At 38.4% G+C, this 68777-nt stretch overlaps 1 protein-coding gene across 1 annotated transcript; it reads left to right on the top strand.

Annotated features, from left to right (window-relative positions):
* The first annotated feature begins 11251 nt into the window (after window positions 1–11251).
* On the top strand, window positions 11252–24854 carry LOC147003947 (uncharacterized). Its single transcript, XM_085840868.1, has 3 exons — window positions 11252–11310; window positions 16549–18073; window positions 24753–24854. The coding sequence occupies exons 2-3, from the start codon at window positions 16604–16606 to the stop codon at window positions 24852–24854; spliced, it is 1572 nt and encodes a 523-aa protein (XP_085696994.1). The 5' UTR covers window positions 11252–11310; window positions 16549–16603.
* The last annotated feature ends 43923 nt before the right edge of the window (window positions 24855–68777 follow it).

The following is a 68777-nucleotide window of genomic DNA, read 5'->3' as shown; positions in this document are numbered from 1 at the left end:
GGATGGAACAACATCCTCCATTCATCATGTTGGATTTGACCATTGTTTTCTCAGGGCAGCAGCAATTCATATTAGTACATGCAAAGAAAAACATGAATAGAATTAGAAAAGGAGCCTGAGTCACTCTTAGAAATGGAGATGCAGAATACTGGATAATCAGGGGTCTCAGAGAGATGTACTTAATGAAGATTATGTCCGTGGGAGAGAATTGTCAATAAACTTAAGGGTGACTCATTTCTAATGATCAAATTCACATTGCTCTCCCAGATGCATTTGAATTCATCAGTTCCCAAATTATCAGTATCCGAACATGAATCCTTACCTGTATGCATTTGATTGCCATCTATGTGTAACTGATAGACAGCAGCTTTACTGCTTGACTATTTGGCTGCACCTTAAATTCAGGCAAGCCAGGAAAATCTAATTCTCAATATTGCTATAAAGCACAGATGTACTGTGCTCTGTGACAAAACCATACACATACCTCACAGACTGGTACAGAATTAAAAAAAAATCTCAATGAATAAATATTTAGTAACATCCATGTCATTAATATGTATATGACTTTGTACTTAGTCAATGAACATGCCGCAATGCTTTTCTCAGCTCCACTTCACATGACCATAGATCACAAATGGTAAGTGCAGCTCTGACAGAAGATGAGGCATATTAATTTAGCACCTCAGTAGACTTCCCTTCAGTACCCAGAGAAATACAGTTAGTTTTACTGTTTTTTTCCCTAAACCTTTCTTATCAAAGCATTTCTTTAAATTTCACAGATAGTGGGAACTTCCCTAGTTTCCAGTGGAGAATATTCTTTTTTTTATAAATATAAATTGAGTTATTTCAGAGTGAAATTTAGGTATCTAAAAGAACTGTATCTTGTCCCAGAAGTACTACCTTATGCCTGATTTCTTAAAGCACTTAAAATGGAAATATTTATAATGAATTCTTGAACTCGAGGGAGTGGAAGCAATGATAAAAGAGGGGAAGGGCAAAAATGAATCAATTTGGAGAACCTTTTCAGATTTAAACAAGATTGTCCTTTCAGTCAATGTGAGGACATAGCAAATAGGACATTCAAATAGAGAGGTGGGGAAGAGAGAAAGGAGTGGAGGAGAGAGAGAGAGAGAGAGAGAGAGAGAGAGAGAGAGAGAGAGAGAGAGAGACCTACAAATAATTGGTTGATTATTTCCTTGTCAGGGAGATAAAATGATAATGTCAGAGGGAAAGAAGCGGTTAAAACCTCTCATGAATGGTTTGGAAAGAGAAGGTAGTAATCAATTAATATCTTTCCTAATCATGTTGTAAAGATTTAAAAATGGAAAGCATGAGAGGGCTCTTAATTGCCTCCATGGAATCCTAAGCTTCAACTACTACTCACCCAACAAGGTAGTATCTCAAGGTATCACCAATAGCCTGGGAGAGCTGATTACTAAAACAGCCAGCTCTGATGCATTGCAAACCAAACATTGCTGATTGATGTGTTATGTTATGATTTCCTGAAATATCAATAGTCTGGAAGGAGGCTTATTCTTTCTGTGGGTGATTTAAAATACAAGTAAAATATATAGACTGCTTTAAATGTAAAATTCATCTCCTTTATTCAGTGAGGTTCCCACATATGATGAACAAGTTACTACTCGAAAAATGTATGGAATTTGGGTACTGGAGAAGGGGCTCAGTGAGACCTTGTTCCTCTCTCACAGGAAGTTAATTCAGTTTCCATACCCACCTCCTGCTGCTCACAGCACCTGTAATTCTAAATGCCTGGCCTCTTATACCTTCTTCTGGGATCTGTGAGCATCTGAATATATATGCATATATACAAAGACACTCACACCTTGAGATAAATAAATTAAATCCCCAAATATCTATTATTTTGAGTAAATATTATTTGAATTTTAAAAGCCTATGTTAAAATACTGGTACACTTATTGGGTTCGTCTTCACTCAGGACAATTTTGTGGCTTGTATTTGCCTATATGGCTCCCTCACGCAGGCTTAGGGATGAAGAACATCGCCCTCTCTTCAAAAGTAATCATAGAAATTCTTTTTTATTATTTATTCTCAAATGTAATGTTTTAAGTCACCAAATAGAACTTCAAATGCATTTATGATTTAGTAATTTATATTGTTTATGTTCTTTAAATATGCATCAATATACTAATTTTCTATGCCATTTATCTGGATTTGAAAATTAAATAATCTATAAAAATTTTTCATAAGTAAACATTAAGTACCATTATTCATGTTGAAAAGATAGTTTGAAGGTTAGGAGATCTTACTGCTTTTGCAAAAGACTGAGGTTCAGTTCCCATCATTTATGTGGTGATTCCAAATCTTCTGTAACTGCAGTGTCAGGGTATGTAATGATCTCTTCTTGCCTCCACAGGGACTTCACCCATGTGATAAAAACATATGCATGCAGGCAATCATTCCAACACAGACAATAAAGTAAGTAAATCTTTAAAACAAACAAATATCATATTCTACTATGTATCAAGCACATATCACTTTTTTTCTAAAAAAATAAGAGGTCACCTTAAAGAAGTTAATGGCTAATATCAAGTAACTTAAATACTGTGATTATGATAGAGTGAACAAGTATTTAATTTTCAGCATCTATATACAATACAAGCCCAAAGACTTCATGATCGTTTTGTGTTTACACTTATCATTTTGTATAAATTTTTTCCTCTGATATCTTCAGTATAAATACTAGCCATTTTTTATACCACTCTCTATGAAAATGAGTATTTGTTAGAAGTGTCATCCAAAAGTACAAGAAAAGCTGGTTACATAATTCCAAACATTGCAGTCAAGCATCAGACTCTAGAATTGGGTGTGAAGTTAATGAAGATGAGTTGTTGTTGGTTTTTTTAATTGTCCCTGTGTGCATGTGTATGTGCCCATGTGCATGCCTATGTGATTGTGTGTGTGTGAATGTATGTGTGCATATTTACATGTGTGTGTATGTGTATATACACATGTGTGTGCACATGTATTTGCATATACAGAACAGAGTCTAAATTTTTGGAGTTGATTCTTCCACAAAATTCGAATTTTGTGAGTTCTAAAAACTGAAATCAGCTGTCACCTGAATTTCCCATAATCAGCCACCAAACCAAACACTATTGCATATGCCAGAAAGAGTTTGCTGAAGGGACCCCGTTGTAGCTATCTCATATGAGGCTATGCCAGTGCCTGGCAAATACAGAAGTGGATGCTCACAGTCATCTATAAGATGGAACACAGGGCTCCAATGGAGAAGCTTGAGAAAGCATTCAAGGAGCTGAAGGGGTCTGCAACCCTATAGGTGGAACAACAATATGAACTAACCAGTACCCCCAGAGCTCAGGTCTCTATCTGCATATGTAGCAGAAGATGGCCTAGTCAGCCATCACTGGGAAGAGAGGCCCCTTGGTATTGCAAACTTTATATGCCCTAGTACAAGGGAATGCCAGGGCCAAGAAGCAGGAGTGGGTGGGTAGGGGAGCAGAGCAGGGGAGGGGGTATAGGGAACTTTCTGGATAGCATTTGAAATGTATATAAAGAAAATAACTAATTTTAAAAAAAAGAGTGCTGGGATCATTGATGGGAGATGAGCACTGCCATGACTGTCTCTAATATGTTATTTATTGGTCTTCAAGTGATTCTCATCAGAGAACAGGAGAGATACCAGTAGAGTGCTTTTTTTGACCTGGTGAGGTCATTGTGTCTGTCTAATTGTGCTATATTAAAGGAGGTGCTGGGTTGACTGGAAAAAACAAACAAACAAACTGAAATCAGGTCTCCAGGTGAGTTGTCTCTATCTGCTTAGCCACTCTACCTGACTGAATACTAACAGAGATAAAAGTAAGAAAGGTAAACACAGAAAAGTTAAAGGGATGAGGAATCCAGAGCAAGTAGAACAAAAGTCAATTGAGTGTATCCAGGATATCAGTCATTCACAGTCATCATCTGTCTTACCCTCCTTGATGCATGGTGAGTGCCAGAGACAGTGCATCCTCACACACCCTTCATTGTCTCGAAAGAATCATAAAAGGAGCACACTCAATTTTTTTCAACCAGATGCTGTTCTCATCCACTTTCCTAATAAGATAAAGGGTGCTATTTTCACAAATGACTTGTAGTGGTAAAGTGACTTGGTAGATCAGGTCATGAGCATAAAATCATTTTAATGGAATCTTCAACTTAGGTTGCTTACATTTACAACTTGGGAACAATCAAAGGAACATGTAAATTAAGGTCCATCTAAAGGCCTTTCATTAAATATAAAACAAAGCTGTCTATGAAAGTAATACATTCTATAAGCATTTCATTAGCAGCAGCTTTCAGTAGTGTTAATGTATAAATAACTCGCATCATGATAAGCGATAATTCACAGTTGATAAGATGCAATTATGTATGCTTCTCAGAATTTTTTTTTATCATATAGCTTTACAGCTTTTCTCTGGCACCTTCCCTATTGCTGATGGGAGATGGATACTTAACTTGCCTCTACCTGCCTTCCCCAGATCCCCACAGCTGTAGAAAAAAGGTCTAACTTTCTATGGCTTATCATTATTTTTGCTTGCTGATACATATCTTAACTGATTGTATGAATGCTACTTTGATAATATAGCAGTCACCAGGTACTTTATCCTGTGATTCCCCACAGCCAATAAGCAGACAACTGCTTAGCACTTATGACTCTGTTATTTCCACTTCAAGGCCACATTACAGGTATCATTCAAAAACATTCAGTCTTCGATTCTTATCACCTTAGACTTTTTTGCCCATAGTGAATATCAGCCACTGCCACACTTTACCTCAGATGCTATGAAAACATTGTTAAATTCTTTATCTCAGAGATTCTGTGTTTCTGACATTCAGGATGTCTATTTAAGTGTAAATTGTAGAGATCATATATAAGGTGAAGGATAGAGTTGTAAGTTAGAGCAAATATAATTTGTCCATTTGCCAAAATATATTCAATATTATAAGAGTTTAAAAATAATAATTTATCTTTGAGATCATAATAGAATTCTATATGTCCGCTTCCCTTTCTTTGTTCAAAACTTCCTATGAACCCACTTAGCTCTCTTTAACATTTATGTTTGCTTTTATGAACGTGGGTGTTTCACCGTATGTGTGTTTGAGTACTAAATGTGTGCCTGGAGTCAGTTGGGGTAAAGTAATCTCCATTGAGGAACTCCCTTTATCACACTGGTCAGAGGCCACTTTTCTTGATTTATCAATAATGTGAGCAGTGCCATCTCTCAGCAGGTTGCTGGGATGGCTTAAGAAAACAAGTAGAGCTAGGCATGGTAGCGCAGGCCTTTAATCCCAGCACTTGAGAGGCAAAGGCAGGTGAATTTCTGTGTTCAAGGCCAGCTTGGTCTACAGAGTGAGTTTCAGCACAACCAGGGCTACACAAAGAAACCAGGTCTGGAAAAAACAAAAAAACAAAAAAACAAAAAAAAAGAGAAAAGAAAGAAAGAAAAGAGAAGAAAGGAAAAGAAAAGAAAAGAAAAGAAAAGAAAAGAAAAGAAAAGAAGAAAAGAAAACAGAAAAGAAAAGAAAAGAAAAAAGAAAAGAAAAAAAGAAAAGAGAAAAGAAAAGAAAAGAAAAGAAAAGAAAAGAAAAGAAAAGAAAAGAAAAGAAAAGAAAAGAAAAGAAAAGAAAAGAAGTGGAGCAAGTGATAGAAAGAAACCAGGAGGTAACATTCCTCCAGTTTCTCCTCTTTAGTCTCAACCCTCTGGGTACTCAATTAAGTCCATTTCCTGACTATGTTCAATGACAAACTGTGCACAGGTAATAAAAATAATAAATCCCATCCATTCCCCAAAGTTGCTTTTGCTCACTCTTACATTACAGCAACAGAGAAAGAAAGAAGGTCAGATTCATTGCTGTAGCACCTGATACTTGAACAAGAGCATAGTCTCCATAGTGGGATCTTATCAAAGACTTCTTTCTTCTCTCATTGATATGGCTGAGAGAAAACAATGTGTTAATGGCTCGCTACATCGCCTAGCAAGTACACATGAATTTTATAGACCAAAATGCAAAGAGAGTTGAAGGGGGAGGTTTCAGATTCGGAATAACATGAGCCAGTAAGGTTTACACAGGCTCCATGAGAAGAGTATACATTGATAATCAGGACAATACTAAAGTATTGTTTTCCAAATGTTATCAAATTAATACATAAAAATTATTTTTCAGAATGACTTATTTTCCTGTGACTAAATCATAAATACAAGTTGATGGTATGTTTATTTATAGATTGGAAAAAAAGACAAGGTAATTGTACAGTAAATGCAACCTAACAATTGAGAAGGGACTTTTAAAAAATCTCATTGAATCATTGTCCTAGTTCAAATGTAGCATTCATTTCAAGAGGTCACTCCAATGGAACTGCATGTATTGTAGAAGCTTAAACAATGAAACGATAAGGCAGATACTATAGAATTTGAAGGGAGATAAATCATTAGAGTCAAACTGAGTAAGAAGGAAAGAAGTGGGGAGAATCACAAATTTTATGCTTTTACTTCAGAAGAGAACTGAGAATGAAAATATAACATGTACCTTTTTCAGTTTTAACGTATTATCTTTGAGAATTTCCTACATGTATCCAAGGAAATACAATCAAACCTATGCCTCATTACTCTCTCCAACTTTCACTCTGTCCTTCACCATGTGTCCTTGTCATGTTCTTTTTTTGTGTGGTAACCCATTACACCCATTAACTGTTTCCCAAATTAGTGTGTGTGTGTAGGGCCATTAGCTGGAGCAGGAGAAGCTAAACAGTAGCTCCTGCCTCAAAGTAAAGAATTTATATATCATAGCATTTTTTCCTACAGATGTAGTTCAGAGCATCACAACTTTAATTTTAGAAAAACAAACAAACAAATAAACAAACAAACAAACAATCCTTGTAGTAGATAACAATACAGAGACACTCGATTGTTCAGTGCACAGAATATAAGAGACTAGTGTGCTCAGCCACATTTAGAATGTATATATCATACCCCTCTCCAAGTCTCAGAGAAATTCGTTTCTTTTTTTGTTTTTTTTGTTTTTTTTGTTTTTTAAGATTTATTTATTTATTATATGTAAGTACACTGTAGCTGTCTTCATGTCTTCAGACACTCCAGAAGAGGGCGCCAGATCTCGTTACGGATGGTTGTGAGCCACCATGTGGTTGCTGGGACTTGAACTCTGGACCTTCGGAAGAGCAGTCGGGTGCTCTTACCCACTGAGCCATCTCACCAGCCCCCGAAATTCGTTTTTATTATTAATCATTTTATTCTTTTACATTTCAAATGACAACACCGTCCTGATTTCCCTTCTACAAGCTCTTCATTCCATGTACCCTTCCCTTTGCCTCTTTGAGGATGCCCCTCCACCCATTCACTCACTCCTGCCTCACCACTCTAGCATCCCCCTATGCTGGGGCATCCAGCTTCCACAGGATCAAGGGTCTCCCTTCATATTGATGCCAGATAAGTCCATACTCTGCTACATATGTATCTAGAACCATGGACCCTGCTATGTATACTCTTTGTTTGGTGGTTTGGTCCCTGGGAGTTCTGGTAGCCAGGTAGGTTGGTATTTTTCTTTCTATAGGATAGATACTCACAGACAACCATCAGACTGAGTGTTGGGTCCACAAAGCACAGCAAAGATTACAAGACAACTTCAAGAAAACAGTGGTTTTTGGACACAATAGATCAGTTGCATGTATGAATTCACATGGATTTGAACAATATGAACAAGATACGCATAAGCTCATATTGGACAAAACACTAGCATTGGGCAAGTGGCACAAAAATCCCACCCCTAGATGAGCAGTTGTTGGAAACTGATAGCTGCTGAGAGAGAATGGACTTTTAAAAAAATTATATGACACTCAGTATGTCAACTACTCTTCAGGGCATGTCCAACTCCCAAGAGTAGTTAAGAAGCAGAAATTACATGCACTCAGGAAAAAAAGAAGTAAGGTGTTATTGGTAGAAATGAGAAAGGTAAAGAGACAAATATGGGGAGAACTGGGAGATTGGAGCTTTGTGATCAAAATACATTACATAAAATTCTCAAGTAATTAATAAAAATATTTTCAAGAGTGTCTCCTGGATCAAGAGTTTTGAGTGTTTTGCAGAGTACCTTGTGAAGGTCAAATAGTGTGTTATCCTTCGCCCCTTTAATGTCAGCCTTGTGTGGTCTCTTCTCAGTCCAGTTCCATTTATTACTTTCTCCTGATGAATCTTTTGTGTTGAGTTGGAGAGATGGCTCAGCTTGTTAATGTAACTTGTCACCAAGGATACCTGTAGGCAAGTTGTGTATCATGTAACCACAGGGTGGAAAGAAGGAACCAGCTTCTGAAAGGTTTGATCTGACTTCATGCATCCTATGATAGATTGGCTCACACAATGTATTTGCATGGATAGATAGGTCTATCCATGAGTACACTGCATATAAATATCATAAATCAATAAATGTAAAAAAACCAATCCTTTGTAAATTAGAAAAAGTTCTTGCATCTATTATGTATACAAACTTATAAACTTGGTGTGTTGTGTGTTTCTCTCTGCGTATCCATGAATGTTGTACAGCATCCTGCTGTGTACATTCAGAAAGGCTATACTTTGAATGTGTTTGTTGTCATAAAGGATTCTCTTCTCTTGCCATTATAGTTATGGCTATTATCATTTACAGGTATAACAACAAATTAAATGCACACATGTAACATATTATGTCTTCTTACTAAAGTAACCCTTTCCTCCTTATACATATTATAGATAATCTTTCTGGCATATTATTTTGTGAATCATTTTATTGGTTGTTTATTTAAAATATTTTCCTATGTTGACCTATAGATCAAAATAAAACTTGCCTGGAGCCTGCATCTTATTGATATTTTAAAATGTCATTTTAAATTAGTAGAGTGGCCATAAAATAGAGTACCAGAGATTTCATCCAGCAAAAAAAGTTTCCCAACAGCTCTGTAGTTAAAAGCATCAGTTGTTCTTACAGAGGACAGGGGTTCAGTTATGAGCACTGACCTGGCTACTTATACTTTTCTGTAACTCTAGCTCAAGAGGACTGGGCATTCTTTTTTGGTCACCATGGAATTTCAATCACATGGTGAATAGACATACATGGAAACAAAGTACCTGAGGAAATAAATAAAGAAGTAAGTCTAAGGCTTTATGGGTAGGAATGGGAAAGGGAAAAGGAAAGGGACAGATATGGGGAGAACTGGGGGACTGGAGATTTGTGATCAAAATACACTACATACAATTCTCAATTAATTAAGAAAATATTTATTAAAGTGTCTCCTGGATCAAGAATTTTGAGTGCTTTCTAGAGTACCATGTGAATCTGCATGATATAGATATGGCATAAAATTAACATTAAAAATAATCATATTTTATTGTAAAATATTCATACAGTGTAGCACCATGTTTTTGAATTTTTGTTTCCTGATTGCAGAAGCAATGACAGTGTCCTCTCCATCATCCTGCCAAAACACCTCCCCACTATGATGGGCTGAATTACCTCAAACACAGAGTGAAATCATTTTCCCTCTTATTGAAGCACACCAGATGCAGAGCTTCTACAAGTATTTCAAACATCTCAGCTCAGTTTTCTCAAAAACTTCTGAATTGATTGCTTTTTTCCAGAAATGCTTGAGTGACCAAACTTAAACAAAACTCTTCCCTTAAATACATATTGAAACAATCCACTGCGTTTTATCTGAAAGAATTATTTTATTATTCATGAATATATGCTTATTGATACACGTTTGTGCACATGTATGCAGTGCACATGGAAGCCAATGGAGTTAGAGTCCCCGGAGCTAAAGTTGCAGGTGGTTGGGAGCCTCAGTACATGTGCGCTGGGGACTGAAATCAGGGTCCTCTACAACAGCAGCGAATGCTCTTGAACATTAGCTCCATCACCAGCCCCAATTTGTTGATTTTGATCTAAACTAACCTTTAGAGCTTTATTTCTTAATTTCAGAGCTGGAAAATATGTTTAATTGGTTTATAACCTATGAATGATATAAAAGAGTGATTTGCTTTGGGTAACATAACTATGACTACTTATGTTCAAAGGTATAAGGTAAGGGAAAATACATATGTAGCAATTGTAACAGATTTCAAAATTGAGGAGCTTCAGATAGCAGATGGGATAATAACGAATAAGATTTAAATCTTTTTTTACATTAATTTATATTCACAATGAATTTAAATGGTCTTTACATTGATTTTCTTTGTGGACTATGAAGCAATTAAAAAGCAGAATTTTCTATTCCTGTTAAAGTGAAATGATCAAATTCGAGAAATCAAGGAGCTTGTGGCCAGGCTCCAAGTTAAAAGTCTGCTAGGGTGGGAGTTAGTCAACATTTATTTTCATAGTACTATTATCAATGTAGAAGCCACTTCTACCAACTTCAGATACTATGGGCTTCTTAGCATGCTCACCTGCTTTGCTTAAGCTCAGGAAGTTTAACAGATGTCTACCTTTCTACTGATGTTTCAAATGTAAATCTATGGAACATTGTTCCTGCTTTTTCCTAGTCTCCTGCTTCAATCTTTACTTGATACTAGTGATACTTATAATAATTGGAGGAAACAGAAGGCCAGTGCTGGGGACCAGCTCTGCATCTAGAGTAGGCAACAGGGGCCAAAACTGCTTACTTTTACCAACTTAATTCTTTCAATTCTTTCGTAATTCTTCACTATTCTGTGGCCAAAAGCCACTGGCTTCTTGAAATTTAACTCAGGATGGTAACAGCAGGAGATTAAGAAAAAAAATGCTTAGATACTTGAGCTCTCTTCTCTTGGGCTCAATTGGTAATTTACTGGCCAGGTAAGATGTGGGGCGCCGCTAATCTTCCGGTGCTGAGTCATTTCCTCAGTACCAACTAGTAAACACCTAGTTTGCGCCTGCGCTGGAAATCCCCGCCCCGGGCAGCTCCGCCTCAGGGATGGGGTGATCAGTGTTGAGCCAATCATGGCTTGCTACGTCCGAGGCGGGGAGAATTTCTTATAAAAGGGAGGGGCTCGGACTGCCTGGGGTCTCCGGTTGTGAAGCTTATGCTCTCCCTCTCAAGACGCATAAAGCTTGCTGCAGAAGAACCCTATCGTGTGTGGTGTCCTCATTCGCGGGCGATTCAGAGAACACTCACATCTGGTGCCGAAATCCCGGGAAAACGAAGAACAGAAGAACATCTGAGAACATCTGAGAACATCCGAGCACCGTCGGAGATCCCTCGGTGACGGGGAGGGTCCAGAACTGCAGGAACTACGTCTCGGAAAGGTATGCCTGAATTTTACCTGACCCTTTCACACTCCCTTCAACTAACTGGGCCGTGGGAGGGATTGCCCGAGGCTTTAATCATCGTCCTCGTGGCCTTAGTTGTATGGTTCCTAGCCCTCTTCTTTTGTGAACATAGAAGGTTGTGTTAAATTGAAGTTCTTAATTGCAGTCTCCTTTAGAGTATCATGGGGGCTTCTCAATCAGTACAAACTTCATTAAAAGAACTTCTCAAAAGAAGGGACCTGAAGCTTGGGGATAGAGTTCTTCGCCGCTTTGTTGAGGAAGTTGATCGAGTAGCTCCCTGGTATGCGGTGTCAGGATCTCTGACACTGCCGTCATGGAATAAGCTAGGCAACGATCTAGAAACCTGTTCAGACCTCAGGTTGGGAGTTAAGGCCATATGGAAACTAGTTAAGAGTTGTCTTGAAGATGAGGCCTGTGAAGAGGAGCGAAAGAAAGGGCAAAAGGTTTTAGAAGCTATGCAGGAAGGTATGTCAGAATCCGAGCGTAGTGAGAGGATGGGTGTGCGCACAAAAACCGTAAAAAAGGCAAAAAAGGGAAGTGAAAAAGGACCTCCCGGGAGAAATAGAAAGGGAGAGAAGGGGAGCAGCAAGCCCGGGTTATATCCGACCCGAGAACTGGCTGCCCTCCACTTAAGAGATACTTCGGATTCTTCCGAAACCGAGGACAGTAAACTGACCTCGGAGGAAGAGGGCGAGTTAGAAGAAGAAGCAGTTAGATCTAAAGGAGAAAGGTATCACCCAGATGAAGGCGGGCGACCTAAGTCAAGTAAGCCCGCGACCGGTGTCTTCTTTAAGGATAGGAGATTGTTGGCTGCCGCCATTCCCTCCGCTCCCCCACCTTATGAGGCCCGGTCATCCACAACTTCCTTTTTTCCCCAAAAGATCCTCCGCAAGCTACAATTAGCGTTTCCTGTTTATGAACAAGAAGGGGGGAGAATCTACGCTCCTGTAGACTATAGTCAGATAAAAGATCTTGCAGAATCAGTAAGAAAATATGGTCCCAATGCTAATTTTACTGTTATGATTCTTGAAAGAATGGCACAAACTGCCATGACACCTAGTGATTGGCAAATGGTGGTTAAGGCCGCCTTGCCTACTATGGGACAATACATAGAATGGAAAGCCTTGTGGCATGAGGCTGCCCAGTCCCAGGCCAGGGCCAACGCAATAGCCCTTACGCAAGAGCAGCGGGATTGGACATTTGACCTTTTAACAGGCCAAGGCCCGTGGGCCGCAGATCAAATTAATTACCATTGGGGGGCGTACGCCCAGATTTCCAGCACAGCCATACGGGCCTGGAAGTCACTTAATCGCAAGGGAGAAACCACCAATCAGCTTACAAAAATTGTTCAAGGGCCCCAGGAGCCCTTTGCCGACTTCGTCGCACGTATGATGGAGGCGGCAGGAAAAATCTTTGGGGACCCAGAGGGGATAGGACCCTTTATTGAGCAACTGATTTTTGAACAAGCCACCCAGGAATGCAGGAATGCCATTGCTCCTAGAAAATCAAAAGGGCTGCAAGAATGGCTAAGAGTATGTAGAGAGCTTGGAGGTCCACTTAGCAATACTGGCCTCGCGGCCGCCATCATGTTAGCACAAAAGCATCCTCCACAAAAGAAGACCGGTGAACGGACCTGTTTTAATTGCGGTAAGCCTGGACATTTCAAAAGAGATTGCAAAGCCCCAGACAAGAAAGGGGGGGTCTTGACCCTCTGCACGAGGTGTGGTAAAGGGTACCACAGAGCAGATCAATGTCGCTCAGTGCGAGATATACAGGGAAGGCTTTTGCCTCCATTAAATGTTCCTGCTCCCAATGTGTCAAAAAACGGGTCATTGGGCCCACGGTCCCAGGGCCCTCAAAGATATGGGAACCGGTTTGTCAGAACCTCCGGGATGGCGGAAGAAGCGACCCAGGAAGACCCACAAGGGTGGACCTGCGCGCCGCCTCCGACCTCCTACTAATGCCCCAAATGAGTATCCAACCAGTACCTATAGAGCCAATGTCACCTTTGCCCCCTGGGACCATGGGCCTTATCCTCGGACGAGGATCACTCACCTTACGGGGCCTAGTGGTCCATCCTGGGGTTGTTGACCACCTACATTCCCCCGAAATACAGGTCTTATGTTCCAGCCCCAGGGGCGTGTTTTCCATCAGTGCAGGAGATAGGATAGCTCAATTGCTGCTCCTCCCCGACACCCTCTGGGAGGGCTCCCCAGGCCCCAGTCCCAAAACGATGGGGTCGTCAGGAACTGATTCAGCTTACCTTGTTGTATCCCTGAATGAAAGGCCCAAACTCTGCCTCGAAGTAAATGGAAAAAGGTTTGAAGGTATTCTTGACACCAGGGCAGACAAAAGCATTATATCCACGCACTGGTGGCCAAAAGCTTGGCCCACTACAAAATCGTCCCACTCTCTACAAGGCCTGGGATATCATTCATGCCCTGCCATAAGCTCAATGAGTTTGACTTGGAAGGCTCCTGAGGGACAAAAGGGTAAATTCGAACCTTATGTGCTCCCGCTCCCAGTAAACCTTTGGGGGAGAGACATTACGCAACATTTGGGCCTAACCCTGTCCAATGAAAAAATTGTGTTGGGGGAAGGTTTGAACAAGGCAAAAAACATGATGCTAAAGATGGGCTACAGGACAGGCAAAGGATTAGGACGGTCAGAGCAAGGAGGAATTGAGCCTATTTCACCAGTAGGAAATATAGCCCGACAAGGACTGGGTTTTTCCTAGGGGCCATGGGGACGGTTCGGCCTATACCGTGGAAAACAGAGGACCCGGTGTGGGTCCCCCAATGGCCCCTATCCTCTGAAAAAATGGAGGCCGCAATACAATTAGTAAATGAACAACTAAAATTGGATCATATAGAACCTTCTACCTCCCCCTGGAATACTCCCATATTTGTTATTAAGAAAAGATCAGGGAAATGGAGGTTGCTCCATGACCTTAGAGCCATTAATGAACAAATGCATTTGTTCGGCCCTGTGCAAAGAGGCCTTCCTGTGCTCTCCGCCCTGCCCAGGGGTTGGAATTTGATTATAATAGATATTAAAGACTGTTTCTTTTCTATACCTCTATGTCCAATAGATAGGCCCAGATTTGCTTTCACCATACCCTCTGTTAATCACATGGAACCCGATAAAAGGTACCAATGGAAGGTTCTACCACAAGGAATGTCCAACAGCCCTACTATGTGCCAACTTTATGTGCAGGAGGCCCTTTCTCCAGTAAGGGATCAATTTCCCTCGTTAGTCATGCTCCATTATATGGACGACATCCTTCTGTGCCACAAGGACCTTGGCCTGCTTCAAAGGGCCTACCCCCTTTTACTTAAAACTTTGAGTCGATGGGGACTTCAAATAGCTGTAGAAAAGGTCCAAATTTCAAATACTGGACAGTTCCTGGGTACCATGGTGACACCAAATAACATCATACCTCAAAAATTAGAGATAAGAAGGGACCACCTCCATACCCTAAATGATTTTCAGAAATTGTTGGGGGACATTAACTGGCTTAGACCCTTTTTAAAAATCCCCACTTCGGAATTAAGATCTTTGTTCAATATCTTAGAAGGAGATTCGCACATCACGTCCCCCCGAACATTGACTCCAGCTGCTGATCTGGCCCTACAAAAGGTGGAAATGGCCCTGGCACAAGCGCAGCTGCTCCGTATCGAAGAATCACAACCCTTTAGTCTGTGTGTCTTACAAACTGCCCATTTGCCAACTGCCGTTCTTTGGCAGAATGGGCCCCTGCTATGGGTTCACCCAAATGTATCCCCAGCAAAAATAATACATTGGTATCCTGAAGCCATAGCTCAGCTTGCACTCAGAGGCTATAAAGCAGCCATCACCCATTTCGGGCGTAGCCCCCACCTCTTGGTGGTGCCTTATACCTCTGTGCAAGTTCAGACCTTGGCCGCCACATCTAATGACTGGGCTATACTAGTTACAACTTTCCCTGGAAGCATAGACAATCACTATCCCAAACACCCGATCCTACACTTTGCCCAGAGCCAGTCAATTGTGTTCCCGCAGGTAACGGTAAGAAACCCAATTAAGGAAGGGCTCATGGTGTATACCGATGGCTCCAAGAATGGTATAGGGGCCTTTGTGGTCAATGGCAAAATATGTTCCAAACAATATAAAGAAGCATCACCTCAAGTAATAGAGTGTCTAGTGGTTCTGGAGGTATTAAAAACCTTCTCTGAACCCCTCAATATTGTGTCAGACTCTAGTTATGTAGTAAATGCAGTAAACTTGCTGGAGGTGGCTGGAGTAATCAAACCCTCTAGCACTTTAGCACAAATTTTTCAAGAAATACAATCAGTGTTGCTTCAAAGAAAATTCCCAGTTTTCATCACTCATATCAGGGCTCATTCAGGCCTACCTGGCCCCATGTCCCTGGGTAATGACTTGGCAGACAAAGCCACCAAATTAATAGCCACAGCCCTGTCATCCTCTGTGGAAGCTGCAAAAGGATTCCACAATCGCTTTCATGTAACGGCAGAAACGTTGCGCCGTCGCTTCTCCTTGACTAGGAAAGAAGCTCGTGACATCGTCACTAGCTGCCAAAATTGCTGTGAATTTCTGCCCCTCCCTCATGTGGGGATCAACCCCCGCGGCGTTCAGCCTTTACAAATATGGCAAATGGATGTCACACATGTCCCCTCCTTTGGCAAATTACAATATCTTCATGTGTCCGTTGATACCTGCTCTGGCATTATTTTTGCATCTCCCCATGTGGGAGAAAAGGCAACACATGCGATCCAACACTGCCTCGAGGCTTGGAGCGCTTGGGGACAACCTAAATTTATTAAAACTGATAACGGACCAGCTTATACTTCACAAAAATTTCAAAGCTTTTGTCGCCAAATGGGAGTAACGCATCTAACTGGTATCCCATATAACCCACAAGGTCAAGGCATTGTTGAGAGAGCACATCGGACCCTTAAATCTTATGTTGTTAAACAAAAAGGGGGCGCTGATGAAGCTATACCCCGTACGCCAAAAGTGTCTGTGTCATTGGCACTATTCACCCTCAATTTTTTAAATCTTGACGCACACGGCCATACTGCGGCAGAACGACATTGTTCTGAACCAACTAGACCCAAAGAATTAATAAAATGGAAAGATGTCTTAACCAACAAATGGAGAGGCCCGGATCCTATTCTAATAAGATCCAGGGGAGCTGTTTGTGTTTTCCCGCAGAACGAACAAAATCCATTCTGGGTCCCAGAAAGACTAACACGATCAATACCCCAAGATGATGAAGATCGCCCTGCTGATATTGGGAATCACCCTGCCCCTGCAAGTGACATCCAAACGGGAGGAGATCCGATGGGGAATAATGTCGACGTTCCCGCTGCCAATGCCAGTGACACATGATGCGCAAGTATTCCCCCGCTTGTTTGTGACCGAAGATACCTTAGGTTTACCATATTTACCATGGGACCCACAAGCTGAACGGGTAATAGATAATAGAACCTTTATATTTAAAGGGAGCTTGTGTTTCATCAGCGGCAACCCATCAAATTACTGTATTGGGTTATTGTCACAGGTCTCTACACTCATTTCCAATGTATGGGCCGCTAATGGAACCCACTGGTGTGCAAATGCAACTTCAATTATAGCAGTTTGGCCTAAAAGCATTATCCAACTTGTTAAACAACCCAAATTGGCACCCTTTTGCTCTACTAAGGAAGAGACATTGTCAATCTTACCATGGTCCGGTTGCCAATCTCGCAGAACAGGGACTATTGGGAATCACTTTACCTTTTCTCCCCCTCTGGCCAATGGATCATTCCATATTGCAAAACTCAATGGTCTGGATAACCCCAGGGCCACCGGCAACCCTTTTGATTTGTGGTTGCTGTGCGGCCTTAATGGCAGTTGCACAGATTTAACCCCCATAGGCTTTGTGCAAGGAGCACGTATTAGAAAGGGGGTATTGTGCTCACAGTCATTTGGCGATGAGTCCCCCTGGGCCTTCCAACAGACTAAGGATTTTGGGCCGGTGCCTGTATGCGTTTGGCCCCCTTTTTTATGGGTAGTTAGTAATTCCACCAGCTCACATGATTTTAGTCAGTTAAATTGTAGTGAGAATGCCTGTTATTATGTGATGTGCTGGAATGCTACTAAATTTCCTTTAGCTTTGATAATGCGCTTGCCCCGATTTATTCCGGTCCCGGTGGTGGCGCCCAGCTCTTTGGCCTTGTTTAGAGAAAAAAGAGATTTTGGAGTATCGGCAGTTATAGTTGGTACCTTAGCGGCAGTGGGGATCACTGCCTCGGTTACCGCCTCTGCGTTAGCTTTGAGCGGGACAATACAAACGGCCGATACCATCAACCAACTCTCGGCCTCAATCACTGTAGCCATGGATAAGGGGCATTTCGCATACTCCCAATTACAGGGGGGTCTGTTATTGGTGAACCAACGTATAGACTTGGTTCAAGAACAAATAGACATTCTTTGGCAAATTGCCCAATTGGGATGTGAAATGAAACTGCCAGGCCTCTGTATTACCTCCATACAATTTAAAAATTTTACCCGTGCTGCAAACCTTTCTAAGAATTTGTCCTTACAGCTGAGAAATAATTGGTCGATGGAATTTGATCAGACTCTCCAAGAGCTTCGGATGGCTATAGTAGAGATCAACTCCACGCGACTTGATTTTTCCCTGACTGAAGGCTTCGCATCCTGGATTTCATCAGCCTTCTCTTATTTTAAAGAATGGGTGGGGGTGGGCTTATTCGGAATCCTCCTCTGCTTTGGACTGGCACTTAGCTTAGGGTTAATCTGCAAATTATATAAGAAAAACAATAGAGACAAAATCATGATATCCCAGGCGCTTGCTGCCCTGGAGCAGGGGCAATCTGCACAGGTATGGTTGGCGGCGCTTAAACAAAATTGATTTGCACCACTGGTCGCTGGCTGCCCACGCCTTAGCGGGTGAGCTTCAGCAGCCCTAGAGGATTGTAGAGCAATGCATCGCACAGGTGGTCCCCCCGTCCCACCTGGGGAATATGCCGTCTAGTGGGGGTTTCCTGCCCTAGTCTTCCCCTCCTCGAAAAAATGGCAGAGGGACAGGTCGGAGCAACTTCGGGTCCCACTCAAGCCTAGTTGTTGCTTGCGGACATAGTTCTTACATCTCTGAGTAAGAGGATTCGGCCAATGTTCCCGTCCTCTCATACTGGGTGTCCAGTTGGTTTTATTAGACAAAAAAGGGGGAGATGTGGGGCGCCGCTAATCTTCCGGTGCTGAGTCATTTCCTCAGTACCAACTAGTAAACACCTAGTTTGCGCCTGCGCTGGAAATCCCCGCCCCGGGCAGCTCCGCCTCAGGGATGGGGTGATCAGTGTTGAGCCAATCATGGCTTGCTACGTCCGAGGCGGGGAGAATTTCTTATAAAAGGGAGGGGCTCGGACTGCCTGGGGTCTCCGGTTGTGAAGCTTATGCTCTCCCTCTCAAGACGCATAAAGCTTGCTGCAGAAGAACCCTATCGTGTGTGGTGTCCTCATTCGCGGGCGATTCAGAGAACACTCACAGTAAGAGTCTCCAGTTCATTAACTCTACATAAGTGAGAGAAAAGGAAAGAAAGGAAAAAAGGCAGGCAGGAAGACAGACAGACTAACAGACAGACAGGCAGACAGAGAGAGAGAGAGAGAGAGACAGAGACAGAGACAGAGACAGAGACAGAGAGACAGAGGGAGACAGAGAGAGACAGGCCATGCCTGACCACCTCTTTCTTCAATTTCAAATTATATATAATTGTAACATGTGTGTATGTATATATCTATATTTATATGATATATATATATATCTGCATACAGAATGCAGATATATGTATGTATGTATGTATGTACATGAACAAACAAATGTATGCATATATATCTATATCTATATCTATATCTATATCTATATCTATATCTATATCTATATATATATATATATATATATATATATATATATATATATATATAATTTGGTGTATTGAGCAGAGCTCCAAAAGCTACATATTTCTTCTCTCAGGCTTTTTATACTTTCTTAGACCAAGTTCTTTACAAAATTACCTCATAGATAAAATGTTACACAAAAGGGGAAATACAGAAGGAGGTCATGTCAGTAGTAAGTTCATAGCAGTGTTTTATTCTATAAGCTCATTATAAGTTCAAAGCAACAGTATCACATGGCCTTGCTTTATCATAGTGCATACCTGTGGCTTCATCCTTGCTCCTGACTTAGAATTAATGTTTTTCCTTGACCACAAATCTTTCACAAGACTATTTCTCTTCTTAGTGCAATGTATGAAGTGTCATTGTATTCCTTATTATGCAGCCTTTACAAACTATTCTATGAAAAAGGAGCACATTCTATTCTTTTTTATTTTAAATTAATTTTTTATTGGATATTTTCTTTATTTACATTTCAAATGTTATCCCTGTTCCTGGTTTCCCCTTCACAAGCCCCTCCCTCTTTCTCCTTCCCCCTCCTCCTTCTCACCAGCCCACCCACTCCCACTTCCTGGCCCTAGCATTCCCCTAAACTGGGGCATAGAGCATTCTCTTCTTGACTCTTATGTAAGTACATCTTTCTGGAAAAACAACTAAAACCATCCCCTTAAACTTCTTCCTAAAATTATTTGAATCAAGTTGGAAATTCTCATTAACTCATGAAAGTTAATCTTCATGGTGATCTACAGGAAATTTGTCCAGTATAATGGATTGATGCCCAGGAATCATTAACTTATGCAATAGTAGCAGCAAGGGCATATCCATAGCAAGAAACAATGTTAGGACTAAGTCTCTGGGGCTATGCCTCTACATAGTACACTTATTGCAACCTAGCAAAATGGTGGGCCATTCCCAGAAAACTTGCTTGCCTTGCTATGGCCTTTCCGAGATGGTTTCTGTCAGCAGATTGATCAACGTGTGACTAATTCTACACTGATGCTGGGTAAAGCCCTTGCCTAAGAGGAACCTTGATAGTCTCTCCATGTCTTACCTAATAGTTGAAAATGACTCTTGTTATTCCCAGTCACAGGAGTCAGCTGGAATCTGTATGTTATAGGGGGTTTAAACTGAAATCATATGTCACCTAAAGGACACATATTTACAAGGTTTAAGTAAAATCTACTATTCCAGTCATTAACCCCAAAAAGGAAAAGGGCCATGAAAGCTGTGATCATGTGTGTTTGAGGAGATTTATGTTCATAGCTTTGTCTAAAATGTATGAATCATTAGATTGAAGCTACATTATAGAAGGAATTTCCTCCTATACTCCATTTCTTCGTAAACAGATCCCCCTTCACTCAGCTAGTTGGAGATTGTGATCTAAAGTCAATCAAAATGACCTTTATAGATGACCACCAATGCATGAATGGATGAAGAAAATGTGTGCTATTCATACAATGGCACATTACTCTGCTGTTACTCTGTTGGAGTATGATTTTTTTGTTGTTTTTGTTTTTGTTTTTTGAGACAGGGTTTCTCTGTGTAGCCCTGGCTTCCTGGAACTCACTCTGTAGACTAGGCTGGCCTCGAACTCAGAAATACATCTGCCTCTGCCTCCCAAGTGCTGGGATTAAAGGTGCGCACCACCACGCCTGGCGGTTTTTTTCTAACACTCTCCATTTACTTGAGAACTTCATGATTTCCTTTTTGTAACAGCAGAGTAATGTTCCATTGTATAAATGGCACACATTTTCTTCATCCATTCATGCATTGGTGGCCATTTATAAAGGTCATTTTGATTAACTTTAGATCACAATCTCCAACTAGTTGAGTGAAAGGGGATCTGTTTACTAAGATATGGAGTATAGGAGGAAATTCCTTCTATAATGTAGCTTTATATTTTATAATCTCATACAACTGAAACTTTAGAGAGCTATCTTCTTTGTTTTCATGCCAAAGTTCAACTATTTCAGATGCTTAATGTCATTGGCTTAGGCAATATTTGTCACAGAGACTCATCACTCTCAATATAATGTACTCCATGTTCAATGTATTGTCACACAAGTCAACTTAATACCATTCTTTTGAACAAATACAAAGAATCCTGAAATTCATATGTAATCATAAAATTCATAAAGGAGATAAAGAGCTGAAACATTTTTTGATCCAGAAAAACAAAATTGTTGGAGGTTTCCCATTTCCTGATCAAAACTAAAATCAAACTTAGTGTCAAAGTAACCAAAACAATAGAGTAAACATCAATACACACATACACACACACACAAACACATACACACAAACACATACACACATATGCATACAAATATACATGTGCATGCACATGTAAATATACACATATATAAAGGTGCCAAGTCTGCACAATGGAGAAATAATTGTCTCAAGCAAATGGTATGTAAAATCTAATAGCACACAAAACACTAAAGTCATGTTTGCATTATACCAAATAAAAAGATTAACTCAATTTGTAGGATTTAAATGTAAACTTGAAACTGGTAACTTCTATTAAAAAAAATAAGTTTTATAATATAGGTAAAACAACAATTTCTAAGATTAGACACCAAGAAATACAAAAACAAAACAAAGATAATCATGTGGGACAAGAGAAAACTATAAAATGTTTAGTAAAAGAAACATAAGAATAGTTAACAATGGACTTGGAGAAAATAAATTTCAAACCACACGTATAGGAAGAGTTAATATATTCAATATATGATTAGATTGTGTTTACAGTAAGATAAATAATCAATAGTAGTTGAAGAACTTTACTGAGAATTCCTTTCAAGATATGTAGATATAAAATAGTGAAGGGAAAAAAATCCCTGTACTTGTGATCTTAGGAAAATGCAAATCTAAACTAGACTGTCTTGTTAGTCTGTACCCCCTCAATTTTTTGTCAGGGAGGAAGGAGGGGAGACAGAAGAGAAATAGTAGTTGTTAAAGATGTCGGTAAGTTAGAAACCATACTCATGAATATAATAAATACAGCAGTGTCTATGGACAACCACTGATGAATTTGTTCAAAGATATTTAAGAAGAAATTCCCAGAGTATGCAGGAATCAAACACCTGTCCCTATACCCTTAATAGCTGAAGTGATACTTGTACCTCAGACTCACTGCAGACTTCTACACAACATCCTAGATGCTGTTTACACACATTTAAATCTCTTTATAATTTGAACCAAGTAATGGAATTACATTTTCTCACACAAACAAGAAACGTTTCTCTCTGTGTGTGCATACACACTTACATGTACTGTTTCTCTATAGTAATTCAGAAGCATCTTTATTGATTTTAATTATGCAAAAAAATTTAATTTAAAATTGTTCAATATTTTTATATTGAATCCCTTGGCATTCTACTTTTACTTTGGAATCTTTCCTATCTGTGACCTTTCAAGTCTAATCATCCCTCATCTAGGTTAGTGTAGGAGTATCTTCATGGGTCTCCTGTGTTCCCTGTGACGGTGCTTCTGATCTTCCCATCCTTAATAGAGAAGAACTGGCAGTGTTCACCAAGTCTCTAAATGGTGAAAACTGACAGCACAGTAAGTCTTCTTAAATTTCAAGGCTTTATTTTTGCCTACAATAATCATATTAAAACCTTATCCCAATACTAGAGTTGTCCAACAGTTCCCTGTTGATTATGGCAGGAACTCAATCTGGCAGAAGGAACATTAGAAAAATGCTTATGATCAATGGCCCTAACTCTATATTTCATCAAAAACTGTCATCAGAGTTCTGGTATTTCTTTGTTTATGCTCTGATTCCACATCAAATATTGTCACACTAAATGTAGTTATTATATATAGGCTTGATGCTATATACCCCGTGACTATTTTCTATGTATTTAGCAGAAATAGTCTTTTGCATATTGGAAAATTTGAGCTCATAGACTTCACTGAAAATATATTTAAGGCTCGATTTCATAATGGAGGGTGAGATCATAGAGGATCGCAAATTCAAAGGGTATGAGCCATCTTCCATTGGCAATGGAAACATCACCCTCCTCAGGCAGATGCATTTCCCAACAGGTATATGAGCTCATCAAGCAGGAAGCATCAAGATTCTCTGCCAGTTTTTATAGAGCCATTATGTTGCCATAACAGGTTGAATCTTTGGCCATATAATATAATTTAGTCTCCTTCCTTCTCTATTCTTAAATTGTATGGCACCTACAAGGCATCAGCCTTTAAATCGCACACTTGTACTTTCTAGTGGCTATGTATTCTTCATCCTGAAATAATGCAGGTCAGGTCTCTATGTTCACATTAGCAAAACAGAGAAAAATGTTCACACTTAGTAACCCCCAAAGATCTGAATCTCTGTACCAGAAATTAGGAACTAATAAACAAAACAAAACAAAATAAAATAATAAAATAAAATAAAGTAAAATAAAATAAAATCAGGTACACTCTTGGTCATCCTACACCATCCTACACTCATCCTCCCATACCTTACCTTTCTTACCAAGAAAAATTACCAAGAATCAATCACCTCATATTCTCTTGCATACCAAAGAAGAGAGTTAAAGCAGACTGGAAATCCACTGGCTTCCTGTGATTTCAAACCTTCCTTCCTAAAAGTGGATACAGTTGACTATCCTGGTTATTTTCTTTGTCAACTTGACACAGGTCATTATCTTGGAAGAGAAATCTCTATCGAGAAAGTGTTCGGGTAATCTGATGGTGGCATTTTCTTGACTAATGGCAATTATGAGAGAACATACGCCACTGTGGTTTGTGCTACTCCTGGGCATTCAGTCCTCTGTCATAAATGAAAGCCATGAGGAGGAAATCTGTATTCAGTGTTCTTCCATGGCATCTGCTTCAGTTTCTGCTTTCAGTTCCTGCCCTACCCCCATTATCTCTGGACAAAGAATTCTTCCACAGTTGCTTTTGTTCATTATGTTTATTACATTAGAAACCCTCACAAATAGACTAGCTGATGCCATTTACTTTATAATAAAACTTTCAGACTCCCTACAACCTAATGTCATGAATATTTTCAAGTCACAGAACCTTTAATGTCATAAATACCAATGTTTATATTCTCCAGTCAAAGAATGTTTCGATTTTGCCAAATTACAGAAAATTATAAACAGAAACATGATCCTGTTCTGAACCCTAGCCCAAGTAATCATTATGAATAGGCTGATGGGTGTCATAGAAGAACAATGAGGTTAACTGAATCTCAAAACGTATCCCACAGATCATCATACATTAGCCATCACATGAAAGCTGGGTGTTTACTGCTTTTCTGTACAGAGGATTCATAGTAAATGTGGTTTCTCATTATTTGGAGTCCTCCTGCTAGCTTTTCATAGCAACTAATCAAAAGGCAAGAGAAACTGACTTTGATATTGCCTTTTGAGAGCCTTTCCACATAAACCACAAATACATTTAAGCAATATCATATTGTCATCATTTTAATTGTATTCGTAGGTGTGGTTTTATGCACATGAGTACAGTACCTATGTGGTTAAGGAGGGCTTTATTCTTGAGCTTGAGTTTCAGGAAGTTTGTGCCACCTTACCTGGGTGCTAGCAACTGAACGTAGGTCCATGGAATCAGCTCTGGTCCTCTTTAAGAGCAATTCAAGAACTTAACCATTGAGGCACATTTCTGGATAATCTTGGCCATAAAAACTCCTCTCTCACGGGAAGCTCTCTCATGATGATAACTCATTGTAGACATACCAAAACAGTGGTGAGTAGACTAATTTGCTATAAGCTATAATAATAGCTAACAATATATAACAAATTCTCCATGAATAGAACTGCAATATCCTCTAGTTTCTTACTGAACATGGTAGAAAATGTAATGTATATAATGTATGTATGTATAAATAGATAAATTAAATAATCAAAAGCCTTTGAAGAAATATCATACTTGAATAAATAATATGAGCACTAAAGACAGATAAGTGGTTTTGATTTTTACTAGTTAACAGAACAAACATAAATCTATGGAATATTCAGCCTTCTTTTTAATAAGTCATAGGAAAACATCTAACATCAAATTTCTGAATGTTTAAAATAGTAATTTACTCACATTCACTCTTTCTCTATTAAGCATACTTAACAAGTAAATGTACAGGGAAGGTATAGAATAGAAACCTCTCATCCACAGAAATTAAAGGTCGAAGGAATTCAAAGGGAAAAATTATACACATATGAAATAATGTATAAAATATATTATTCTAAATTTTAGCATAAAAAATAATGAGGTCTGCATTTGTTTAAATCATAGCACAGTCTCTTTTCCTATCCATCTTGAGAAAAGAAATTGTTTAACTTACAAAAAAATTACCTGCTTCCCCGGGACAGTTTTTTTTTTCTTTCCTCCTGTGGCTTCATACAACCTAGGTAAATTCAGACACAGACACTCAGGAGAATTGCTGCTTGTGGGCTAGAAGCAAATTAATGTGTGTGCTATCTAGTAAAACCATTTATCACAGCTAATGCTTACACCTTGAAGAAAAAAAAAAACCCTCTCTTACAGGTAGCTCTCTCATGATAACTCAGTTGTAGACATACCAAAACAGTGGTGACCAGACTAATCTTCCATGAATAATTCATTAGTGTGGTCTAGATCTCTTTAGGAAATGATCGTTGTCATGATCATTTTTTTTTAATTTATCTCCTTAGAAAACACTGAATGTAAAAGCAGTCTGACATTTTCCAAAATGTAAAAGATTGGGTGGTAACCTATGACAATGGCATAAAAAAATAAAAGAATATATATTTTCTTTCATTGCAAATTTCTAAACACAAAAATTATAATCATCTACGTTAATTATTAAATTCTAACTCAGCCAAATGATATCCTATTTATATTCTCCTGAAGTATTGTGCCTCATCTCAGACATCAGTTCTTTAAAGCACAGTGAGTGTTGAGATAAGGTGGTGCTTCATCGTGTCAAAGGGAAGCATGAAAATGTAATGTGATTATCCATATATAAGAAATCTGAAAGCAATCCTAGCACTAAAATAAAATGCAGAAGGAGAAATGCACCACTGAATCCATATGACTATACGCAGATTACTCAGAATTATTGCTGAACAACAGTCCCAAAGAATGACAACCTTACCTGCTACAGGACATTGCCAGAGGAAAGTAAAGTGTGATATTTGGGTCTAAATTGGATTTATCACCATTATTTCTTATTGGAGCACTCTCAGAAGAATCCCCCCCTGATATGCAAAGACACTATAGGTGCATCCTAAGGGGATGCTCATTGCTTCATTCTGTTCTCCCGTAAGGTCAGCACATCTTATTTCTGTTTTGGGAAGGATACAATTCTTCCCTCTGTTTTCTATACACTAATAGTAATGGTAAGAACTCTTTGTTCTTGGCAGCAAAAGCACCAGTGATCTCAATCAAGGTGCATTGGACCTGTTCCAAGCCCAGATAAGACTTGGGAAAGGAGAAACAATCTTGTTAATAACATTGAAAGTCTAGTTGTGATTTTATTTATTTATTTATTATTTTTTAACTGATATTCCTGGTTGGGAGTCTGCTGCCTATTAGAGGAAGTACTTTTCATAGTACATGTACAAAAAGTAGGGTTATAGCTGGCCTAAACACTTGTGATGACTTCATTGGCAATAGGCTGGCACCTCAAAAGGCAATTCGAAAGTCAACTGCCAACACTCCTTATTATGAGGAAATTGAAGCCATGAACTCCAACTTACAAAGGATTTCCTCCTCTCTTTTCTTATCACATTAAAAAATAATTTGAAAGTAAGAAGCAACACACATATGGAGAGAGAACTAACACACACACACACATACACACACACACACACACACACACACACACACCAAAATGTTTACCTTTCAGAACCAGGGGAGTACAGTAAACAGAAACCAAAAGAAAAATAGTTTGAGGGCCTGTAGGATATTTTATGAAAAAAAGAAAATTATTTGAACTTAAAAGTTCAATTACAAAGACAAAGGGACCTAATAAAAACCAAATGTTTTTCTTAGGAGAAATACTATCATTTGTAAAGAACATAGAAATCATTCCAAATTAGGCAAAGGGGTTTAACTTATTAAATTGTTTGCATGGGTAGGGTGGTTGCAAAGAGGAAGGACAGTGGGATGGCTGCACTGTTGAAAAAAGGTGCAGAGGCAGGAATGTAGAAGATGCAAAGGGGTAAGCAAATGGATTCAATGGAATCCTAAAAGAATTAGGCAGAGGAGACAAAAAAGATGATTTGACAGGAAGATTGAAGCTGACTTTTCAGAGGAATCCTCTAGCTGGTTTAACACTCAAAAGCATTCTTTGCACAGAGAAATTGACTTTTAAGAAATGAGTGGGAATCTCTCCCCTGATGCTGGAGGAATTACCACAAGGATCATACAGCCCCACAAAGTGAATGATCATCCTGCAGTGAGCTCAGAATGGAGGCCTTAGCTCACTTTATAACATTTAATCTTCCCAGAAAATCTATATATTCTGCAGTTCTCACAGATTTTCTAGAAGCAAAGAGCCATTGATCAGCTCCAAGTCTTCAAGCTGACTTTCATGACCTCTTTAGTACAGAGCAGTCCAGAGAAAAGGGACTTTCAGAAATCCATTATTCTGACCTTTATCACAAAACAAGGTAGTCCTGGCTGACACAGATAGAGAATATTACTGGTAGGAGAGAGAAAGGGCCCTGAGCAAAAGTCATGAGGATTGTCACAGTCTTTTTGCTCCATAAACTGTGAGAGGGGATGAGAGATTTTGGATTATGTACAAGGAACTATGTAGGATCAGACAAAGCTGGAAATGGGTACAGGATTGGACACAGGTAGGAAAGTATGCAGGATCAGATATAGCTTGAAATATGCAAAGACTAAGACACCACTGGGAATGTGTACAGGTCAGACAAAGCTGGGAAAGAATATATGGACAGATATAGCTAAATGATGTGTCAGAGGATGTCAAGATGATCGATTCATTTAAGCAGAAGTAGTAGGAACTGGCTATTGGTAATTTTTGATAGAGAGATTCACGGCTATTGATTCATTTTCAGGCTTCACCAAAACAAAAGAGACTACCCTACTCTCTGGGATAGAGAGTAGCAGTATCTGTAAGTCAAAAGTCAGTCTACACCTCCATGTTCTAAGAGATATGAGACAGGATGGGTCTTAAAGACATCCAAGTGTTTCCTAATGGAGACACATATACATCACTGAGGCATGACTCAGTCAGTACCTTGTCTGCTGTGCAAGTGATCTGAATTCAAGTCTCTAGCACACACATATAAAAGGTGGGCATGGTTGTCCATATCTGTAATTCTAACCTAAAGAAGGAAGGTGAGGTGGAGACAGGAGTACCTTCCAGAGACCATATAATCCAGGCAAACACTGTGCGAAATATTCTATCTTTAAAAAAAAAAGACAAATACCTATAGAATGCATGTGAGGGTGACCCCTAGCCTCCACATACACACATGTACACATGTGCATATGTACACATGTGCATATGTGTATATGTGTGAAGAAAGACACATACAGAAACATCAATACACTTATACTACTATACACATGCACTCAAAGGGGGGGGAGAGAGAGAGAGAGAGAGAGAGAGAGAGAATGGATACATACAGCTTCTCTTACAAATTTTTGACTTTTATACAGCAGAGATGACATTGCTGAATACTACATGAGTTAGTGTTCTTAGCTCCTTGTCTTGTGGATGTTGAGATGAAGTAACAATGTCTAACTCTGGGCAACTTATGACAATGATACTCTGAGTAGACACTACTCAAATCTTGAAATGGTCACTTGCCTCCTGTCTTAAAGTTACAGCAAGTCATGATGTACAAGGAAATGGAGGCTTTCTGGGGATTGATAATACCTCTTCAATGTGTAACTGTACGCCACCATATGCATATAATACCCTAATTGGCCAGAAGAGTGTACATTGACTCCTCAGGAACTTGAGAAAAATACCTCCTCAATGTGTACCTGCATGTGAATCTGTACACCACATGAATAAGATTGCCTGAGAGATCAGAAGAGGGTATTGACTTCTCTGGAACCAAAGGTATAGATAGTTGTGGGCTGTCATTAAGGGGGTAGGAATCAAACCAGGAACTTAAAGAGGAACAGTCAGTGCTTTAACCCCAGGGGAATTTCTCCAGCTCTTGTATAACAAGTTTTGAAAGTTGTCACAGACCAAGAAGAAAAGACACAAGCGAAGAGTTTATTAACTGTTTTTAAATATTTCATCATTGTATATAAGTGTGCTTCACCTTTGAGGGACTCAGTCATTTCTCAGGAGCTGTGAAATCTTCACATAATTACATGTACATGATACATTCACATGCCATGTTAAGAGTCACAACATTGTAGCAGTGAGCTTTAGCTACACCACTGTGGCTCCTGGCAGACCTAACATTGTTGACCTGCCCAGGAGTTATCTTTGGATCCATGAATGAAAGATATGTGCAGGTTAGCTTATTTTTATAATGCCTTGGCTACCTCAACGGTTGGGCACTCCTAAACCTTCTCATGGTATCCAAGGCCCAATTGGGTAAGTGGGGGTACATTCTTACATGGCTCTTTCGCTCTCCTGCAGCTCTTCTCTTCTGTCTCCCCCCACATCCCTGCAATCCTCAGTCTTCTCCTCACTGCATCCTAGGCCATGAAACTCTAAGTTTCTCACCTCACCTTCCTTGCCCAACCATTGTCTGCTGGGATTTTTTAGTTTTTTTTTTAATTGGATACTTTATTTATTTGTATTTCAAACCTTATACCCATTTCAGGTTTCCCCTCTGCAAACCCCCTCTCCCATCTTCCCTTACACTACTTCTATAAGGGTGTTACCCCACCCATCTACCCACTCCCCTTTCACCACCCTACATTTCTCTACACTGGGACATCAAGCCTTCTACAGGATCGAGAGCCTCCCCTCCCATTGATGCCAGATAAGGCCCCTTCAGCTCCTTCACTCCTTCCCCTAACGTGTCCCTGTGCTCTTCTGGCATTTTTTTTTTTTTGATCAGTCAAAAGTCAATGCGAGACAAGACCTTTAGAATTTGGACATGCAGATTCCCAAAGGAATCAAAGTATTATAACAAATCTCCAACACAACATGTTTCTATGGACCAGCCTTTTTCTCTCTGCAGTTTTGACATTATTTTAGAAGTCAAGCCTTGAAATCATGTGTGATAGCTGTTGTTGGTAAGTACCCTCAGGTTTTTTTTTTTAATTGTGGAATTGGTAAATCCCTGTTGTTGTGTACTTGCAGTTTGGACATATTAAAGCGGTCCTAAAATTAGACATAATTGATCATTTATATCTATTTACTAGAATACTAAAGTACATTTGTTATCATCATCAAAGAGTTGTGCTTGCTAATGTTTAATTTATTGCTTGGATTGGTAGTGTTTTAGGCAGAAACTTTACTATTGTAGTATGACTATGTTTCTGTAAGTTGTAATTATTCATGTCTCAGTATATACTCTCATTCTTGCAGCAGGCAATATTGCCCTCGATGTTGTAGAGAAGAGATTTTTGCTTAGAAAACTGTTTCAAATCAGACATGAAGAATACCCATAAACACTTTTGTATTTGTGTTTTATTCCAAAAAGTCACTTAAATAATGAGACTTAGCCTATCTTGTCTGGTCCTAGAGGCATGAACATTCTAGACTGTTTAATCATAAGGATATTTTAGAAATCCTATTTACATGATTCCATAATATTTATTTTTTCAATCAGTGATAATCAAATGAATCAAGCATTCTGTTAATTATGCCAATATAATTGTGACTTGCTTCTCCTCAAAACCTCACCTCATCACTACAATCCCTCCACACTTTCCAAGATATTATGGCATAGAAATTCTCTCTCCTGTAGATGCTAGTTTTCATTATGTTTAAGTGAAGATATTATAATTTTTCATAACTTTCATGTCTTTGACATTTAAATCAAAAGATTATCTTAATAAGAAATTAAATAATTTGGTGGAAATCATGCTTTTGATTGACTATCTGCCTTTTTCTTCAAGGGAATGTGCTATTTAAATGATTTAAGAAAAGTTAGTGCTGTTCTGGGATATGTTTCAACCACACATGTCTACATAGTCTGAAAAGTGGAGCTTAGTTCAACATTTCTCAATCACAATCTCCATTTATTTTATTACCCTTTGTTTTTCAATAAAGCCTTTAATATTTAACTATGAAAATAGACACACTGATGGTTCCTATTTCATAGAAAATCATAAACATAATCCATACACCCTTAAATCTTTTTATCCTCAAAATGACATGAACAATATAGCTATAAAAATAGCTAAATGCGTGTAAATATCCTTTATAATGACTGCAAATCCTTTGGAAAGGACTATGATCTCTCTAGTGATGCTGGTTCCATGTAATGCAGTTTTTCTTGCTGAAATAATACCATAAAACTATATATTTTGTAAACTATATTTTGATAATTGGCTTAAGAAACAATTGAAATAGTCCCTTAATTGGGTGACTTTTCTCTTTTTATTTTGTCTTCAATAAATATCAGTGAGTTTGGATATTATTTATATTTTAGGAATTGTTCAAATACATATAATGCTTATCAGATTTATGCTTATTACAAAAGCTCCATTTATTTTTCTCAAGTTCTCATAAATACTTGATACAAATCTAAGTGTCCAAACAATATCCTCTAAGTATTTGTCAGCTTCTATTGTTCAAAAGTTTGTGTAATAATCATTATATCTTCTGCTTAAGGTCAAACTCTCCAGGCAGAAATCCAAATGCAGCTGAGAGTTCCATCTTATCAAAAGTTTGTATATCAGTACTGGTTAGTTCTCATTAATTTGACACAAAATAACTAGAGCCATTTAGGAAGGGGAACTTCAAATGAGGAATTGCCTCCATCAGATTTGCCCATGAGCAAAAGAGTATTTATTTAACTTGCACTGACATGTAGCAGTCTATCACTGAGAAAAGTCAAGGCAGAAATGCAAAGCAGGAATCTGGAGGCAGGAGATGATGTAGAAGCCATGGAGAAATACTGCTTACTGGATTGTTCCCTATTACATACTCACCTTTCTTTCTTATACAACTCAGGCCCATATGGCTAGGGTTGATGTAGATTGAGTATTTAGCTACATTTTACCTGAAGTGAAAACACTATTTAAATAAGATAATACAATTTAGTGCTCTTTTGGGATGGTTTAGATCCATACAATTCTACACAATCTGAAGTGTCGACTATTCCCTTGACTAATGATTTCAGTGGGACGATCGAGTATGGTAGGGGTGGAGCTACTGCCTCAACAAATAATTGCAGTGGGAGTGCCCAGTCTCCTATGGGTGGTGCCAAGCTTAGCCATGTGGTCCTGGGTTTATTATTCTTTACTGGGATTCACCACCCGTCACCCTCTCTTCAATCTGATCCATCTAATAATTTGAGAAAGGAAGGCTTATTTTGGCTCACAATTCAAGGACTCAGCTGATTCTGGCAAAGAAGTCACCATGGATGGAATTTGAGACAGCTCGATCCATTTCACCTGCAGCAAAGAAGCAGAGGGGGGGGGGGGAGTGCACTCTGGGACATTAACCAGTAGAGTAGTGATGCCCATATTCAGAAGGGTCTTCTTTCCTCAACTAGCACAAGCATAAGCTGGAAATTCCTTCAAAGACACTCCAAGTTTTGTCTCTCCTAGGTGATGTTCTTCACCAAACAGAAAAAAAAAAGAAAAAAAAAAGGTAGTAGGAAGACATCTTTGTCCATGGGACAATTAGAACTACAACTAAATATATTTTCATTTTTGTTAATACTTTGAGATACATACAAATATTCCTCAGTGTAGGTTAGGAGTACTAAGTTGGTGAATGTCAAGGTCACCAAATTACTTTCTAATTTATTAAGTTAGCTGTTTCTGAAGTACAGATTGAGATGCTAAGTAAAACGGTTACATCTGTAACTTAATTTACTGGCCTGGAAAATGATTATTTTCACACTACATGGGTTTTCAAGTCATTTGAAACTGAATATGTTATTAAGGCATTTCCCACCCTGATATTCTGCTTAGAAGAAGCTAAAGAGATGCAATTGGTAATAAATTGTCTACAGGAGTATAAATTGAGACTGAGACAACAAATAAACACATTCATGTTTTTCATAAAATACATGAGTATACTTCATTGGTTATACATCCTTTTGTAAAATATTAATGCCCAAATCATTCTATCCATTGCTTGTGGCTTCATTGTATTAATAATCATGGTTTAATTATATTGTGTCCACTATCATAGACACTCAAGTAAATAAACAAGAATATCGAATGAAGTAATGGATTGTTTGTTTGGCATGCATGAAAACTTGTGTTTGATTCTAATCAGCATCTAAAAACTTGACATATTGGCATACACTTGTATTCCCATCATCAAGAAAGGAAAGGCCAGGAATATCAAAGCTTAAGGTCATTTGGAGCTAAATTGATGGCAGCCTGAACTACACAGGTTCTGGTTTTAAGCAAGAGGAAAGATGACAAAGCTGGGAGAAATAATGGATAAAGGTGCTTCCTTCTCAAACCTGGAAAAGTGAATTGAGATTTCTGGATCCCAAGAAAAAGTCAATATATTAGAAAGAATATGCATGAACAGAGAACTTACTATAAAAAATAAAGCAGAGACAAGAGAATTGTCCAGAAATCTTGCAGGCTTTCTAAGGTGGAATACACACAGAAGCAGCAGAAACAGGAAAGACCTTCCTAAGAGACAAGGTGTAAATTGAAAACCAACTGCCAAAAATGTCTTCTGACCTGCACATACTGACCTGGCTCTGTGGCATCCTTATATCTGCACCCATACCACACACACACACACACACACACACACACACACACACACATGCCCACTATGAAAGGCATATATGTGCACTGTTGTACACACATGTTCACACAAACATGAATATATACTCATGCATACATCCACACAGACATATACATGCCTACACTCAAACACACATTCATATACTCGAACACACATGTTCACAAAGCAATGAAACTATGAATATAATCTTCAAGCTGTATGATGTTTTTTTCTCAACTGTTTCCTTCTCAGTTTGCTATTCGATTTTTGAGAGGATATTTTTGTAAAACTTCTTGAAAATTTTAATAAATGCAATTACATACATCCAACGCTCTATTTGTGCTTTGCATAGTGCTGTTAGTTGTCTGCAGTAATTTCTTATGCAACCCTCTAGGTGGAACAACAATATGAACTAACCAGTACCCTCAGAGCTCCTGTCTCTAGCTGCATATGTAGCAGAAGATGGCCTAGTCGGACATCATTGGGAAAAGAAGCCCCTTGGTATTGCAAACTTTATATGTCCTAGTACAGGGGAACGCCAGGCCCAAGAAGTGGGAGTGTGTGGGTAGGGGTGTGTGTGTGGAGGGAGGGTATGGGGGACTTTTGGGATAGCATTTGAAATGTAAATGAAGAAAATACCTAACAAAAAGATATATATATATATATATATATATATATATATATATATATATATATGGGGAGAGAGAGAGAAAAATTTTAAAAAAAACAAACCAAAAAAATAATTTCTCATGCAATTTTGTTGAATGTTCACTTATGACAGTGTGCAGTAACAGACAGTAACTTATCAGAATGTTCCCAGTATAAAGTATACCAACCGAGGCTGAAATCTAAATATTACCTATTAAATACTTTACTGGCTACATTGGCTGTATGTATTTTGATGTTATGCTTAAAACCTAATACTTAGTTAATACTTAGTTATAAAACTCTAAGTTAAAAATCCACATCTGATTAAAAACTACCCACAATAAAATTTCCTAAGATAAACAAATAGCACTGAAAGATTCCAGATCAACTTTATCATGCTCTTCATTCTTGCAACATTTAAATGGCTTTTGAATGACTGCCTCATATTTATAGAACATATCAAATATTTATAATACTTTGTCACTCTATCTCTGACAGGTCCACTTAAGCTGTTTGCTTGTTATGCCCATTTGCTTTTATTTGTTTTGTTTTACTCTGCAAAGCTATTCAGTTGGCATAAGCCAGTAAAAATGTCAGAAGGTAGCAGAAATAAAAATTATAACCTTCCCTCTCTCCAAAACAGCCTTCCTATTTTTATCACACACTCCTGTAGTTCAAGCCCTTTAATTCCCAGTTAAGTTGAATGCAGTAGTCATCAATATGTTTGCAAAACCATAATTTAAACCAAATTTAAACTAATCATCTATTTCTTTTTTCCATATGGTTGAAGTTTAAAATAGAAAAGACAAAGAAGGCACAAAGGGGAAACTGCATGCTGATGGGCAGTGGGATGCTCTGAGCTCTTTCCCCCATCATTATAGTGATCTGTTCTCAGTTTCGATTAATCAGTGTTGTCAGCAGCATGCTGGGTAAAGGGATCCAAGATGCCCTTGTTTACCATGAGATTGTCATCAATGTGCACCATCCTAGAATTCACCTTTCAAAAGAATAGCTCTAATAATTACACCATTAGTTCACATCAGAAAGGGAGTGCAATCCACTCTACTAACTGAGCCAAGCAGTGCTGATACAGACAAAGCCTCCATTTGTAAAGTGCTGTGCGGTTTCTTCTTTCTAAACACTGTAGAAGTTAATGATCTGAGGGCTGATGTGCAGACAAAGGTTTAGAAATGTTCTAAACACATATTTCCTTAAGGCATCTTATGCACAATGGGCCACCAGGAAGCTCATCGAGAAGTGTTCCTGGGATGGAAACCTTAATAAAGTGTGAACAGAGAAGGAAGACCTTAAAGTCCTGAGGTATGAAAGAAGCCCCTCTGCCAAAGGTCTATGGCAAGCTCCCCAGAGGGAGTCCCTACTGGCAGTGGATTCCAGTCTGTATATCCTTCTTCATTGGATGCTTGGATCTTGAGAAACTGTCATCTTATTCATGAGCACTCTCTTCAGTTAGGCTCCCAAGTCTGATGAACACAAGTTCTATGCTGAAGATGCTTCCAGAAGTGGTGAAATATGTTTTTCTTTCCCCAAATTTGATAATTAATGGAATGTCTACTGTGATTTTATGTTGCCTGAGACCTCCATCCTGCAAGGTATTCCATCTGGGGGCAGTTGGTGAGACTCAGGGAGCAGGTGAGAATGCAGAAGCAATCTCATTTATTAACTCTTGGGAAGTGCCCTTTATATCTTCCACCCACATCCCACTTGTCTGAAGCAGGTGTGTCCCTCCAAGTGGCAGTTCCCAAATTGGCTATCATTGTCTGCATCATCAACTTCTAGGCTCTCAGGCAGGCTTCAGTTTCTCCCTCAAGCAGAAGTTGCCTCTGTGTTAGCTCTGCATTACTCACTGTTTACTGATGTTTATGCAGAAGTGGCCACAGCCTTGTCAGTAAGACCTGCCACTTTTCCTACAATTCAAAGACCTAGTTGTCTACTTTTCATGTAAATCCAGTTACCTTCAGAGGTTGTGCATAGAAATGTACATATATGTGCCGTATACTACATTCTGTGTTAAAAGACACTGTAATTTGAAAATCAATCTTCTAAGAGTGAAGTGTTCAAATAATACAACATACAGAGTAGAATGAATCACATCAACCATCCTATGTAAAGGGCTTGAAGGAAATCACTGGGAGTCATGAGCTATGTGTGCTATGTCTGGACTCTTCATTGCTGATTGTGAGCAGTGAGTGCAGAAGTATGCCATAAGCAAAAGAGTATTTCTATGCTCCAGTAAAAATTTCCTTACAAAGTTAACTTTATAAACATAGACTGGTAACTACTGGACAATATATTTAAATCATCCTTTAATTAAAAAATATTCTGTTTGAAAAAAACCGTTCCAGAACTTTTATATATATACACACATATGCCTTAAACCATTCAAAAGCTAGATAGCTGGGCCACTTCCAAACCTCCATGTGGCTAATATTCTTTATGATAATCCCAGTTCATCCAACTCATCACTTACAAACACCATATTTCATCTTTTCTGTCCTGGACGCAGACCTGCCACTCTATGGGGCCAGGATCCCCTGACTCTCAGATGACTGTTAGGTTCTTTCTCTCTTCTGTAGCTCTCAGGCCTGCTCTTTAATCCTTTCCTGACATGGCAGCTCTCCCCTTGTCTTCCCTCATTCCTTTGCTCAGGAATCCTAAAGTCCAGCCTCTCTCTTTCTCTCTCTCTCTCTCTCTCTCTCTCTCTCTCTCTCTCTCTCTCTCTCTCTCTCTCTCTCTCTCTCTCTCTCTCTCTCTCTCTCTCTCTTTCTCTCTCTCTCTTTCCAGCCATTGACTGCCGGCAGCTTTACTTACCAATCAAAACCAACTAGAGGCAGGGTCCCTCAGTATCTTATGTAATTTTGGTGACCAAATTAACATAATATAAGTAGCATTAGACCAAATCCACATTTCCCCTTTTTAGTCCATTCAAAATGCCTTTTCTTTCTGATATACATTGAACATAGTTATAACTGTTATGTAAGCTATAAGGTATGAGGACTAATAACATCCAGTCCATCAAGTCTGTCAATTTAGGCACGTTAATCTAACATCTATCCTAACTTAAAGAGTTTACAATTCTATACCTGAATTATATTTTGATTTTTAACTTGCATTACCACCTGAAAACCAAATCTAGATCATTTTCCTTAATGCTAAACAACTTAAGTTTGATTATGAGGTTACAACTAGTCTTTAACCCCATCAGAGATCTGAGAATGAATTAAATATTACCTGAATATTTAGGAAGTAAATATGTAAACAATTTGGCGAGACAGCTGACTGTCTGGACAAACCCCTATTCCTCAAAACATCTCTCCCTCCAGATTATTGGCCTAAAACCATATGACAGACCTTAAGTGAAGCAGAAATTCTAAAGGACTAACTTACCCTGTATTGGCAGAACTAAACTGTCAACTTCCCCACATCTTGTGTCCTTTCCTGGACAATATATTTGTTTTTATCCGCAGGTAAATTAGGGCACTCTTGCCAAGTAACTACCTTGCCACAGTTGGAGCAAATCTATATGATGTTTATGATGCCTAATATCTTCTTTGAACTATGAAGTGGGTACTGTCAGGAACAAATATGTCTCCTAGTCAAAAAAAAATCTGTTAGTAATGAAATGATTTTAAATGCCACATTCTGTGGATTTCTGATGCTTTTGAAGACCATCTGTCTATATATAATATATCTGAAGTGTTAAAACTTAACTACGCTTAGATATTTCTATTTGAATAATATTGAAAATGCAATATTATAATTAAATTAAAATCTAATGTAACCATGACTTTACTATCTGTCACTCATCTTGCATTATTTAATCATCCTAAACAGTTTGGAATAGCATCTATTAGAAAGACTGGGTCTAAGCCATGTGTTCCTAAATGGGTTACATAGGCACAATGCTTATCTAAGAGCAATCATGTTAATTTAAAATTTTGTATCGATATAAAAAATGATACCAATGAAAACTTTAATCTATATCAATATTTAAAGTTTGTACCAGTGTAAGAAATTATAGCTTGATTTTTGCTCCAATTATAAAGATTTCTACCAATGCAAGATTATGGCTATACAATACTTTGAGAATAAATTTAGTAATTTATTTCATATATATAATTTTGTATAATATTACTCCATCCCCCCTTTTCTTTTCAATCTCCTTTTTTTTACCTAAAACAGGAAGGATAGAGAAGAAAGGAAAGACAATAATCTTCAAGTCTAAGGTTTCAATTTAGTTTCATTCCAGTTCAAAATTATAACCATTTCCAAAGTATCCCTTAAAACGACAACCTATCTATAATTTATAAAGTAACCATTACCTAGACACTCAAACCAAATGAATAGGGATGGCAATTCTCCATGATTTCTTCCTGTTGAAAGAGGTAATGAACATATACCTATACCTACACCTATACCTACACCTATACCTATACAGATACCTATGCAGGTACCTATATATCTATACATATACATTTTTTAATTAGGTATTTTCCTCAATTACATTTCCAATGCTATCCAAAAAGTCCCCAATACACTCCCCCCCCCAGTCCCTCACCCACCCACCCCCACCCCTTGGCCCTGGCATTCCCCTGTACTGGGGCATATAAAGTTGGCAAGTCCAATGGGCCTCTCTTTCCAGTGATGGCCAACTAGGCCATCTTTTGATACAAATGCAGCTAGAGTCAAGAGCTCTGGGGTACTGGTTAGTTCATAATAATGATCCACCTATGGGGCTGCAGTTCCATTTAGCTCCTTGGGTACTTTCTCTAGCTCCTCCATTGGGGGCCCAGTGATCCATCCAATAGCTGACTGTGAGCATCCACTTCTGTGTTTGCTAGGCCCCAGCATTGTCTCACAAGAGACAGCTATATCTGGGTCCTTTCAGCAAAATCTTGCTAGTGTATGCAATGGTGTCAGCGTTTGGAAGATGATTATGGGTTGGATCCCTGGATATGGCAGTCATTAGATGGTCCATCCTTTCTTCACAGCTCCAAACTTTATCTAGGTAACTCTTTCCATGGGTGTTTTGTTCCCAATTCCAAGAAGGGGCACAGTGTCCACACTTTGGTCTTCGTTCTTCTTGAGTTTCATGCGTTAAACAAATTGTATCTTATATCTTGGGTATCCTAAGTTTTTGGGCTAATATCCACTTATCAGTGAGTACATATTGTGTGAGTTCTTTTGTGAATATGTTACCTCACTCAGGATGATGCCCTCCAGATCCATCCATTTGCCTAGGAATTTCATAAATTCATTCCTTTTAATAGCTGAGTAGTACTCCATTGTGTAAATGTACCACATTTTCTGTATCCATTCCTCTGTTGAGGGGCATCTGGGTTCTTTTCAGCTTCTGGCTATTATAAATAAGGCTGCTATGAACATAGTGGAGCATGTGTCCTCCTTACCGGTTGGAACATCTTCTGGATATATGCCCAGGAGAGGTATTGCTGGATCCTCTGGTAGTAATATGTCCAATTTTCGGAGGAACCGCCAAACTGATTTCCAGAGTGGTTGTACCAGCTTGCAATCCCACCAACAATGAAGGAGTGTTCCTCTTTCTCCACATCCTCTCCAGCATCTGCTGTCACCTGAATTTTTGATCTTAGCCATTCTGACTGGTGTGAGGTGGAATCTCAGGGTTGTTTTGAGTTGCATTTCCCTGATGATTAAGGATGTTGAACATTTTTTCAGGTGCTTCTCTGCCATTCGGTATTCCTCAGGTGAGAATTCTTTGTTCAGTTCTGAGCCCCATTTTTTAATGGGGTTATTTGATTTTCTGGAGTCCACCTTCTTGAGTTCCTTATATATATTGGATATTAGTCCCCTATCTGATTTAGGATAGGTAAAGATCCTTTCCCAATCTGTTGGTGGTCTTTTTGTCTTATTGACAGTGTCTTTTGCCTTGCAGAAGCTTTGCAACTTTATGAGGTCCCATTTATCAATTCTCGATCTTACAGCACAAGCCTTTGCTGTTCTATTCAGGAATTTTTCCCCTGTACCCATATTTTCGAGGCTTTTCCCTACTTTCTCCTCTATAAGTTTCAGGGTCTCTGGTTTTATGTGGAGTTCCTTAATCCACTTAGATTTGACCTTGGTATAAGGAGATAGGAATGGATCAATTCGCATTCTTCTACATGATAACCGCCAGTTGTGCCAGCATCATTTCTTGAAAATGCTGTCTTTTTTCCACTGGATGGTTTTTGCTCCCTTGTCAAAGATCAAGTGACCATAGGTATGTGGGTTGATCTCAGGGTCTTCAATTCTCTTCCATTGGTCTACTTGTCTGTCGTTATACCAGTACCATGCAGTTTTTATCACAATTGCTCTGTAGTAGAGCTTTAGGTCAGGCATGGTGATTCCACCAGAGGTTCTTTTATCCTTGAGAAGAGTTTTTGCTATCCTAGGTTTTTTCTTGTTCCAGATGAATTTGCAGATTGCCCTTTCTAATTCGTTGAAGAATTGAGTTGGAATTTTGATGGGGATTGCATTGAATCTGTAGATTGCTTTTGGTAAGATAGCCATTTTTACAATGTTGATCCTGCCGATCCATGAGCATGGGAGGTTTTTCCATCTTCTGAGATCTTCTTCAATTTCTTTCTTCAGGGACTTGAAGTTCTTGTCATACAGATCTTTCACTTCCTTAGTTAGAGTCACGCCAAGGTATTTTATATTGTTTGTGACTATTGAGAAGGGTGTTGTTTCCCTAATTTCCTTCTCTGCCTGTTTATCCTTTGTGTACAAAAAGGCCATTGACTTGCTTGAGTTAATTTTATATCCATCTACTTCACCGAAGCTGTTTATCAGGCTTAGGAGTTCTCTGGTGTAATTTTTAGGGTCACTTATGTATACTATCATATCATCTGCAAAAAGCGATATTTTGACTTCTTCTTTTCCGATTTGTATCCCCTTGATCTCCTTTTGTTGTCTAAGTGCTCTGGTTAGGACTTCAAGTACAATGTTGAATAGGTAGGGAGAGAGTGGGCAGCCTTGTCTAGTCCCTGATTTTAGTGGGATTGCTTCCAGCTTCTCACCATTTACTTTGGTGTTGGCTACTGGTTTGCTGTATATTGCTTTTATCATGGTTGGGTATGGGCCTTGAATTCCTGATCTTTCCAAGACTTTTATCATGAATGGGTGTTGGATTTTGTCAAATGCTTTTTCGGCATCTAACGAGATGATCATGTGGTTTTTGTCTTTGAGTTTGTTTATATAATGGATTACATTAATGGATTTTCGTATATTGAACTATCCTTGCATCCCTTGGATGAAACCTACTTGGTCAGGATGGATGATTGTTTTGATGTGTTCTTGAATTCGGTTAGCGAGAACTTTATTGAGGATTTTTGCATCAATATTCATAAGGGAAATTGGTCTGAAGTTCTCTAATTTTGTTGGGTCTTTATGTGGTTTAGGGATCAGAGTAATTGTGGCTTCATAGAATGAGTTGGGTAGAGTACCTTCTGATTCTATTTTGTGGAATAGTTTGTGAAGAACTGGGATTAGTACTTTTTTGAAGATTTGATAGAACTCTGCACTAAACCCATCTGGTCCTGGGCTTTTCTTGATTGGGAGACTATTAATGACTGCTTCTATTTCTTTAGGGGATATGGGACTGTTTAGATCATTAACCTGATCTTGATTTAACTTTGGTACCTGGTATCTGTCTAGAAACTTGTCCATTTCATCCAGGTTCTCCAGTTTTGTTGAGTATAGCCTTTTGTAGAAGGATCTGATGGTGTTTTGGATTTCTTCAGGGTCTGTTGTTATGTCTCCCTTTTCATTTCTGATTTTGTTAATTAGAATACTTTCCCTATGCCCTCTAGTGAGTCTGGCTAAGGGTTTATCTATCTTGTTGATTTTCTCAAAGAACCAGCTCCTCGATTGGTTGATTCTTTGAATTGTTCTTGTTTCCACTTGGTTGATTTCACCCCTGAGTTTGATTATTTCTTGCCATCTACTCCTCTTGGGTGAATTTGCTTCCTTTTTTTCTAGGGCTTTTAGGTGTTTTGTCAAGCTGCTAATGTGTGCTCTCTCTAGTTTCTTTTTGGAGGCACTCAGAGCTATGAGTTTTCCTCTTAGAAATGCTTTCAGTGTGTCCCATAAGTTTGGGTATGTTGTGGCTTCATTTTCATTAAACTCCAGAAAGTCCTTAATTTCTTTCTTTATTCCTTCCTTGACCAAGGTATCATTGAGAAGTGTGTTGTTTAGTTTCCACGTGTGTGTTGGCTTTCTATTACTTATTTTGTTATTGAAGATCAGTCTTAGTCCATGGTGATCTGATAGGGTGCATGGGACAATTTCAATATTTTTGTATATATTGAGGCTTGTTTTGTGACCAATTATGTGGTCAATTTTGGAGAAGGTAATGTGAGGTGCTGAGAAGAAGGTATATCCTTTCGTTTTAGGATAAAATGTTCTGTAGATATCTGTCAGATCCATTTGTTTCATAACCTCTGTTAGTTTCACTAAGTCCCTGTTTAGTTTCTGTTTCCATGATCTGTCCATTGGTGAAGGTGGTGTGTTGAAGTCTCCCACTATTATTGTGTGAGGTGCAATGTGTGCTTTGAGCTTTACTAAAGTATCTTTAATGAATGTGGCTGCCCTTGATTTTGGAGCATAGATATTCAGAATTGATAGTTCCTCTTGGAGGATTTTACCTTTGATGAGTATGAAGTGCCCTTCCTTGTCTTTTTTGATGACTTTGGGTTGGAAGTCAATGTTATCAGATATTATAATGACTACTCCAGCTTGTTTCTTCCTACCATTTCTTGGAAAATTGTTTTCCAGCCTTTCATTCTGAGGTAGTGTCTATCTTTTTCTCTGAGATGAGTTTCCTGTAAGCAGCAAAATGTTGGGTCCTGTTTCTGTAGCCAGCCTGTTAGTCTATGTCTTTTTATTGGGGAGTTGAGTCCATTGATATTAAGAGATATTAGGGAGAAGTAACTGTTGTTCCTTTTATTTTTGTTGTTAGAGTTGGTGTTCTGTTTTATTGGCTGTCTTCTTTTAGGTTTGTTGAGGGATTACCTTCTTGCTTTTTCTAGGACGTGGTTTCCGTCCTTGTATTGTTTTTTTTTTTTTTTTTTTTCTGTTATTATCCTTTGAAGTGCTGGATTCGTGGAAAGATAATGTGTGAATTTGGTTTTATCGTGGAATACTTTGGTTTCTCCATCTATGGTAATTGAGAGTTTGGCTGGGTATAGTAGCCTGGGCTGGAAATTGTGTTCTCTTAGTTTCTGTATAACATCTGTCCAGGCCCTTCTGGCTTTCATAGTCTCTGGTAAAAAATCCAGTGTAATTCTGATAGGCTTGCCTTTATATGTTACTTGACCTTTTTCCCTTACTGCTTTTAGTATTCTATCATTATTTAGTGCATTTGTTGTTCTGATTATTATGTGTCATAAGGAATTTCTTTTCTGGTTCAGTCTATTTGGAGTTCTGTAAGCTTCTTGTATGTTCATGGGCATCTCTTTTTTTAGGTTTGGGAAGTTTTCTTCTATAATTTTGTTGAAGATATTTGCTGGTCCTTTGAGTTGAAAATCTTCATTCTCATCTACTCCTATTATCCGTAGGTTTGGTCTTCTCATTTTGTCCTGGATTTCCTGGATGTTTTGAGTTAGGATCTTTTTGGATTTTGTATTTTCTTTGATTGTCGTGCTGATGTTCTCTATGAAGTCTTCTGCACCTGAGATTCTCTCTTCCATCTCTTGTATTCTGTTGCTGATGCTCGCATCTATGGTTCCAGATTTCTTTCCTAGTGTTTCTATCTTCAGTGTTGCCTCAATTTGGGTTTTCTTCATTGTCTCTACTTCCCTTTTTAGGTCTTGGATGTTTTTATTCAATTCCATCATCTGTTTGGTCTGGTTTTCCTGCAATTCTTTAATGGATTTTTGTGCTTCCTCTTTAATGTCTTCTACCTGTTTAGCAGTGTTCTCCTGCAATTCTTTAAGGGATTTTTGTGCTTCCTCTTTAATGTCTTCTACCTGTTTAGCAGTGTTCTCCTGCAATTCTTTAATGGATTTTTGTGCTTCCTCTTTAATGTCTTCTACCTGTTTAGCAGTGTTCTCCTGTATTTCTTTAAGTTTGTTATTAAAGTCCTTCTTGATGTCCTCTACCATCATCATGAGATATGCTTTTAGATCCGGGTCTAGCTTTTCCGGTGTATTGGGGTGCCCTTGACTGGGCAACGTGGGAGTGCTGGGTTCTAATGATGGTGAGTGGTCTTGGTTTCTGTTAGTAAGATTATTACATTTACCTTTTGCCATCTGGTAATCTCTGGGGTTAGTTGTTATCGTTGTGACTGTTTAAAGATTGGAGCAGACTCTGTGTTCCACTCACCAGAAGTCTCAAAATCCTGTGGTGGGTGTCCTGGGTAGCTGGTGGGTGTCAGCCGACCCTGTGCTCTAGCTACCCCTGTGCTGGTCTGACCGGAAGAGGCTTGTGGCCCTACTCAGGCCGGATTTCTGCCTCCCCAACCAAAGCAGTCTCAGGTTCCGTGTGATTGGACTGGAGCAGAAGCTGTGTTCCAGTCACCAGAAGTCTCAAAATCCTGTGGCGGGTGTTGTGGGTAGCTGGCAGGTGTCAGCCGACCCTGTGCTCTAGCTACCCTGGTGCTGGTCAGACCGGAAGAGGCTTGTTGCCCTACTCAGGCCGGTTTTCTGCTTCCCTAAGGAATGCAGTCTCAGGTCCTGCGCGCAATTGGATTGGAGCAGAAGCTGTGTTCCACTCACCAGAAGTCTTAAGATCCTGTGGCCGGTGTTGTGGGTAGCTGGTGAGTGTCAGCTGACCCTGCGCCCTAGCTACTCTGGTGCTGGTCTGACCGGAAGCTATACATATACATTTTAAGGATTGAGGAGAGGTAGAAAATTTGGAAAAATCAGTCAGAATTAAGACATTTAGCATCAGTTATCCAGTCTCTGTATGTTTAGAAGGTTCAGGGTTTGACTGAATTTCTGGTTGGATTGTCTGGAAGACTGGATGAACTGAGGACATCTGGAATCACCAGCTATTCCTGAAGATATTATGGGATCAAGTCTCTGGAAACAGCTTCAGGAGGTAGGAAGCTGGAACAGCAGTACATTTCAGTGACTCTGAGGATAATCTTGTCAGAGTTTCAAATTCTGCAATATATGAATCTTACAACCAAAATTTTAGTACTATGAAGATAATCGTGTGGATTGTACAAGGTGGGCAGATCAATTAAGAATGAATTTTTTCTCCGTGTTTGAGCAGGTGAAAGACATCTCTCTCTTTTATGGATTATACAAATAATGTGTTATACAAATAATGTGATATATGTACATGTGTTTATATCACATTATTTATACAAATATATTTAGCTGGGAAAAGTGCTGGAGAAAAATATGTAACTTTAGAATTTTTCCTTTTAGGCTAAACAAATAAAATTTATAAATTCATGTTAGCAACATATAACATAAAATTGAGCTGTAAAATTAGTACCTTAGGTTCAATGACGTGGCTCAGGGGTAAACACCCCTACAACCTGAGTTAAATCACTGGAACCATCAGGATAGAAGGAGAGAACCAACTTCCGCAAGTGTCCTCTGCTCTCCACAGAAATACTATAGAATGCAATTGCCTGTCTACACACACACACACACACACACACACACACACACACACAAGTCAGCATGAGAAAACCCATCTTTCTTGGAATGAGTAAATCAATAAGACAGGCAGAGCTTGTGGAGGATAGAAAGAAGAAAAAGTGGACCCAGAGCACAACATAGCATATCAGTGTTTGATGGAGATTTTACTTAGGCAAATTCCTCCTTTATGATTAAGGTAGTCTTCTTAATAATTGACAAAAAACATCACATGCTGAAAGGTCATTTAGCAACAATTTGTCTTAATAAAGTCAAACAGAGTGAATATTCTGCTTCTTGAAGTAAATGCACAAATGAAAATTAAGCACCATTAATTAACATGCATTTTGGAAATCATGTAGATTTTAGATAATATTTCATTTGGAGACACATTAAAACTCCTTTAAGCTGATTAAATAATGGCAGTACCACACATCAAATTATTTCTTTTTTTATCCTTTCTTTTTTAAAAAAAATCATTTCATTTGTTTACATTTCAAATAATACCTCTTTCCTGTTTTCCCTAGAAAGATCCCTATCCTAGCCCCTCTCTCCTTTGCCTTTATGAGGGCACTCCTCCACCCACACATCCATTCCAGCCTCACTGGCTAGCATCCCCCTAGGCTGGGGCATCAAGCCTACACAAGAATAAGGGGCTCCCATCCAACTGATGTCAGATAAGGCAATCCTCTGCTACATATGTAGCTACAGTCATGGATCCCTGCATGAATACTCTTTGGTTGATGGTTTAGGCCTTGGGAACTGTGTGTGGTCTGGTTAGTTGTTATTGCTCTTCCTATGGGATTGGAATCCCATTCAACTCCTTCAGTCTTTTCCCTAGCTCTTTCATTTTAGTCCCAGGTACCTGCATCAGTATTAGTCAGGTGCTGGAAGAACCTTTCAGAAGACAAGCTCGGCAAATGCTTCTTGGCATCAACAACAGTGTCTGCAGATGAGATTGATCTCTCGGTGGGGCAGTCTCTGGAATTTCCCTTCCATTTGTTGTTTGTGTCTTTCCTTTAGACAAGAACAATTTTGGGTTAAAATATTTGAGATGCGTGAGTGGCCCCATCCTTCAAATGGGAGCCAGGCCTATCTACTGATGGTGATCTGTATAGGTTCTATCTCTCTTTTGATGGGTATTTTGGCTAATGTCATTTCAATTGGATCCCGGAAGCCTATGGAATTCCTGGCACCTGGGGTTTCCTGGGGTAGCTATCAGAAAGATATGTACTCTGGATCGCCTTTGCTTCAGTCTCTGCTCCATACTTTGTCTTGTATTTCCTCCAGTGGGTATTTTGTTCCCCCTTCAAAAAGGTCAGAAGCACTCACACTTTGGTCTTCCTTCTTCTTGAGCTTCATGTGGTAGATGAATTTTATTTTATCTATTCTGAGCTTTGGGGCTAATATCTATTTCTCAATGAGTGCATATCATGTGTGTTACTTTGTGATTGGATTACCCCACTCAGGATGATATTTTTTGGTTCCATTGATTTGCCTAAGATTGTCATGAAGTCATTGTTTTTAATAGCTGTGTAGTATTTCATTGTGTAAATGTACAAAAATTTTTTGTATCCATTCCTCTGTTGAAGGACATCTGGGTTCTTTTGAGCTTCTGGCTATTATAAATAAGGCTTCTAGGATCATAGTGGAGCATATGTCCTAGTTATATGTTGGAGTATCATTATGGTATATGCCCAGGAGTGGTATAGCTGGGTCTTCAGGTATTACTATGTCCAATTTTCTGAGGAACTGCCAGACTGATTTCCAGAGAGGGTTCCATCCCATATATCGTTTCCAAACCCAGTCAGTATTGTGGATGCCAAGAAGTGCTTGCCTACAAGAGCCTGGTCTAGCTGTCTCCTGAGAATCTCTGCCGGAGTCTGACAAATACAGAGGTGGATACTCACAGCCAACCACTGGACTGAGAATGAGGTCCCAAATGGAGGAATTAGAGAAAGGACTGAAAAACTGAAGGGGTTTGCAAACCCATAGAAGGAACAACAATACCAAGCAACCAGGCCCTACAGAGCTCCCAGGGACTAAACCACCAAACAAAGAGTACACATGGTGAAACCCATGACTCCAGCACATATGTAGCAGATGATGGCCTTGTTGGACATCAATAAAAGGAGAGGCTCTTGATCCTGTGATGCCTCAATACCCCAGTGTATGTGAATGCCAGGATAGGAAAGTGGGAGTGGGTGGGTGTGGGAACACTGTCATAGAAGCAGTGGGAAGGAAATAGAATAGGGGATGTCCAGAGGGGAAACCAGGAAAGAGGATAATATTTGAAATGTAAATGAAGAAAATAATAAATAATTTTAAAAACCAAACAAACAAAAGAGAAAGATATTTATTTAATAAAACAGAAATACATTTCGAGTTCCAAACTCCCAGGAGGATGAACTTTACTGGGCACTAACTGAACCTAAATAACCTGCCATCCTGTGTCTTGTTTCAAGGAACAAGGGAAATGGGCACTGGAAAGGTGGCTTAGTGGTTCAGTGTACTTGCCGCTCTTGTGGGAACCAGAATTTTGTGTCCAGCCCACATCATTAGTAACTCAGTTTATAAAATAAAATACTAACCCCCCTCATAAGCAATAAAAACTGTAAGAATAATGTGTTTCTAAAGATGGCTTGTCACTATATTTGTAATAAGATATGTCTATATGATCACAGATAAGTTACAGGCTACCTCATTCAGGAATAAAATTGCACTGTTTGAATTTATGTTTTCAATTACATCTAAAATAGTCCCTTTGGGTATTTATTTAAAATTTAAATGTTTCAGTTATTTGCTAAGAAATTTCTATTGGACTGTGAGCAGTGGTACGTTCCTTTAGGATTATCTGTTTAAGGATATGACATGATGATCTTGAATTTGAGGCTAAGATTGGCATATTATAAAAATATATCTCACAATAAATTAGAGAACAATTTTAATGTATCAGATACTGTGTTTGGTGAGTAAAAATTAATAGCTCATAAAATAAGCCAAACTTAGTCCTCAAGAGATTTTTGTATGTTCACAGACTAAAGGTGGGGTCTAACATGATGCATTTTATCATGGCAAAGAACTGCAGCCAAGCATTGAATGAAGTGAGTATTTAAAGACTATATAGTATAGCATACAAAAGACCAAGGAAGGGAGACCATGAATTCAAGGCTAGTTTGGGGTAAATAGGAGTTGCTAGGCATGCCTATGTTACATAGTGAGTCTCTGTCTATCACAAAAATAGAGAATTTGATATTGACATCATTATAGCATTCATAGATTTAAAAAAAAAGGGGGGTGTCTCCATTGCTGGTGGGACTGCAAGCTGGTACAACCACTCTGGAAATCAGCTTGGTGGTTCCTCAGAGAATAGTATATAGTTCTACCAGAAGATCCAGTAATGCCACTCCTGGGCATATACCCAGAAGATGCTCCAACATGTAATAAGGACACATGCTCCACTGTGTTCTTAGCAGCCTTATGTATTATAGACAGAAGCTGGAAAGAACCCAGATGTCCCTCAACAAAGAAATGGATACAGAAAATGTGGTACATTCACACAATGGAGTACTACTCAGCTATTAAAAAACAATAAATTCATGAAATTCTTAGGCAAATGGATGCAGCTGGAGGATATCATCCTGAGTGAGGTAACCCAGTCACAAAAGAACACCCATGATATGCACTCACTGATAAGTGGATATTAGCCCAGAAGCTCAGAATCCTTCTTAGAAGGGAGAACAAAATATCCATGAAGGAGTTACAGGGACAAAATTTGGAGCAGAGACTGAAGGAAAGACCTTCCAGAGACTGACCTACTTGGGGATCCATCCCATAAACAACCACCAAACACAGACACTATGGCAGATGCCAACAAGAGCCTGCTACAGGAACCTGATATAGCTGCCTCCTGAGGGCCTCTGCCAGTGCCTGGAAAATACAGAAGTGGATGCTCACAATCATCCATTGGATGGAGCACGAGGTCCCCAATAACGAAGCCAGAGAAATACCCAGAGAGCTGAAGGGGTCTGAAGCCCCATAGGAGGAACATCAATATGAACTAACTAGTAACCCCAGAGCTCCCTGAAACTAACCACCAATCAAAGAAAATACGTGGTGGAACTTGTGGCTCTAGTTCTATGTGTAGCAGAGGATGGCCTAGTCAGGCATCAATAGGAGGAGAGGCCCTAGGTCCTGTGAAGATTTTATGCCCCAGTATAGGGGAATGCCAGGACCAGGAATGGGAGTGGGTGGGTAGGGGAGCAAGGGGAAGGGGAGTGAATAGGGGATTTTCGGAGGGGAAACTAGGAAAGGGGATAACATTTGAAATGTAAATAAAGAAATTATCTAATTTAAAAAAATTAAAAAGGGAGAGGTGCCAATAGTGAAGTGGTAAAACAGAGCAAAAATATCTACTATTTTATGTATACTTGGAGAATGATAATGCATACTTGGAGAATGAGAATAAAGGAAGGAGGTGATAGAGAAGAACTGTCAAGTAGCACTTTCTGGGACCATAAATTAGAATGGATAATCACAGTGGAGAATGTAAATAAGAAAGGCTAAGTAAATATACCTTTGGAAAAGTTTCCATAAAAGCGGAATGCATTTGAAAGCTGAGCAAAAACATAAGAGCATGTCCTGAATGTTTGGGAAGAGCAATTTCAGAGTTTTAAAGAAAAAAACTGGCAAGATATGATTTTAGAAATATATTCTTAAAGATTTATTTTATGGGTATGTGTTGATATCTTTTTAGCCGCACACATGTATGTGGATGCTCACAGTGGCCTGAAGAGGCCGTCAGGCTCAGGACCTGCAGTTACAGTGACTGTGAGTAACTCCATATCAGAAATCAAACCATGTCAGAAATCAAACTTCGTTCTCTGGAACAGTAGTGTCTACTCTTAACCACTGAGACATCTGTCTATCCTGACCATGAGGAAATTCTTTATAGTTTTATTCTGAACTTAGAATTTTTAAATAAAGTCTGGTAGAATGGTTGGACAAATTTTCTTTCTTTTATTTTTTTGGATAGTTTATTTATTTACATATCAAATTTTATCCCCACTTATAGTTTCCTCTCCAGAAACCCTTTATCCCATCCTCCCTCTTCCTTTCTTCTATGAAGGGTGCTTTCCCAACCACTCACCCACTCCCACCTCCCTGACTTGGCCTTCACCTACACTGGGGCATCAAGGTTTCCCACCACCAATGGCTTCTCTTCCCATTGATGTCCAACAAAGCCATCATCTGCTACATATGTGGCTAGATCCATGGGTCCCTCCATGTGTACTCTTTGGTTGGTGATTTAGTCCCTAGGAGCTCTGAGGTGTTTGGTTAGTTGATGCAGTTGTTACTTCCTATAGATTGAAAACCATTTCAGCTCTTTCAGTCCTTTTCTAACTCTTCCATTGGCAACCCTGTGCTCAGTCAAATGGGTAGCTGAGAGCATCACTTCTGTATTTTTCAGGTTCTGGCAGAGCCTCTTAGGAGACAGCTATATCAGGCTTCTGTCAGCAAGCACTTCTTGGAATCTGTAGAAGTCTCTGGGTTTGGTAACTGTATATGTGATAGATTCCCAGGTGGGGCAGTCTCTGGATGGCCTTTCCTTCAGTCTCTGCTCTACACTTTGCCTCCATATTTCCTCCTTTGATTATTTTGTTCCCCCTTCTAAAAAAGACTGAAGCATCCACACTTTGGTCTTCCTTCTTGAGCTTCATGTAGTCTGTGAATTTTATTTTGGGTATTCTGAGCTTTGGGACTAGTATTCACTTATCAGTGAGAGGATACCGTGTGTTCTTTTTGTGATTCAATTACCTCACTCAGGATGATATTTCCTAGTTCCATCGATTTGCTTAAGAATTTCATGAAGTCATTGTTTTTAATAGTTGTGTAGTACTTCATTGTATAAATGTATGACATTTTCTGTATTCATTCCTCTATTAAAGGACATCTGGGTTCTTTCCAGCTTCTGGCTATTATAAATAAGGCTTTTATCAACATAGTGCAGCATGTGTCCTTATTATATGTTGCAGTGTCTTTATGTATATGCTAAGTAATGATATAGCTGGGTCCTCAGGTATTACTATGTTCAATTTTCTGGGAACTGCCAGACTGATTGACAGAGTGGCTGTACCATCTTGCAATCCCACCAACAATGGGGAGTGTTCCTATTTTCCCTCATCCTTGCAAGCATCTGCTGTCACCTGAGTTTTTGATCTTAGCCATTCTGATAGTAAAAAGATACATATGCTATACAGATGTCTGGTCTTTCTTATTTCAGACCTTACTGCAAAGCAGTATTTTATAATGTCCCAAGAGTGTGCAGTGATTTAGCAAATCATAAAACAGAAATAAGGTTAGCCCATTCTATCTATAAATAAGTAAGCAGGATCAATGAGAGCAAAGGTCATCCAGGCTTGGTATTTGACCCTCAACATGCTTCTAACTGAAACAGGAAGCAGCATTCCTCTACAGAATATGGATGATCTAGTCCTTATCACAGCTGTGCAGTGGTGGCACACACCTTTAATCCCAGCACTTGGGAGGCAGAAGCAGGTAGATTTTTTAGTTCAAGGCCAGCCTGGTCTACAGAGTGAGTTCAAGAATAGCAAGGTCTACCCAAAGAAACCCTGTCTCAAAAAACCAATAATAATAATAATAATAATAATAATAATAATAATAATAATGATAAGAAAACTTCTTTTGTTTGATGATGATAACTTCTTTTTCTCCTCTGTTCTGCATTAGACATTGGAAAAAAGTTGGGAATTGCTGGTAAGTCTGTGTATCAATAAATGGCCTAAAATTTTGTTAGTTAAGCTGTGATATATTTCTTCAGTTCTGGTAAAAACAAAATACATATGCATGTGCCAACAGTAAACTGTGTAATGATGAGTCCATATGTGCATCAATTTCTCTTCTATTTGCATTCAAAAGAAGCATTGTATAATCTAAAGAAAAATAGCCCATTACAGTTGTGCCCTATTTCACAAGATTTGCATAAGGATGGATATTTAATTTGGACAGTGAGGAAAGATGATTATATAGCCGTAATATGACCAAGATCATGAATACTATACTGAAATTGATGTACAAAATTTTGTGTATGAATATAGAATTGGCTTATTAAGTGGTAGTTTCAAACCTGGAAAATATATTTCCTTAAGTTGATAAAAGACTTTATAGAAACACTAGCTTTCCTTCTCAACCATATCTTTTCCATTACCTTTATAGGAAAATAACAGCAAGATAACAAAATAAAATCATGAAGTTTTCTAGTAACATCAATTAAATAGTATTTAAATTTTATACCAAATGTAAACTCATTCTCATGAATGAATAAATAACTAAATAGTATTAATCACTTCTGCTTTTTATAACATTCAGACGTTTAAAATGGAAACCTTACACAGAAATCGAAAGTTAAGAATTAAATCATCTGATCTAAATTTAGAAGTAATAAAAATGTTATTTGCCATATGTGGAAGGTACCATTTAATGTATATGTGCATGTATATTTGTAAATAAGTATAAGTGTAGATAGAGTTTAAAAATCAAGAAAAGAAACAGAGGCAGGGTAATTTTGGGTGAGGAAAAAGAATAGAGGTATACTAAAGAAATGAGCTGGAATAAAGGTCACTAAAGAGTGGGAGACGACATATGGTAACAGGGAGTGTGGGAGATGGCGTAAAGAAGATTGAAAATACATAATTTTCTCAAATATTTTAGTAGAAAGTAACAATTGATTTACTAATTAAAATAAAAAAAACATTTAAAATAAAGTAGATATTACAGAATGGACCCCAAAAGACTCATATGTTCTCATATTTCCTACTGTAAATAAAAATAGATTCTCATAAAAAGTCAGCAAATTTCTCTTGATAACCACAAGAATCCTGAAGATGGAATGTCATTTCAACCTAATTTTCTACCCCCCCAAATTTTATTTGTATTGTAATTAAGTCAATATCAAGAATAACAGAAAAATAAGACATATTAAAAAAATTTAAACATAGAAGTCAGCATATCAATTAAAGATGTGTGAATAAATGGTTTCTGTAACTAATTTATTTACAGCAATTATGATAAGTGTCAAACTAGTATTGCTATAGATAATAATAATAATAAACAATGCTAGCCTATGGCCTCACAGTAGCTTTTGTTTCCTTTAATCTGTCTTACAAGAAAAGAGAGATATTTTAAAACATAAGTTTAGAGGTTGAATCTTCATTTCTAACTTAGAATTCCCAGGAGCACATCCTGGGAATGTCTGTGACTGTGTTTCCAGACAATTGTAAATGTCATCATGTCATCATCTGGGAAACCAAACTGAACACAAGTGGGGATGGATAAAAGCAGTGACTCACCAGTGGTTCTTTCTTTCTGTTTCCCAGCCGAAGACACCACAAGTAACACCTATCAGGGCCACTGCTCCATGGGCTGAGACAAAGCAAACTACTCTTTCTTATGCTGCTTTTGTCAGGTATTTTGCCATAGGAAGAAGGAAAAAATGCATAGGGAAAATTATAACAAGAAGACTATCCATGATCTCCTTCCATAAAATGTATTGACATTCCAATAAGTTTTGGAGTGTAGGCTTTAGGTTGACTTCTTTACACTAACCAAACTAGATATTACATCTTTTAGAATCATCAAGCCATGATGCTATAGAGGTGGATAGCTACACAATTCAAACAGTTTTCTTCGATGGAAGATATACTCATTTGGTAAAGGCCCTTGCCTCCAAGACTGACTACCTGAGACCCTGGGACTCACATGGTAAAAGAATCACACATGTTTTTCTCTGACCACTTTACACATGTGTATATAGACATACAAACAATAAATAAATAAATGCTAAATGCAAAAAAAGGATTTTCGACTTTTAAATGAATAATCCAATTAATTAACACCCAGTAATACACAAGTCCTGAAGCTGAATTTGTTGTTGTTGTTGTTTTTATTGCTTTTACTGTACAAGCTACACACATTTACCTTTGATATTGCATATGTCTTGATTGCTATCTAGACTCATGGTCAGTGCTGTTTTCTTGGTTTTAATGCCTAAGCCATATTTATTCTCACCAATACCCTCAGTTCAAAATCACTTTCAGAACTACAACATCAGAAATTAGCATGCTTTAATCACCAGATTAAAATATAAGACCCATAAAGGCAATTTATTCCAAATGCTCCTAGAAACGTTTTCACCAGCACTGTGAGCTTCTGGAAATCATGATTTTGTAAATTAGAAAAAAAGAAGATAAGTGAGCATCCACCTTCACGCATTTAGAAACCCAGTAAATCATGTTTACGTTCCATATTTTACCTCACTCTCAAAGTTTATAAATAATTACCTCAAATACCCAGTATAAACTATCTCTGCTGCCAGGAAATGCCCTACAATATACATTACTTGAACACATCGTTAGAGCAATGGCAGATTCATAATTTATTAATGAGCCAATTCTAGATCCAGTAATAACATAAAATTGTATGTAATACACTTGGCTGCTTCACAACACAAGAGTTAATATATTCAAGAGAACAGATGGAATATTTTCCCAGATAATTAAAACTAATTTTGAATAAAATAATCTAAATTCCAGAAAAAAAGTTGAATAACACTAAATTTTGAAACTTAATAAGTTTAATCAACTGGGGCTTTGCTGAGAATGTTTTAGACAGGTGAAAGGAAGAACTGGTGAGATTGTGCAGTGACCAAAGGCTTGGACTGCTCCTCGAAGATGACATGACATCAATCGCCAGCTCCTCACGTGGGGATAAACAACAGTCTGTAAGTCCAGCCCCAGGGGATCCAATGCCTCTACCTTCCACAGGCACTCACCTGCCAAAACCCATACAAGAACACAAAACACATACTCACACTCACACACACACACTTTAAAAAGTGAAATACATCTATTAAAAATTCATTTAAGAGGCCCTACTTAAGACCTAGTCCATGGGCAAGCACCAAGCTCTGACACTATTAATGATTCTCTGTTATGCTTCCAGACAGGAGCTTAACATAACTGTCCTCTAAGAAGCATTACTCAGAAGTTGAATGAAACAGATGCAGATACCTGTTGCAGTAAATCTCCACCCAAATATGCCCCAGCAATGAAAACACAACACAGTTAATGTGATTACATGGTGTGCTCCTAGATTGGGCAGATCTACCGCTACACTACCATCTTCCACAGCTTAGGAGACCCCTTAGAACTTGTGGTTTCTCCAGGCCATGTGCTTCTGCTCTACTTCTCTTCTTCCTTCTCCTCTGCATCCTCTTCCTCTTCCATTTTCTCCTTCTTCTCTCCCCTACCTTCTGCTCCCTTCCCTTTTAATCTGCCCAATCATCAGCCCCCCTTTATTTTACAAATTAAGGTGGGAAGCAGGTTTACAGGACATCACCTGAGTGCTGAATCATTCCTTGTTCTCAACCACTCACAGGAGAATGGAATTAACATCAAATATAATTAGCCCCAGGGGTATCCACAGCAGATACTCACAGCTAAATATTGCACAGAGGGCAGAGACCTTATGGAAGATTTGGGGGAAGGATTGGAGGCCCTGAAGGGTATAGAAACTGCAGAGGAATACCAAAAGAGTCAATTAACCTGGATTTCTGGAATCTCTCAGAGACTGAGCCACCCACCAAAGAGCATACATTAGCTGTACCGAGGCCCCAGGAACAGATGTAGCACATGAGCAGCTCAGTCTCCATGTGGATTCCCCATTAAATGGAGTTGATGCTATCCCTAAAGTTGTAGCCTAGCTCTGGAATACCCTTCCCAAAAGGGCTGCCTTGTCTGGCCTCAGTGGGAGAGGATGCATCTAGTCCTGCAGAGACTTGATGAGCCATAGTAGGGAAAAACCTGAGGTGGACCCATCCTTTCAGAGGAGAAGCAGAGGAGCTATGTGGTGTGGGAGCTTGTGAAGGGTGGCAGCATTTGGAATGTAAATGAATAACTAAATGGATTAATTAAATTTTTCATTTAAAATGAGACTGTGCTTTAGGATATCCAGACTGAAACATGAGGAAAGTATATATAAAAAGAACTCAGTATAAGCACTATTATACCCATTTGAGAACTGTGAAAGAGTTTGCCAACGCCATATTTTAGAGCAAAATAGTAAGGTATTTAAGGAGGTTGGTGAGAGATAGCTCACTTGACAAACTACAAGTGGAACTGCTTTACTGCTGAGGGGCTGGCTCAGAAGTTATGACTTAGAAGTTTTGTCATGAGGATGAGATTTTGAATACCAGTGCTCAAGTCACATAGCACAAACCACCTCTTACCCCAGTTCTGAAGGGGCTGATGACTTCTGCTGGCCTCTGTGGGCACCTATGCATGCATATATACATGCACTTACTCATATACACACACATACATACGTATAAGTAAAAATTTAAGAATAAATAAATAAGAAAGTTAAGTTGTTTGAAAAAAAGCAAAAAAAAAAAAAACCTGACATCAAGTTATTTTAAAAGCAGACAAGTAAAAGACATGGTCAACTTGATTGAAAAATAGATGATAGAATATGTAATTAGCAGCTTCTCAAACTATTAGCAAAAAAATGTAAAATTAATAAGTGTGTATCAATGTACTTAGACTTTAACCATTGTGACAAGAGAAAAGATGAATCTGGATTCATCTTCAACAGAGGTTTTGGGCTACTGTGCTGAGGAAGGTATGGCAGGACGGAGATGCCTCCATTGTGATGCCTAGAAAGTAGAAGGATTAATGTCTACAGTAACATTCCTTCTCCATTTTCCACTTTTAATTTTATCCAGGCCCAAAGGATGATGTGGGCCGCATTCAGGGGGATTCTCCAGTTTGTATATTCTTCTCTAAAAATAGACCTCACAGAAATATCCAAATGAAATTTCCAGGTGGCTTTGAAAGACAACCAATAGGACAAATCAATATCCCCAATCATAACAGCCAAATGTTGTGTTTTGAAGCACTTAAATGTTAATCAGTGTTTAACACTTGTTGTAACACATGCTTGGCCATTCATAAGAGAGCAGTCACTTCTCCAAGATCAGCGCTCAATGCCTAGAGCAATCAAGCCATGGCCCTGCACCATTCTCTAAGACAGAGTGCTAAGAATCAGGGTGTATTGTCACTGATGTCTCACAGAGCATGCTACCTGGTCTTCAATACTCTTTGTCAAGTATGCTATGTGTGATTTGAGGCTTTCTTTGTGTAGGGGATTTGCTCAGGGAGGATTTTTCCCCTCATATAATATATTCCTATTTCAGATTTTCTTCCCTCCATTCATTTCAGCCCTTCCTGCTGCCCTGGACCCTCTCACCTAGATCCACACCTTCTCTGTTTCCCTTCTGAAAAGAGCATGCTTCCAAGGGATCAAACCGTATCCAGCATAACAAGTTACAAAGAGTCTAGGGGCAAACCCTCCTAACAAGCCTGTGTGAGGATCCCAGTAGAATGCAAAAGGATTCCAAGAACAGACAAAAGAGGCAAAGACATTCCATTCTCATTGTTAGGAAAGAACAAAATCACCAAGTTAACAACAATAAGGTATATGCAGACATCCTAGCACAAACTCTTGCAGACTTCCTGATATTTCCTTTTGTCTCTGTGAGCCCCTATAAGCTATCCTTAGTTAATTTTGTAGTCTGTGTTCCTCTGTGTTCTCTATGCCCAGGGCTGTTAGAATTTTTCCTTCTCCTCTTCTTCAAGATTCCAAAGCTCAGAGGGGAATGTATCCAAAGGAGATTTCCATTTTGGGCTCTCTCTCCATTTAATATTGGTCTTTGGGACTCTAAATTTTATCAACATCACAAAAATAGCCAAGATGACCTTTAGCTGCAGTAGTAATATGAAAATCTGTCTAGTGAATGGTGTCATGTTAATGCCATTTCTGAGTGGAACAGTAACGTCTATAATTCATATCACACACAGAAACAACTACATGCTTGTATGAAAGGTGCAAACATAGGAAAACAACCATGTTATTGCAAATGAATTTCAAGATGAAAATGAATACTATTTAAATACTGTGATGTTAAGTCATATAGAAAGAAACCACATTAGGGAGGCTAAAAGTGTTCCAACACATAATAGTATGGCTGTGTGCCTATAATATCCATGATCCACATCATTAAAACTATTATAAGCCAGTCAGTCTTGCAGAAGTTTCCTTAGAATTTGCAGTTATTTTCATGAGCAGTTACTCATGTACCTTAAAAAGGATATCAAGGCACCTTATAGTCATTTATCAACCAAGCCAACAAAAGTATAGAAAGACAAACTAATAAAAAAACTATGCTAAAATTTAGAAAGGCCATTTTGCACAATAAAATTGTCACGTGACCAGCAAACATGGTAAGGACATTATTCCATGTCTTGTAAGAAGATAATGAACACATGTTAAAGCTATCCTTCTATGGCACTGCATACAAATAGTGTTGTTTAGACATCAGTAAAAGAACTAGATAGGATTATTCATCAAATGACATCCAAGAAGAAAATCATCCAAGTAAGTATTGTTAGTGATAATGAAAAATGTGGTCCTGACCTAAATCCAACCAATTGTCCCTCTAAGCAATTCAGTTGCTTGCCAATAATATAACAAATAATAAAAGGGCTGGAGAAGATGCTTAGCAATCATGATCATTCTATGTTCTTCCATATGATCGGAATTTGGTTCTTAGAACCCAAGAAGATTAATTAACGACCACCTGTAACTCCAGCTCCAAAGGATTTAACACCCTCTTCTGGCCTTTATACCAGCACACCCATGACATATGCACCTAAAAAAGTCTTAAAATAAAGGCAAAGGCACACACATATACAAACACACTCACTCACTCACCTTTACATACCCTGGATATGTAACACTGTAAAATAAGGATATGAACAAAAGTACCTTTAGAGAAAACATAATTTATTTTCATTTAAATGAACTAAAATAAAAAGTATTACTCAGCAGCAAAATTCTGAATAGTAGTCAATTTAGAAAGAAGTCTATGTCATGTAAGGGGGCTTCTCTTGTTTTAGGGTTATTAATAGTATTTCCAGTTTATTAACTGTGAATGTTTTGTGAAATTCAGACATGCTTATAGAGTGAAATTTGTAGAAATGCTATAAACTCATTAATTTTTAAAAAATGTTTAAATAACTAACAAAGTCATTTGTATTTTTAAATTTGTATTTTATGTTGTTATAAATCAATACAAAATATATCACAATTAAAATATATATATAAAATTTTAGAAAAACATCACAATAATACCACACAGTTCAACTATGTATTTCAAGTAGAAAGAAAATGACTAACAAAGCAGGTACCAACATTCATTACATCACATACATCCATTTCAACTAATATCCATTTCTTTAAGATCAGGGAAAAATGTAAACCAATTATGGATGTGTACATTCATTATCTGAGCGATTTTATAGAATAATCTCTCACTTTAAGTGAAAGATGAGAGTTTTGTTTTTTTTTTTAATTGTCTGTATTTACATTGTGTTATGTAATAGTGTCTTTTGTTTGAGTCTGGTTTTGGTCATGGTTGTTTCTATTTTTAGAAAGAAGTAAATGAATTCCTTTTTTTTTTTTTAATGATCTACGTATTTGAAATACAGCAATAAAAGCAACAAGTATGTGATTAAATCCTCTGCTACCTGAGGTTTTAAGCACAAATGAAGTCTTCAGCAATTTTAGGAGTATTTTGAATTAACCATTTCTTTTCTTTTATTGAGGGCAGAATACGAAGTGTCTCTATAATTGGGTGATGTGATGTACAGAGAATTCCATTCTGTGAAAGTCAATCAGACAGCTGGTGGCTGGTAAGTGACATCCCTGTGTGACTTTACACCTATCATATTAAGCCAAATTTAAGACTTGTTTGGGCATGCCACCAAGGATGTAATTACAGTCACACAATTTTGTCATAAACCCATCCACTGTCTTTTGATTGCTCCATACAATGGCTGGCATCATGTATTACATTTTCTCAAATTTAAAATCTGATCCAATCAAATCAATTTTCTGTGTGAAGGGTCTGAAAGTTGGTTACTCTATCTGTAGATGTTATTAGATTTAATTTTCCCCATAGAAAGCTGTGATGTATTATTGTTCTGTATTGCCATCTGGACATTTTAATGTCAATGCAAAATCTTTGAATGACATAATCTGTTGTGTGTCAAGGTATTATTTATTCTGTGACTCACCAATATATCCTCTGAAAGTGTTTTAATAGGATAAGCCACAATCACACGCATAATAATAATCCCAGTTCCCTCATGAAAAACGGGGAGCAAAATTCATTCACTAATATTTCTTATTTCAGAAAAATAAATGCCTACAAGTCAAATCCTCTAGATTAAATGCCAGTGAATAATAATATTTATTTAGTTTATTTTATGCATGTCTAAGTGTATGTGTGTGTAGCATGTTTGTGCAGTGCCCTTGAATGTCAAGGGAGAGCATCAGATCCCTTAGAACTGGAGAAAAAGAAGGTTGTGAGCAGTTACATGCAGATTTGCTGCAAGCACGGTCAGTGTTCTTTACTATTTAGCAATCTTTTTAGGCCATGGTGCATATTAATAAGCCACATAAAATTGTCTATTTCTTGAAGAAGTAATGAGGACACACTTTCCAGTTGAGGCTCTAAAATAAGTGTTTTCAATCCATTTAAAAAGAATTAGATTTCATCCATCGTATGATTTCAGACAAAGACAGATAATTTTATTCTTAAATGATTTTAGTTTAAGGATAAAAGTCATTAGAATGGACCCTTTTTTTAATGGTAAGATCAGTTATTTTATTTAAAATTTATAGGAGAGTCAGGTTGGGTCAGCATAAAGGGTGAAGAAAATGATTCAAATATTTCTTGAAGGACACAGGTTCTTTTATTTCTTTTGGTGTTTTCAAGCCTCAGGCTATCATAGTCATCAGAGGATAACAGGGAATTCAGATCAACAATGTAAATGGGATTATTTTTAAACCTTATCAGAATGCTTAATTCTTTCACAGTTCCAAATCAACCAGATAATGTCTACATTTACATTCCTGAATAAATAGCACAAAGATTAAGATTGTGGGGGAAGGAGCAGAATTCAGATTGATGGTGGTTTTCTAGAAGAACTGCATAAATATCAAGTTTAGAGGGATGGAAATGCAGCACTGTAGGTTCTATTCCCCAGGATGGAAGGAAGGAAGGAAGGAAGGAAGGAAGGAAGGAAGGAAGGAAGGAAGATAGGAAGGAAGGAAGGAAGGAAGGAAGGAAGGAAGGAAGGAAGGAAGGAAGGAAGGAAGGAAGATAGAAAGGAAGAAAGGAAGGAAGGAAGATAGGAAGGAAGGAAGGAAGGAAGGAAGGAAGGAAGGAAGGAAGGAAGGAAGGAAGATAGGAAGGAAGGAAGGAAGGAAGATAGGAAGGAAGGAAGGAAGGAAGGAAGGAAGGAAGAAAGGAAGGAAGGAAAGAAGGAAGGAAGGAACTTTGAGATTAATAAATTACATTTGGGACATGTTGGCAAATAACTTTCTTTATGACCAAAGGCAACTTGGGGAGGAAAGGGTTTATTTCAGCCTATAGTTGTAGCCCATTACTAAAAAAGGGAAGGACAGGAACTCAAAGCAGGAACTTAAATGTAAGAACAAAAGCAGAGGCCATGGAGAAGCACTGCTTACTGGATTTTTTCTCAGGGCTTCCTAAATCTGTTCTTATAGCTTTAAAGAAGACATGGACACCCATGGCATCACCTCACTTTGTGCAGCTCTTCTCCATCAAGCAGTAATCAAGAAAATGTCCTACTTGCATACAGGGTATTTTAAGCAAGCATTGTCTTAATTTTAAGACTCTTCTCAGATAGACATGTGCTTGTGTCCAAATGAGAAAAAAACAAACCAGCCCAAAGTTAAAGAATCTTTGATCGAAAAAGCAGTGTCTAGGAAAAAGATAATCAATTTTAAACTCAAAGCAACTCAAACTTTTTGCCACTTGAGGTGAAACCTTATCCCTTTCGGAACATTTATTTATGCTTTCCCTAAAAATAGGCTCTACAAACAGTAAGAATTGAACAAGTTATTTTTGGCTATTGCTGTAATCTGAGTTTGAAATGCCCCTCCACCCCCTGCCCCCATTCGGCTCCTATTTGAATGTTTGTTCCCCTACTTCTGGTGCCATTTGGAAAGAATGTAGTAATTTTAAGACCCAGAGAATAAAAAGAAGTGGATCACTGGGGCAGGTCATGAGACTGCTTTCAGTTCATTGTCTGCTCCCTGTTGGATATACTATGACCAATTAGTTTCCTGCTCCTGCCACTAGGTCCTGTTTGACTCCAGCCCTGTTTACTTCATTATGATGGACGATATTCTCCCGGAACTGTAAATCAAAGTAAACTCTTTTTAATTTGCATTGTTCAGGGTATATTATCTCAACAACAGGAAGTGACTACAAAAGCTATTGTTCTTGACATCCATAATGATTTCAAGACTGAATAGAGAAAGTCTGTACTAATTGTGTGTATTGCTACTGACTTAGACTGCCCCTTTTGGCTTCATTCCTTCGTCCCTTCTCTTTTAGCTTAGGGACTTCACTCACTTGATTTTCTGGAGACATGGTGCTGGTGAAGAATTATTTTGTTTTTGTTTTTGTTTTTGTTTTTTTCTGTGTGAGCACAGCTTGAATTCACCTTGGCTTCTAAAGAACGTTTTGCTGAGGGGATTTGCTGTGTTGACAATTTTTGTATCACTTGAAAAAATTCTATGTCACTTCCCTCAGGACCACAAAGCATCTAATAAGAAGGCAGCTGTCACTTGAAGTGTACAAATGTAGTGGGAAGCATGAAATCATGTCTTACTGGCTGCTTGTAGGGCATTTTCTCTCGTTTTCAGTTGTCTGTGGGCAAGAACTTGTCTGAGTGTGTTTATTTGAGTTGACTCTATAAGACAGTGACTTTGGGGGGAGCTCCTGTGAAGCTAGAGTTATAGGTAGTTCTGAGCCACCTAGCAGGTATGATCTGAAGTGAATTTAGATCATCTGGAAGAGCAAAAAGTACTCTTAACTGCTGTCACCTTCTAAAATTCTGGCATCACAGAACTTATTTACTTTGTATGTCACCATAATCCTTCAAGATTATGTACTTTCCTAACCAGGTTCCTCGATGTTGTTCATATAAGGCAATTGATATTAATCTGTCTTCAAAGTTGTTGATTAAATCCTTTGTTATTGACACTTTTATTTGAGCCTAGGCTATAAGATATTTGTATATTTTTTGTTACTTATATTTGTGTGTAAGTGTACATATTCATGGTTTTGCATATACAAGAGTGAATATACACCTGTATGTGCATGTCTGTAGTGAATGGAGGTGAACACTGGTTATAATTTTCAATTACTTTCTACCTTACTTTTTGAAATAGGATCTCTCACTAAATATCTTGCTCATTAATTTGGTTAGAAAACCACAGGGAGCAATTTGCACCTTCCTCCTTAGCACCAGGGTTATAAGTACACAACTTCATGCCAGGTTTCCATGTGTGTTACAGAGATTCAAACTCAAGTCTTCAAGTTTTAGTAGATTACAGATATGATCAAAAGGACAACTAAGATTAGCCATCATGAAGAATTTATCAAATCTTCATCAAATCTTTATATTGTTTTACTATTGCTTATAACTAGTGTGCAACACTCTTCATAACTGATATTTAAACATTGGCTGATAATTAAAACTTATGTTTTCACTCGTGATATATGTCCTCTTACATTTGACTATGGGCATTCCTGATTAGGGGTCTTTGAGACTATGGTATATTTTAATCTTTTATTTTAGAAAGCAGTCATATTGTTTAGAAAATAAATGGAAATTTTCAATAGACTACTATAGCAAATTGCCACCTTTAAGACTTGGGCTCTATTAGTAAAAACTGTATCTTCCTAGTAACATTTTAAATGTGGAAAGTCTATTTTTAGTTTAGAAATACAGATATGTTGTGATGTTAACCAAACCTATACTACTCAAGGGATATGAAAAGAGTACGCAAGCACATTGTCTCTAAAGAAGTTAGTGGAGATGTGTATCTTCTCTTTTGTACAGGGTGCAAGTAATAGTCATGAATTCGATCCTCAGTTTCCATAACAATTCAAGGTAAAGCATAGGAAAGACAAGAGCATGTGGCTGCAAATCAGAGAAGAAAGGAAATTCTATCAAGGTTAGTTTCAACTTCGTACTACAGGGAGAAGATGAAAGAAAGCATCAGGATTTTTTTTTGTAGTCTATGGCCAAAATGTAAACTGGAAATCTATATGTATGTAATAGTAGTTCTGAATTTTTAAGTATCTCCAGCAATACTGATTAAAGATTTTATTACATCTTTGAGTCTGCAAATGTTCAGTAGGTAAAAGTAATTGCTGCCAAGCCAGATGGCCTGAATTCCATCTCTCAGACTCAAAAAGTGGGAGAAGAAAACTGACTCGGAATTGTCCTTTGACCCAACTCCTTTAGAAGAATAGATTCTTCTTTATATGAAAGTTTTCCATTGTATATACCAAAGACAAAAATCATTTTTTTTAAATTAGGCACATATGTCCACCCAATAAATAAATAACAATTGAAACATTAATAAAAATAATGTACATTATATTTCTTTAATTAAAACATAGACATATCCATGTAGATTTGTAGAACTCAGAAGTATTTTAATATTTCATAATGTATTTAGAATATTCTAAAACATTGAGAAAGGAGAAAGGTTATCTAAGTGACTATGTACATTGCATACATATGAAATATTTAAGACACTAGAACTTCCCCTATCATTTGCATTCCCTTTGGTTTGTTTTACATTGAATCATGTTGTCTTTATACTATATGAGGAAGTGAAATTTATTATAATGTGAATATATTAATCTTAAAAGGGATGTTTTCAGTCATGTCTACATTAGAAATCATTAATTATTTTTTAAATAAAATAAGCACATTAATAACACAGAAAAAAATTCCTTGCACTCCCTGATGGTACGAAACTATTTCTAATATTCCTGGCTCATGTTGAAATTTTTGAGCTAAAAAATTTCAGTCAACTTCTTTAAATTACATTTCTCAAGAGAGAAAAGAGATTTCTTGTTATTATGTAATAAGCTTCATATATTAAAATGAAATTTAAATGCCCAGAAAATGTGAATTTGCACCTATGTTTTTATGTATGTGTTTGTACTTATTCAAGTAGAATTATCAAAACCAATACTATAAAAATCTCAAGCTTTAAAAAATTACTGCTAACAATAATTCATTCTTATAGGATATTAAATAAATAGGGTATATGATTCACTAATAATTTCAAAGCATTGTACATTCATGAGTGGTTATGTAGAGATATCCCATAATAATACCTCCAAGTTTTTTACTCTGTAATAAACTCTAGCTGTTTTAGACAATTAATTTTCTGGAGGAAATCAGAAGGAGAGAGAAAAATCAAAAGTCAAAGCATGGTTCTAATAACAAGAGTCTTATTAGATGGAACAGAAATGGTTACTAAAAAACATATATTTGGTTTAAACTTAGAAATAGGAGAATATTCATAAACATTCTTAGCTAGTAACCCAGTTCTGATAATTGTGAAACAATTGCCATTGTAGTTATTGTTTTCCTTCTTAGAATGTTTGTATAGACACAACAGGTTGGCTTCCTGGGCTGACTTCCAATTTATTTTTATTACTTTTATTTTTTTACAGTTCAGTCATTATCCCCTCCCAGTGTGCCTTCTTACAGTCCTCATCCCATACTGTAGCCCCCTACTCCCTGTCTCCAAGAGGATGTCCCCATTCCTCCCTCTCTAGGCCAGACCTCTGCACTCCCTGGGGCCTCAAGACTCTCAAGGAGTAGATGCATCTTCCTCATGGAAGCCAGACCAGGCAGGCTTCTGCTGTATATGAGTCTAGGGCTTTGGTCCACCTCTTGTATACTGCTTGGTCGGTGGCTCAGTGTATGAGAGATCATAGAAGTTGGGGTTAGTCGAGACTGCTGGTCTTCCTAAGAGGCAGGCCACCTCCTCAACTTCTTCCAGCCTTCCCCTAACTCAACCACAGGGGTCCCTGACTTCGGCCAATAGTTCGCTATAAGTATCTGCGTCTATCTCAGTCAGCGGCTAGATGGCCCTCTCAGAGGGCCACTATGCTAGGCTCCTGTAGTGTCAGGCCTTGGAGTCTACCCTTGAGTTGGATCTCAATTTGGGCCAGTCACTGTTTTTGTTCCCTGCAGTTGTTTTAGATAGGAACAATTCTGGTTCAGAGTTATTGACTCTGGAATAGCAACACCTTCTCTCCACTTGATGCCAATGCTGGACATTTCATCTAAGGTCCATCATTTTGAATCCTGAGAGTCTCTCTTCTCCCAGGTCTCTGGTACATTTTAGAAGCCAACCAACGCACACCCTGAGGTTACATATTTCAATTCATTTTGTTGGCCCTCAAGGCTGCTTTCTTGTTTCCCCTCCCAATGCCTGATTATGTTCCTCTTTTGCTCTCCCCCTCCTCTCCCCAACCCAGATCCCTCCCTCCCTCTGCATCCCCTGATTGCTTTCTTCTCCCTCACATGTGGGATTGAAGCATCCTCACTTGGGCTCTTTGACTTGTTAACCTTCTTGAGTTCTGTGAAATGTATCCTGCATATTCTGTATGTTTTTTACTAATATTCACTTATTATTGAGTACATACCATTCATGTCCTTTTGGGTCTCAGTTACTTCACTCAAGATTATATTTTTTAGTTCCATCCACTGGCCTGCAAAACTCAGGATATCCTCATTCTTAAGTACTGAAAACTAACAATTTTTGTATCCATTCTTCCATCGTGGGATACCTGGGTTGTTTCCAGCTTCTGGATATCACAAATAAGGCCACTTAGAACATAGTGGAGCATATGCCTTCTAGTACAGTAGGGCATCTTTTGGGCATATACCCAAGAGTGGCATAGCTGGGTCTTCAGGTAGATCTATTTCCAATTTTCTGAGAAACCTCCACATTAATTTCCAGAGTGGTTGTACCAGTTTGCAATCCCACTATCAATGAAGGGATCTTCCTCAATTTCCACATATTCACCAACATGTGCTGCCACCTGAGTTTATTGTTATCATTTTTACTGGCGATTTTATGTATTTACATTTCAAATGTTTTCACCTTTCCCAGTTTCCCCTCCAGAAACTCCCATCCCATGCCTCCTCCATGCTTCTATGTGGATGCTTGCCTCTCACCCACTCACTCTCACCCACCCACTACCGTAACCTCACCGCCCTGGCATTCCCCTACACTAGGGAATTGAACTTTCACAGGACCAAGAACCTCTCCTCCTACTGATACCAGACAATGCCATTCTCTGCTATATATGCAGCTGGAGCCATG

Source organism: Mus caroli, unplaced genomic scaffold, assembly GCF_978045245.1.
Source record: "Mus caroli unplaced genomic scaffold, Mus_caroli_1 scaffold_7, whole genome shotgun sequence".
NCBI classification, from domain to species: domain Eukaryota; kingdom Metazoa; phylum Chordata; class Mammalia; order Rodentia; family Muridae; genus Mus; species Mus caroli.
Note: the sequence above shows the minus strand (reverse complement) of the source record. Positions and strands in the feature narration are given on the sequence as shown.

What these genes read in the sequence shown, in the direction of transcription:
- LOC147003947 (XM_085840868.1), top strand. Translation starts at nt 16,604, where the DNA reads ATGATGAAGATCGCCCTGCTGATATTGGGAATCACCCTGCCCCTGCAA. An exon ending in TCTCTTATTTTAAAGAATGG is followed by an intron (nt 18,074 to 24,752) that starts GTGGGGGTGGGC and finishes TTGTATTCGTAG; the next exon opens with GTGTGGTTTTATGCACATGA.